The sequence below is a fragment of the Ursus maritimus genome, unplaced genomic scaffold, assembly GCF_017311325.1.
Source record: "Ursus maritimus isolate PB19 unplaced genomic scaffold, ASM1731132v1 scaffold_15, whole genome shotgun sequence".
In the NCBI taxonomy this organism is placed as follows: Eukaryota; Metazoa; Chordata; class Mammalia; order Carnivora; family Ursidae; genus Ursus; species Ursus maritimus.
Genome location: NW_024423897.1, coordinates 49599688 through 49671776, shown reverse-complemented (window position 1 = coordinate 49671776; position 72089 = coordinate 49599688).

The window sequence follows — 72089 nt, the reverse complement described above, 5'->3', positions numbered from 1 at the left end:
TTCCTGATGCATAGTTTAAAACTGAAACATATTTGTAAGTATAAAGAGAAACCAGAGGGACACTTTTACGGTAGAGGATAACGCTCCTGTAGTGAAAAAGGTATAATCTCTCGAAAACATCAGTCCTTTACAGTGAAGCCTAGAAGTATTTGCCAGCTAATATACTCATTAGTTACTCAATCCATTCTTCAAATATTTACTGAGTGTCTGTGACATGTCAATATGTTTAATATCTTATAAAATCAACTTTAGTTACTAACTTTCATTATTTGTCTGTTTAGATTTCTCACAGTGGAGAGTGAATCTCTCCAATAATATTAGCAATTAAAAATAGAATGACTGTTTAGGCAAGTTCAAACTCTGGGGAATTATGAAGCTTACCAGGAAACATTGATGACAATGGAGGGAAATAAAATAAAATCATAAAAGCCTGAGGTTTGCGACTAAAATATTGATTTGAGACTATATTAACTGAACCACTTAGCTACGATAATGGCAAAGTTGGACATCTGGAAGTTGTGATTGATTGTAGAGTGATGAAGAAATGGGTTAAAACCCCTAAACTGGGTGAAAAGAAATTGATTTGGTAGCTTCCCCTGCATTTATTATCTGAGATAATTTTAGCAGGGAATACCAGACTAGAGGCACTTTTTTGGATCCTGGCTCAAGTTGTTTGCCAGAAATAAAGTTTAAAGGCTCTCTTTACCTCCTATTTGTGACTTGTGGTTTGTTGAGCCAGCCATTGTATTCTCCTGAAACAACGACTATTTTTATTTAGTTCTGTTTTAGACACGATGTGAGTATGCGTATGGGTGTGCATGGAAACAGCATGGGATGTATTGGGGTAGCAGAGAATAAGCAAAGAACTCAGGAATACTCCTCTCTAAGCTGCAAAGATGACTTTGAGTAGAAAATGACTTTGAATGACAAATTATTTCCAGGGAGTTTTGTGAGTTTTTTTCTTTATCAGAATAGATATGAATTATTTTAGTATGTGAAAAACTCTTAAAAGGAGTCAAGGTAAGGATTAGAAAAGAGTTTTTCTTTCTTTCTTTCTTTCTTTCTTTCTTTCTTTCTTTCTTTCTTCTTTCTTTTTCTTTCTTTCTTTTTTTTTTTTTGTAAAGGTGGAGAACACTTTGGGCAGCTGATGGGCAAAATGATGGTTTGGCGATAGGAAGAAACATAGATAAGAGGCATGGCAAGGAGAAAGTTTCGAAAGGGAAATGAGAGGCGGATTGCTGAGATTGGCTTGGAACCCAGTGCTGCCAACGTTGCCTCTTCTTTGTAAGTTAAATTATGAGAACCATTTGCATTAGGGGTTTTAGCGTCCTTCAGTTTGATCCTGTTTACTTGAACCAGGTCACTTCAGCACAGTCTATGTAAATGCCATCCTGTCTGGGGGTGGAGAAGAGAAAAGGGGAGAGGAAAAAAAATAAACATAAAGAAGAAATAGAAACTTATAAGAAGTATTTATCCTTATTCTCTTTGTTGCTCATGTTCTTTTTAAAAAGAATTTATTTATTTATTTTAGAGAGAGAGAGCGTGAGAGTTGTGAGCAGGGGGAGGAGCAGAGGGGGACGGCAGTGGGAGGGGAAAGAAGTCCAGCAGACTCTGTGGGGCTCAATCTCATGACCCTGAGATCATGACCTGAGCTGAATCCGAGAGGAGGACACTTAAGGGACTGAGCCAGCCAGGTGCCTCTGTTTGCTGTTAATATTCTTAATCTTTCATTAATACACGAGTGATATCCTGATTTCTAAGACCCAGTGATTGCTGACAATATGCCAAGATTAACTCTGTGCCAGCACAACGGATTCATGTTCTCTGAACATTTAATATATGAAAATTTAACTATAGCTTGACTAAGAGAAACTTCGAATACAAATTTACGTACACGGAATGATTTTGCCCTTCCTTTCGCTCAGTAAGCATGTGCCCTGCCCTGGAATGAGATGTGACCCCTCAGCCTGTTTCTGGCTGTTAAGTCAAGCCATGAGCTTCCCAGCGTGCCCAGATCCTGATGTTACCTAAGCAACCCACCAAACAGACCAACCAACCTTATTTGTTCTTTCTTGTGTCAATCCTCCATCTGCAATTCCAAAATCTAAAACATCTAAAAATAACTGGAAACTAATGGGATTTTTTTCTAATTAATTTGGTGGCAAATGTTTTTATAGTCTTTATCTTACATAGTTTTAATACACATTTACTTCAAAAGTAATACATCAGGGTATAGAATGCTTGAGATGTTTCATAAAATATTGCATATGCTCGTTTTTAAAAAAGATTTTATTTATTTATTTGAGAGAGTGAGAGAGAGCAAGCACAAGCAGGGGGAGCAGCAGAGGGAGAGGGAGAACCAGGTTCCCCGCTAAACGGAGAGCCCGATGCCTGGCTCAATCCCAGGACCCTGGGATCATGACCTGAGCCAAAGGCAAAGGGCAGGTGCTTAACCGACTGAGCCACCCAGGTACCCCACGCATATCGTCTTTTTAACATCCTAATGAATCAGGCCTGAAAGGCCAGATGAAGCAGAAGAGAATTACTCTCTTTAATCCAAACTCTTAAATTAGATACAATGGTTATCTCCATTATACAGATGGGGAAACCCAGAGTGGTTGAGTAATCTATTCAAGGTCAAAGTGCTAGTGAGTAGAGAAGTTGGCTTGTTGAATTTTTAAAAACTGTTTTACATATGTTTCCGCTCTTCTGTGTTAAAATAAACACGGGGAAATGCCCCAGGAGTGTATGAGGTATAGAGTCTAAGTCCTTCACTCTCTGCTTCTCTAGCCCCATTTCTCAGAGATATTGATCAGCAGTTTTGTACACATCTTTCCAGACATTTTTCTGTCTCATACGAATACAGGCACACATAAGCAAGTGTAAAATATCAGTCTATATGCTCAGAAGTATAAGAAAGGTAACTGCATATTTTCATTAAATGCCATTTCTCTTTTAAGCGCCTGTTCTGGGATTGCAAGAAGTAAAATCTCAGGACATAGGATAGTTTCAGCCAGTCCGAGTCTTCTCCAGGGGATTCATTAGCTCTCTGCCTTCCCATCTTCAGGTGTAGGTCTATTTGGAGGGTCCTGAAGTGGAGGGTGGGTGGTGAAATGGTGAGGGCCGCATCGACTCTTCTGATTCTGTTCTCCATTTATAGAGCAGCTGCTAAGATGTTTTATTTTTTTCATTGCTTCCTATGGACATTGGGAGATAGGTCTCTAACTTATCAGATGCTACCTTAAATTAACATTTACTGCCATAGGTATAGGGTAAGAATATTAGAATTGTGTAATTACCTTCACCACTCTTCCAGGTACTTTTCACAGTGTCATGTATTTTACTTCTGTCTATATTTTAAAGTTCAAAATCTATGTAAAAATTTTATTTATTTTAAATAATCAATTAACTTTTCAAAAATTTAGGAAAAATTGTTTTTTTTTTAAAGACTTTATTTATTTATTAGACAGAGATAGAGACAGCCAGTGAGAGAGGGGACACAAGCAGGGGGAGTGGGAGAGGAAGAAGCAGGCTCCTAGCGGAGGAGCCTGATGTGGGGCTCGATCCCATAACGCCGGGATCACGCCCTGAGCCTAAGGCAGGCGCTTAACCGCTGTGCCACCCAGGTGCCCCTGGAAAAATTGTTTTTTAAAATTACCCAAATACTTACCATTTCTTGTGTTCTTTATTCCTTCCTGCAGATCTGTGTTTCCATTTGGTGTTTTTCTTTCCTTCAGCATGAAGAATTCCTTTAGCATTTCTTGTCCTTTTTTTTTTTTTTTTTTTTTTTTTTTTGAGAGGGAAAAGCATGGGGTGGGAGGGGAAGGGTGGAGGGAGAGGGAGAGAGAGAATCTTAAGCAGGCTCCACTCTCAGTGCAGATCCCCACGCAGGGCTCAATCTCACCATCCTGAGATCATGACCTGAGCCCAAGGGTCCATTGCTTAACTGGCTGAGCCACCCAGGTGCCCCCCTTAACAATTCTTATAGTAAGGTTTTGCTTGCAATAAATTCTCTCAGTTTTTGTTTGAAATGGCTTTGATTTGTCTTCATTTTTTGAAGGATATAGTTGCTGGTACAATATTAACTAACAGCTGAAAGATTTTTCATGTAACACTTTAAAGATAATATTTCATTAATTCTATCTTCCATCATTTTTTCACGAGAAATCAGTCATCATTTATATTGCTGTTGCTCTGAATGTGACGCGTTGCTTTTCTTCTCTGATTGCTTTTAATAACTTTTTAATCATTGGTTTTCACTAGTTTGAACATAAGGTACCCAGATATGTTTATCTTTGTGTTTGCCCTGTTGAAAATTTGCAATGTTTAGGGATCTGTTGATATCTTTTTTTTTTTTAAATCAGTTTGGAAATGTTTTAACTATTTTTTTCAAGTATTTCTTCTGTCTCCACATCTCCTTCTGGGACTTCAGTTACACATATGTTAGATGATAAAATATTGCCCCACAGGTCTTCAATTGCTATTATGTATATTTACTCTTTTTTTTTTTCTGTTTATCTGCCTTTGAGTTAATTAACTAATTCTTTTGTAGGTCTAGTCTGCAGGTAAGCCAATCTAATGAACTCTTTTTTTTCTTTTTCAAGATTTTATTTATTAATTTGAGAGAGAGGGAGAGCACAGAAAGAGAGAGAGAGAGAGGGAGGGAGAGGGAGAAGCAGACTCCCCGCTAAGCAGGAAGCCCAAAGTGGGGCTTGATCCCAGGACCCCAAGATCATGACCTGAGCCGAAGGCAGACGCTTAACCAACTGAGCTACCCAGGTGACCCGAACTTTTTATTTTTGATATTGTATTTTAAATTATATAATTTCCATTGTTTTTGTTGTTGTTGCTTTTGTTTTTAACTTCTGAGCTGAGATTCTATATATGTTTATCTATTTGGTCTATGTTTTTTCCTACATTCTTAAGCAGAATTCTATTAACTGTATCAAAATTTTTGTTAATTTCAGCATCTAAATTGTTTGTGGATCTGCTTGTATTAATTAACTTTTTCCTGTTCCTTGGGCCAATTTCCATACTTTTTAGTGTGTTCAGCAATTTTGATAGGATACTGAATATTTTGGAGGATAAACCTTCTGGATTATGTTATCTTTTGCTGAAGAGTGTTCAATGTTGTTCTGAAAGGTTAGTACATGGCCTGTAAGTTCCTGGCATCATCCTTTGATCTTTTGGAGGTTTGCTTTTAGGGTTTGTGTGTGGGTATCTCTTTGATTTTATCCTTAGTTCTGTGCCGTAGACCTTAGTCATGATATGTGATTCTTACCCCTAAGGTGTAGACCTTTAGAGATTTCAATGAAAAGTGAAGGTATCTGTTAGGCCCCACTCACCTGGCCAGACTTGAACCACAAACTCTCAGCACTACTAGGTAGCTGCTGAGATAATTTCTCGGTTCTTTATTCTTCTAGCAGCTGCATTCTGCTGGGTTCCTTAGATTCTCACCATGAGCATGGACAGTTCATCTGTAAGCCAAACTGTTTTTATTTGCATGCAGACTTGGGGTAGCCCTTCTGTGTTTCCCTACTCTTTGGAATTTTTCTTCCAATTTACTGCTCAGCTAGCGGTCCTGTACTCCATCCTTTGTGTCCTCTTCACAATAAGATGCTGTTTGCTGGTTGATTTCTATTTTCTCCCTGCACTGCAGTAAGCCTGAGAGTGTCCCCTGGGGGGAAAGCCAATGAAATGGAGCTCGCCTCTGTGCTTTCCTAAGAACTGGATTTTCTCTAGTTTCTGCCTTCCTTGCATTGTACAGTGATGACTTCAAACAGCTGCTTTTTTAATATTTTTCTAGAGTTTATGACTGTTATTTACAGGAAGTTTAGTCTGATATGAGCTCTGCCTCTGTGAATTGAAACAGAGCCTCCTCATAAACTAATATCTAATATTCATTGACTACCTGTCTTTTGTCATGTGCTGGGCAGATTTACATATATTAACGTTGATGGACTGAACAACGTTACAAGGTAGGTACCATCATCCCCATCAGTATTATTTTACAGAATAAGAAACTGAAGCACAGAGGTGATAAAGAAACTTGCCCAAATTTATACAGTAAGGGACCAATACAGGGCCTTATAGGTTGAATGTAAAGCTTGTGTTCTATTTCAGTGATTTTCAAATTTAGCTGTAGATTGGAATTTCCTGGGGAGCTTTAAAAATACCAAAGCCTTGGTTCTTATCCTTAGTTTGGCCTGGCTAATGAGATTTTAAAAAGTTCCCCAGATGTTTCAAATTTTCACCTGTAACTGAGAACCACTGTGCCATGTGGCACTTGTGATACTGACTAAATCCCATCAACAGGTCAATTAACATTTATTTTTTTCTTTCTAAATAATAATGGAATGGAAAGATGTTTCATGTACGTACTATTTTGCTATCTTTATGATTAACAGTGAGAGATAGACTTCTTGACTATTCTAAATTAATTTTGTAAAAGCCAATCCATTCCTAAGGGTTCTTGGTTGCTGTTATCTATGTGAGAAGTGCTGTTTATGAATGTAACTAATCATTGTATTTAGCTTCTAATAAGAATCTTCCACTTGTTCACTTGTTTTATGCTTGAAAATAGGTAGGCTTCCAAGAGCTATTAGAACACTTATCTGTGTGAATCAATATAAATAACATAAATAGCCAATAATTAGAATAAAAGCCGAAACTCCCACGTGAAGCCACTTGATGTCTTTTGACCAGCTGTAGGTAGTGGCTACGGGACGTTGATGGTGCAGTAAGAAACAGCAGTTATGGAAGAGGATGAGTTTACATGAAGTCTGAGGGCCTCGGTTTCAGATATTAATCTGGTTTGAATGACCTAAGAGAGTCTCTGAACTTCTCTGGACCTCAATTTTCTACACTATGAAATTCAGAATTGAGGCCCTTCTGGCCTCAAAGTTTTATGAATATCAAATTATTTCCTGCTCAAAATACCCTTTTCTTTGCTTCCTGTCAAGAAGACAGAACACTTACTAGAATAAAGGACATATGCAAACATCCAAAATAAAAATATACCACTCGAACATGCTTTTAATTGCATGTGTTTCGGTGAATAAACGCTGTTATGGACTGATGGCTCGGAGGGCAAGTGGATGCTGCTCATTGCAGATCCAGGCTCTTGCTGAAGGCGGAGGAAATGAAGAACATTGGTCAAATGTAACAAATATCTAACAAGTCATATCGAACCCTCCCTTTCAAGAGAGAACTAAACATGTCTTTGTTGGGAAACCCCATGACACCATGCTGTGTTTTCACCTGGCAAGTGATTCTGGCACCCATAGCTGCCTACACCGAAGCCCTTCTTTCTAGAATGGTAACACTGTGATTTGCTTTAGTCAGGATTGCTATTCTTATTGGGGGAGCAACGGCTGTGATAAAAAAAAAGGTAATTAAGCCCACCAAGAAAGGCTGATTTTGTTGGCTGGCTGCAGCCTAGGATTTGGAAACAATAGATGGGACAATAATGTTGTGTTTGGGAACAGTTTTGCTTTGATCTGGGTATCGTTCCTAGGTTGAGCACAAAGCTGTTTTTACTGGTAGTTAAACATTTGGCAATTGCTGATCGGTAACAATGTACTGGATGTCCTACTGCAGCAGCACGGTTCAGTGAGCAGAACATTGATTGAACTAGAATGTAAAAATATTTGTACTCAAGTGTGTCTCTGTTGCTATTGATTGGCCTTGTGAATTTGTTTCCATTCTTCAGTATCTTGGTATGTGTGCATGTGTCTCTGTATTGGTTTGCTTTGGGATGTGGTATCAGGAGGTAGGACATCTTTAATTGTTTGAAATATGATGAATTGAAATATTTAAAGGAATAACCTCAGATGATGGTAAAAAATAAAAAAAATCAGAAAATGTATAAAAATGAAGGATAGAGAAAGCTGAATGACAACATACATTTATGTAAAGACATTTGAGAAAGAATATCTAAGATGTTCGAGACCTCTATCTTTTTTTATTTTTTTAAAGATTTTATTTATTTATTTGACAGAGTGAGAGAGCACAAGCAGGGAGAACAGCAGAGGGAGAGGGAGAAGCAGGCTTCCCACCAAGCAGGGACCCCAACGTGAGGCTCAATCCCAGGACCCTAGGATCATGGCCTGAGCCGAAGTGAGACGCTTAACCATCTGAGCCACCCAGGCCCCCCTTGAGACCTCTATCTTAAGAATAACAATGTAATTAAAAGACAAAGGATAGTTGATTCAAAGATTTGCTAAGCATATTTTATATTTTACTTTTTGCAGTCTTTAGATAGTTCTAGTTATGCAGGTACTCGCTTTTCCAGTTTATAAATCCATATAGACAGTTTCTAGGTGAGAGCCGGAGCCCCATTCCATTCGTGGAGCAAATTCTCCAGTATATCCGAACTTCTCACGGTCTACTCCCATTATGGTAACTGTGTTTGGGTAAGAGCATGTGCTGGGGTAGGCATCCGTGTTGTCATTGTGTGTGCGTGTATGTGAGATCATTTGATCGTTTACTAGTAGGCAACTATTTTTATGTAACTTCAATTTAAGAGCAAATATACATGTTAAATGTAACTTAGGTGATGTTGGGAATAACAAGTTAGACAGTAATAATTCCAGAATCCTTCAGACAGGGAGTATTTAAAAGTGTTACATGCTATTTACATCTTTCTACAAAAAAGGGGAATGTATTTTCAGTCTGGACTAAATTAGTCATTCCTTTTCTTGGGTATCTGCCACAAGGGTTCATATGTAAACCCTCCAATCTACAGTCTGGGAGGGGGTGGTGGGGGGTGGTGAATGGGGGTGTAGCCCCAAAGGCAGATAGAACAAAGTGTTCTACCAGGGGTAAAAAAAAAAAAAAAAGGTGCAGGCCTATGTGACTAAAATTTCTTAATTTTAAATCTTGGGAAAATGCATAATCAGTAATCAAGTTTTTACAAAAAAAGAAAACAAAACCACCCAACCCTGTGATGCAGTGGAAGAACAATCTAGATTTTGAAGCCAGATTTGCATGAGAAAGGAATTATATGAGATACATGAAAGAGAGGATAAGGAAGAGCTGAAAGAAGCTACATTAAGAATGCAAGCCCCGGGGGCACCTGGGGGGATCAGTCAGTTGAGCATCTCCCTTGGGCTCAGGTCAAGATCCCAGGGTCTTGGGATCAAGCCCTGCATTGGGCTCCCTGGTTAGTGGGAGCTTGCTTCTCCCTCTCCCTCTGCTGCTCCCCCTTCTTGTGCTCCCTTTTTCTCAAATAAATAAATAAAATCTTAAAAAGAAGAAGAAGAAGAGGAAGAAGAAGAAGAAGAAGAAGAAGAAGAAGAAGAAGAAGAAGAAGAATGCAAGCTCCAGCACTCACATAGGATTTGCTCTATGTTGCATTCAGTCCTGAAGGTAATTCGTACTCTGATGGATTTCTGCGTTACAGTGTTTCAGGTATCAGGGATTTGCAGACCCTAGTGTGGAGGCAATGCAGGAGAGTGAATAAAAGTGCAAGCTGCACACAGATACTGGTGGGGTGTGAATCCTGACGCCTTTACCTGTGACTCTGGTCACTCCTGTCCCTCAGTGTGTTCAGTTATAAAGGGTGAACATTAAGATACCTCCCTCATGCATGTATTAAGTGAGATATTAAGTGTATTAAGTGAGATCATTCATGCAAGGAATTAGGAGAGTGTTTGATCAGTATTAGCTCTTAGAACGATGGTGATTTCCTTTGAGAGATTTGGTGGTCAAAGGATTTCAATTACTGAAAATGTAACTGGGTTGTGGTGAGCCAGGGGACTTTGCATCAGGATAATTATTGATATACTGGCAGGCAAAAGAATATAGGCAACCAATAATACTTGGGCTGGAATGAGGAAATTGACAATTTTGAGTTTCAAGAACTGTTTTAAATGATTTATTCTGACTTCTGACTTTTGGACTCCATTGGAGTTTATTGCCTTCCTTTTCTTGTTAGAGGCATCCGTGTTTGGTTTGGTTCTTGGAGTTTAGCTTCCTGAAGGGAGGACCATGCCTGACTCCTCATTAGTGAAATATATACAGTGTTAAGAAGGAAACAAACTTTTGGTCAAGATAATATTCTATAAAGGACCCTGGATTTGTTTATTTCGGAATGCAAGTTTTTGACAACGCAATATACACAACACTTTAGTGTCCTCTAATTGTGGCGATACATTGTTTTTTTCTTTTGACTTGTGGTGTTTTGAAGATGACCAAAAGCTTGGTTAAGTATGACTGAATTACGCCATGTAATATAATGTACGTTCATTTTACTAGAAAGTTAATGTAAGCTTAACTTTATACAAGCATTAAAATATTATTGTATATAATAGTATACTCCAATTGCCTCCTAATGAAAGAATTAGTGAAAACCCTCAGTTGGATATGGCATAGAAAATTATTATTCTGATTTATCTTAGAATCTGCTTCTCATGTTCTACAAGGTTTTTTGAGTTTGATTACATATTTCTTTCACTGTTTCTCTGTTTTTGAGCTATGTTAGAATTTATTGGTTTGAAAAGAAGATATACTGATGGCCAACAGACACATGAAAAGATCGCATCATCGCTTATCATCAGGGAAGTACGAATCAAAGCTACAATGAGATATCACCTCACACCTGTCAGAATGGCTTAAATCAATAATACAAGAAACACCAGGTGTTGGTGAGGATGTGGAGAAAAAGGAAGCCTCGCACACTGTTGATGGGAATGCAAACTGATACAGCTGCTGTGGAAAATAGCATGGAGGTTCCTCAAAAAGTTAAAAATAGAACTACCCTACAATCCAGCAATCCCATCACTGGGTATTTACCCAAAGAAAACAAGAACTCTAATTCAAAGGGATATATGCACCCCCATGTTTGTAGCAGCATTTTTTATAATAGCCAAGATATGGAGGCAAACCAAGTGTTCATGAATAAATGAATGGATAAAGAAGAAGTGGTATATTTCTACAATGGAATATCATTCAGCCATAAAAAAGAATGAAATCTTGTCATTTGCAATGACATGGATGGAGCTAGAGAGTATAATGCTAAGCAAAATAAGTCAGTAAGAGAAAGACAAATATCATATGATTTCACTCATATGCAGAATTTAAGAAACCAAACAAGCAAAGGGGAAAAGAGAGAGAGAAACCAAGAAACAGATTCTTAACTATAGAGAACAAACTGATGGCTACCAGAGGGGAGGTGGGTGGGGGAGGGGTGAAATAGGTGATGGGGATTAAGGAGGGCACTTGTCACGATGAGCACGAGGTGACGTATGGAAGTGTTGAATCACTGTATTGTACCCCTGAAACTAATATAACTCTGTATCTTAACTAACTGGAATTAAAAACTTCAAAAAAAGGAACTCATTGGTTGAATGCTTTCTTTAATGCTTCCCATCAGGTCTCTCATTAATATAATATGTATAATATATGAATTATATATTATAAAAGTAGTATATATTAGTATATGTACTAATATATTAGTATATATCAGCATATACAAACAACATATTATGTTAATATAACATTATATTTTATTACTATATTCTAGCATGTATATTGTATGTATAGTTTGTGTGTGTATGTATATTCATTTATGTGTATACACATATGATTTTTTTTTAGCTTGATAATGAATATACTTGTTCAAGTTACAGCCTTTATTATGTTGCTGAGGAGGTCTTGCTCTCCTCTGCGGCTCATCAACACGCTTAGTCCCTGCTTTATTTATTTCCTACCACCACTTCTAATTATTTGGGAGATGCTGTGGCTCTTTCCCTCTCTTTCTGCTCGNNNNGCTCGGAGTGGCTCTGTGTCGTTGCCTGTGTGTCCTGCCCCGGGGTCTCTGCCATACTGCGAGGTAGGTGGGAAACTTTTTTTTCTTTCTTTTTTTTTAGGAACAGAAACCTCTTAAGGTTCATTGAGATATACTCTCTTCTTGGCCTAAAGTCTGAACTAGACGATGTTTCCATGCGGGGCCGGTTTCGTGGGTGTTTGACTTGTGCAGCTATGCAGGGTCCCATACTTAGAAGGGCCCTCTCCTTGATTTATTCTACGCTGTCTTGATATTATTAATTTCTGAATAAGATGTCCTATATTTTCATTTTTCACTGGTACTGTGAATTATAGAGGTCGTCCTGTTTCAAAGCTAACACCAAACTTCATGTTGAGTTGCAGAAAGGCATAGAACCACTTTAATGGTTTCCATTATATTAGCAATAATAACACAAGGCTTCACTCATCGTGTGGATCATAAGGGTTTAATTAAATGTTGTGTTTTATCTGAAGATGTTAAGCATTCACTCCCTTTCCCATATTGAGATAGACTGCAAATAATAAGTGCTTTCTTAGAGCATTATGCTAAATATTGAACCCTCTAAGACTAATGTTTTTACTCCAAGCAGATAAAATCTTGAAGGAATCCTCTTGGTCTATCATTTTGTGATTAGATACACTAATTTTCTTTCATTCTAATAGAATGCTGTGTAGTGGATTAGATTTTACAGAAGACTTCTTGAAGAATAAGATATAGGCATTGTTGTTTTAGTTTCTTAGGACTGCTGTAACAAATTGTCATAAACCAGCTGTCTATACTAGTCAGGGCTCTCCAGAGAAATAGCCAATAGGATCTTTCTTTATCTCCATATGTATGTATGTATGTATGTATGTACGTACATACATATGTATGTATGTATGTATGTATCTAGCTAGCTAGCTAGCTAGCTAGCTAGCTATTTATCTATCTGTCTGTCTATCTCTCTATCTATCTAGATTTAGCTATATAAGAGAAGGTTGATGATGGGACTTGGACCATGTGATTATGGAGCCCGAGAAATCCCATGGTCCGCCATCTGCAAGCCGGAGAACCACATTTGCCAATAGTGTAAGTCCCAGTCTGAGGCTCAAATCCTGAGAAAGGGGTGGGGGAGACATTGTGTTAAGTCCTGGGGTCTGAAGGCTTGAGAACTAGCAGCTCTGAATTAAGAGGGCAGAAGATGGAAGTTCTGGTCAAGAGGAGGGAGAAAGCAAATTGGCCCTTCCTCCATCTTTTTGTTCTATTCAGGTCTTTCAGGGATTGGACAATGCCTGCCTGCATTGGTGAGGGCTGAGTTCTTTATTCAGTCTACTGATTCAAATGCGGATCTCTTGCACAAACACCTTCACAGATACACTCAGAAATATTTTTTTTTTTTTTACCAGATCTCTGGGCATTCCTTAGCCCAGACTAATTGACACATAAAATTTCCATCACAGTGCTTTAAAATCCCAGACATTTATTTTCTCACATTTCTGAAGACTAGAAGCCTGACATCAAGTTCTCAGCGGGGCTGCACTGCCTTCAGTCCCTATAGGGCAGACTCTGGTCCCTTCACCCAACTTCTGGTGATTCCAAGGTTCTTTAGCTTGTGACTGCGTTTCTCTCTGCTCTGTCTTCACCTCTTATGTGTGTCTCTCCTCCATGTGTCTATCTCTGTGACATAATCAACAATATATATTTGGTCTTTGCCCCTTGTTCCTGACACAGAGCTCCTAAAATGCTTGTAATTTCCTGAGGGATAGAAGTGATAGGAGCATCAGACACAGAGCTCCTAAATCCCTTGGACTTTCCTGGGTGATAGAAGCATCTTTTGCTATAATGAGGCTACTCTCAGTGGGCTCCTGGATGGGGACTTCAGGGGAGACACTGGCTGCCAGAGAGACCAAGCCATGATTAGAAGCTTGGTACTTTCAGTTCCACTTTCCATCCTCAGGGCTGGAAAGTGAGTAGTAATTCATCATGTGATGAAGCCTCTATGAAAATCCCTCAATGACAGGATTTAGAGAGCTTCCAGGTTGGGGGACACATCCATGTGCTGTGAAAGTGGCATAGCCCAACTCCATGGGGACAGAAGCTCCTGAGGTTGGGACCCTTCCAGACCTCATCCTATCGACCTCTCCTTCTATAGCCTTTATAATAACTGGTGGATGTAAGTAAATGTTTCCCGGAGTCTTGTGAGCTGTTCTAGCAATTATTGAACCTGAAGCGGCAGCCAAGTTGGACAGAAGGGTGGGTACCTGGGGACCTATTACTTGCAACTTGCATCTGAAGAGAGGTCAGTCTTGTGGGACTGAGCCCTTAAAGGTGCGAATCTGATGCTACCTCTGGGTAGTGTGGAATAATCTATGGTGTGTGGAATAATCTTTTATTCTCCTTTTGAGTGTGTTTCCTTGGTTTTTGAAATTTTATCAACTGCAAATAAAAGGAGAAATGAGGAGGAATGTCCATGAGCATGGAGACAGTAACAGAGAGGCAAGAATGAATGAGGTTGTCAGGAGCACAAGTGAAAGGAGTGAAGACGATGGTTGTTAAGAAAGGAACTCTGGGAACACTGGCACCGATTCAGGTAGCTAGAAGAAGAAGACAGGGAGCTCAGTAAGGGATGGTGACGTATGTATGTCGAGAGAGGGAAAACAACCTTGAATAGCTTGGAGGCCCAGAAGCCCCAGGAAGAAAACTTTGTTTTGTTTTGTTTGTTTTTTTTTTAAAGGAAGGAAATGAGTGGTCAACCTTATCAAGTGCTGCTGAGAAGTGAAAGAGGTTTCAGTGGCATGGTGAAGGAAGAAGATTCCGCAAGGCTTAGGAATGCGTAGTCATTAACAAATGGAGGTAGTGTAGACTGTCAACTCTTAGAAGGAGCCGGGTTCTTAAATGGGAGGAGAATTGGCAATAGCCACAGGGGCATATGAGGAGAATGGAGTTCACTCATTTTCAAGACAGAAGACACTGAGCAGTATTTAACTGCTTATGCGATAGACGTAGTAGAGAGGAAAGGGGTGGGAAGAGAGATGTAGAAATGAATGATATCCTTAGAAAGGATGATACTGAAGTTAGAACACGGGCAAAGAGTAATCCATAGGTGTGTGTGGGGAACTGTCATTATGACAGAACAGAAGTGGAAAATGTGGGTACAGATGTGGATAGCTTTATGGGTAGGAACTGAATGAGCTGACATCTGATATATATGCTTTATTTTATTACATATGTGAGATGTATCATATATTGTCATATATATGCTGATATTTATATAAATCCTGTAGATCCAAACTTCTTCAGCTGATTCTCATTGTCAAAGATGGATTTATGGATCTATCATCTATGTATCTATGTATCTATGTATCTATCTATCTATCTATCTATCTATCATCCATCTATCTATGTATCTATGCATCTATCTATCTATCATCTATCTATCATCTATCTATCTATCTATCTATCTATCTATCTATCTATCTATCATCTATCTATCTATGTATCTATCTTTCTGGCAAAATGGTTTCCGGAGAGGGAGAGGGATAGCACTGTAATGTCAGTGAACATACTAGAAGAATAAATGGTAACACAAAATGTTAAAAAATTAAACATAGATATATTCTGGAAAATACTTTGGTATCTTTTTCCTCCATTTAATTTTGTTTGAGCTTGGTGATTTTTTCTCTTTTAATAATGCCCACTAATCTAACCTAAATAGAAATTAAAAAAATAAAATCAACCAACCAACCAAGATGTTAAATCTAAATTGGTCTTACTATACCCCAGAGAGGAGTTGTATTGGTGATAGAACAGTCACTGCCCCCCCTGCCATCTGCCATAAATACATCCTACAGTCAACAACATGAAAGCCATTAAGAATAAACACACATGCTTTTTGGTATGCTGCAACTGTCACCTCCTCGGATCTCACACCCAATGCCTAAAACGAGTTAAGCATATAAATCCTGTAGATGCTGATGTCTCCAGCTGATTCTTATTATGCAAGGACGGGAGGAGAGTTTTAAAATGAATCAGCCAGGGGAAAGCTTGCACAGCACTGTTAGGGATCTCTGCACCGTGGCTTAGAGGAGGCGGAGGACTTGGATGGGAAGAATGAGGAAACAGAGTGCAGGGTAGTATTTGAATTCTGGGTTTCCATCTCTAAGAACATGCCAATTACTCTAGAGGACACCTCCCTTTCTTTTCCGCCCCCCCATTTTCTTTTTTCTTCTTTCTTCTATTTTCTTCTGTCATGATCTTTCCATACTCCCTAAAAGGTGGAGTTGGCCGCTGGAGAGCAGAACCAATTCAGATCTAGAAGAATGAAGAGTTGGAATGAGTCTTTCCAGCCCTTTGACCCCTGTGTTCTACCAGGAGGGAAGTCTGTCTTTCTTTTCCAAATAGTTTTCTTCCTTCATATTGTGGAGCTAAAAAAAGGAAGCATGAGAATAGCTTGTAAGCACAGTGATTTTTTTTTTAACCCTGGATTTATTTAGAGTCATCCCAGTGCTCTAACTTCTGTCGATACCTATTTTATACCTAACAAGAAATTCTGTAAAAATAAAGAGAAAAGCTTATGGTCTCTGACTACTTTAGACATTTTCAACTATGTACCTACATCAAGTATCTGTTTCATAATTAAAGCAGTCCAACAGCTCAAACCAAATAGAGAGTATAAGCTTGAAACTATGCACAGTAGACTTATAGCCATTAAGATATTGATTGGCTTTCTGAAAGGCAATGGGGGCTAGGGAATTTTCCCATTATGGCTTGAATAGAAAAAATCACAATAGCTCAAAATATCAGATCTTTGATCTCTAGGAAGGGAGGATTTGAATTGCATATATATTTATACTATTTTCTCCATGATGCCTAGCATGTAGAAAAATGTTCAATACATATTTGTTGAAAATAGTTTTCTGAGTTTGTAGTAGGACAAATCTTAAAAAAGGATGTCAAAGATCTGGAAGACAGCCATGCAATACTTTCCTCCTTCCTTTCCTTCTTTCCTCCCTCCGTTCTTTCCTCCCTCCGTTCTTTCCTTCCTTCCTTCCTTCCTTCCTTCCTTCCTTCCTTCCTTCCTTCCTTCTTCTACCCCCTTCTCTCTCTCCTTCTTTGTGTGAGAGGTGGGGGGAGGCACCCCCACTGTAACCCAAGCATCTGAGGGAGGCTTTTCCAAGATTATGCTCCAAGGGGCAAATCCCCAACACCAAGCACAAAAGACCATGTTCTCAGCCAAAGCCAGGTAGGGCCTGTTGCTGAAGGAATACGCACTGCTTGCAGAACTCCTATCCCTTGAGACTGTGTGGTGCAACTTCTGTATCTCACGCTGCCATGGATTTATCCAGATTTCACTATCTTTCTGCAAACTCCGATGTTGGCTTCCCCTAGAAAAGGCATGAAGCCCATTTGATACTTGCCTTGACTTAATAGTAACCTTAGTAGTCACTAGTCTTGATAGTTTTGGGGGTCTCATATATGACTAGAGGAAAAAAAACCAAGGCTCCAAAGTCACTTGGAAAATTACTGCCATGATAGTATGGCTCTCTGTGCAATTTTTAATGTTTGCTATACCGTCTGATAGAGATTGCCTGTGTTTCTATAGGAACCAAAATTTATCTCAAAATATTGTATTAGAATATATTTGCTTTAGTCATTTTACTGAGAATCCCCTTAGAAAATCAAAACCCGAGTAAATCAGCAGCAGGAGGGAAATTGCTGTCAATAAGAGTGTAAGCAGGCTTGTTAGTGGCTATGAAATTATTCCATATTCTACTTGTGTATGCATTGTACAAAAGAATAATTTTCATTATAAAATAAAGGTCTGAAATTTATTCTCAAATCTGTATTGCCATTCACAGCACAATTTAGACATCCACAGTGCTATTTCAGTCTGTTTAATTTTTCCACGTGCCCCCTGAAACCTGGAGTACAGGCAAAAAGACATAACAGGCCCCACATGATGAATAGATAAAAACCTCCATTTTTCCCTTTCTGAAGCCCAAAGTCCCTCCCCACAAAATATTATTTTGTTTCTTCTTACATTTACCTTGCCTTAAAGCTGGGACCTAGCACAGACTCTATCATTGTTTTGGTGTTTTGTTTACGGTAGGTTTTCAAACTGTAGCAAGAATCCGCAAATTCTATTTCATGCCGTTGTATTCTGTAAAATTCTCATTTACCAACTTCGTACATCAATGGTTAGAATAAGCAAGAGCAGGAAACAAGGAAAGAGATGGAGGTTATAGTTCTGAGAAGAGCCCTTGGACCCGCGAGGACGGTCTCAGGAAATAAAGTGCTGGGGCAAGGGGAGAAGTAAGGGATTCAGGTTCTCCCGATCTTCATGCTGCTCTCCGCTCATCCCTCTGCCAGGCATGGGGGGGAAGTCTTAGATGTCTTCTGGGAGGACAAGTTATGCCTGTGGCGTTCTGGAAGCTGGAGGCAGCGAGAACTAAGCCAAGCAGGTGGAGTTGGGAATGACCATCTGCAGACAGCAGTGACGGGGTTGCTGGACGCAGAGCTGCCTAGCTGGCCACCTCTAGTGCTTACGGGTCCTGTGACGTCTGTGTAAGCCCGGACCACTGGAGACAGAAGCAAATTCCCATGAAGCTCTCAGAAGTCAGCCCAGGAGCAGGATGGCAGCATTGTTTTCTCAGATGGCAAAAATGGCTTCGCTGAAAAGGTTCAGCATTTTTACACATTCCAGTACTTTTTAATATGTAATGTTATATACTCGTGATTCTCAAAAAGGAAATCTAAATAATCTGGTACCATTCCTGGAGAAATCTGTGGAATGGTTTCATGAATGGTTTATTACGTGCTATAACCAATAAAAGTTTCCCCTGGAGCTTCATTACCATTCTTAAAGTACATCTCATAATACACGTTTGGAGACTTTCTAGGACTATGTGGTCTCTAGTTGGTGCTATTTTGGTAAAATGATGCATAAAAGATAAAGAGACTAAACTTGACAGTGTAATTTTGAATAGTTTACTATCACTCCGGGATAAACTTAATACTCTACCCCACCTTCCAAAAAAAAAAAAAAAAGTATACAGCACGTGACCACGCAGTTTAAGCAATTTAGTTTCACTCTACCCAAAGGTATATTATCTAGGGTACAGTCTTCAAAATTACGAAGATCTCTGGCAATTAAAGGTAAAATTGTACACAACGTAGACAGGCGAAAGCTAGAAATGGACAGGTTCATGTTTGCTACGAAGGAGGGCAAATCGGGTGCTAAGCTGAGTAACCATATATAATGGGAAAGCTTTCATAAGATGAACTAAGTCCTGACCATACCTACTAGTTTTGTAAGTTATCTGAATACTGGAGAAGCCTTATAAAATTTCATGTTAGTATCATGGAACAGCTTACAGACCAAAGGAACTTAATAATTACAGTAGGGACCCTTCAAAAATTGTACATTTGGAGGAAAATAAAAGAGAAACATAAAGGATAGCTTACCTTCCATTAATTAAAGAGCTATCACTTCACCTTCAAAAAGTAGAAGACAAGGAGAAAGCCCCTTCAGTTCTAAAAGTCTTACCCCTGCTCCCATTGGCATTTCTTCGGACTACGTGTTTTCTCTTTATTGTCCTTGAAGCAAGAACCAGATCTTGCTTTCAGAAGCCATCCCCTCTGTATTGTCTGGAGAACAGTAAAAGATAGAAAGTGAGCTTTGAGATTTGAGACTTCGTGATAATTATGAACTGACAAATGTATTTCCTATGGGCTGACTGCAGACTTCCAAAACACACCAAGTAAACCCACGTTCAAAACAGTAAGCACCAAAATTGAACTTTTACTACTATCTAACCAAGAAAGAGTTAGATGCCTCAGTATGCCGCAAGAGGTCCCCATGTGAAGTCCAACAGGCTGCATGCTTTTTTAGAGGGGGCCGATATCACAGTTTTCAGAAAGATGTTAAAATCCAGGTAAATCCATTACGGCCTGTGACAGAGAAGCTGTACCACACGGAGTCTCGGGGCAGGAATCTGCAGGAAGTGCCTACTCCTTTAGCAACAGGCCCTTCGTGGCTTTGGCCGAGAAGGATGGGTCTTTTTTTGTGCTTGGTGTTGGGGATTTGTTCCTTGGAGTGTAACCTCGAAACAGCCTCCTGCCTCGGATGCTTGGGTTGCTGTGGGGGCGCTCCCCCAACCTCTCTACCTCTCGCAGGTCCAGGGCTCCTCCACCACTTCCCCAACCAAGGCCTCGTCATGGAGGACACGGCAATGGCCATGTTCTGGGGCACCTCCGTGCCCACCACGGTCTGGATCAGACTTTTCATGGTTGCCTTGGGAAAACTGACCAGCAGCACAGTTCACGGTGGTTCAACGCTCTGCGTGCGCGCGCGCGCGCGCACACACACACACACACACACACACACACACATCAGGATTTGTATCCTCTGACCTTCTTCTTTATCCACTTTCCATTTCCTCTCTCTTTCTGATTTGGTGTCCTTTATCAGTCTTTCTGTGCAGCAGGAGGAAATCATGAGGAGTTGTCCCTCTCACCTATTCTTAGATCTGGGCTGTTCTGACTCCTGAGCTTGCCTTCTTTGCCAGAACTTTCCTTTCCCCAAATCAGTCCCCAGGATTTCCGTCCATGTTGCTGGCCCTGGGGACCAAGAGTATGATGGGAGGCTCACCTGTCATACATGTGTCCCCACCTTTTGCCTGCGGGCGATGCTCTGGCCTGGTCCATCCCGATGCGGGCAGACGCGGGGGCCCAGGTTGTGCTTGTGGGGTCAGTGACCTACCGTGCGGGTGTTGAGCAGAGGTGGGGGCGGATGTGCTGCTGTGGTTCTAGTGAGCTGTATTTATGGACAAGCACGTCACGTGCGCGTGTGCGTGCAGTACGCACACACACACACACACACACACACACACACCCAGAGGTTTCTTCCTTTCATGATGTGAGGAACTTGCTGGTGGAGATTAGATATATAACAGATTCCCACAAACTCACACCTTGAAAGAGAGCCCACTGACCTACTGGTTCGTAGTCTGTGGCCCAGCATTCAGGCACTGGGGTCCCTTCCTCAAAGCCAGCAGGGAGACTCTTCTTTATGTGCAGCCCCCCAAATTCAGGATCTGGGTGACTTCAGGAAGGCCCAGCCCCTTCAAAAGGTTTCACCTGAGATCAGACCCATGCAGAGAATCTCTTTGGATTTCATCCGTCACCTGATTCCTAGCCTCACCAGGGGAGTGACACCCAGGCTGAGCCCGGTTCAGGGCTAGAGGCAGGCACCTTGTCACCTTTTAGAATTCTGTTTGCTACAGTTTCTGGAAGGTTACATTTCATGATAATAAAGGGAACATTTGCAGCAAAAAGAAGACATATGCATAGAGATGCATTTTAGAAAACCTAAAGGAACGCACAATTATCTCAATTGCTTAGGCAACAGTTCTTTTACTGGGAGCAATGAGAACACGATGGGCTGGGGAGGGAAATACTGAAAACGTAAAATTTAGCCGCTCCTCTGGCTGCCTTTTTGGCCAGGCTGCAATGGTCCTTTGCCATCCTTCTGCCAAAGAGATATACATGTCTGCAGTAGTCTTATGGGGAAGCTTAAGCTTATCTAATAAGATGGACATGTTGCTGTCACTGACTCTTCTACCCCCCCCACCCCCGATCTATGTTGAACATGGATGTGATGCCTTCCTTCTGTGCCCAGGATGAAAATGTCTTTGAAAGGAATCTTGGGTATCCAGATTGATCACATTTTGCTTGTCGATGTGTCAAAGGAAAGGCTTTGCCAGTACAGCAGAATGGCATGCAATGAACACCATTGCAAGAGACATGGAATAGAGCATTGAGTCAAAAAGACATTAATGCATGATGGAACAATGCGTTTTGTCACTCATCCAGGATTCTTCCAAAACAAAAATATAAGACATCAAACAGATTTTGATGAACTCATTAAATGCATCAAGATATGTCTTACTACTTTTTTAGCTGAGTCGGTTCAAGTACAATATTAATGAGGTCAAGATCATATCTTAGATCCCTGGATAGCCTAGTTAATTTGCACAAAGAAAATTACATTTTACAATCATGGTTTCTATGAGTGACTTAGATGACTTATGAAATATGTGTCACTGATCACAAAGGACAAATGAGGAAAAGCACACAGATGTTTCAAAGACAAAGCCATCGCCACTAATGAGAAACATTGTTAAATACCTACAAGCATAGAATTTCAGAAAGTAAATATATTTTCGGGATTTTATAGCTTAGTGGTTTTCTATAAATATTTTTAATTGCAGAATTCTTTGCTCAAATACTTCCTTGGATGTCCAATATGTAAAACAGAGAATTGCACTGGTCGATGAGGGAGTTAATGAGGGGTCTGGAAACCAACAGGCTGGTGATTCTTATGCCTTCCTCTTCCCTTGGCCCCTGTCCTTCCCTCTTCCACCTAAACTGCCCTCTAAAATAATTTAAAAATGTGATAATTGGCATTCTGTGAATCACAGTTGTTAAAAACTGATCTAGCCAGATGCTGTCAATTTAGAAATGAGGAAATGCACCCCAATGTTCATAGCAGCATTGTCCACAATAGCTAAATCGTGGAAGGAACCGAGACACCCTTCAACAGATGACTGGATTAAGAAGTTGTGGTCCATATATACAATGGAATACTACTCAGCTATCAGAAAGAACGAATTCTCAACATTTGCTGCAACATGGACGGCACTGGAGGAGATAATGCTAAGTGAAATAAGTCAAGCAGAGAAAGACAATTATCATATGATTTCTCTCATCTATGGAACATAAGAACTAGGAAGATCGGTAGGGGAAGAAAGGGATAAAGAAAGGGGGGTAATCAGAAGGGGGAATGAAGCATGAGAGACTATAGACTCTGAGAAGCAAACTGAGGGCCTCAGAGGGGAGGGGGGCCGGGGGAATGGGATAGACGGTGATGGGTAGTAAGGAGGGCACGTGTTGCATGGTGCACTGGGTGTTATACACAACTAATGAATCATCGAACTTTACATTGGAAACCGGGGATGTACTGTATGGTGACTAACATAATATAATAAAAAAAAATTAAAAAGAAAAAAAAGAAATGAGGAAACGGCAACTTGTCTGAGATCCTCCAGTTAGGCAGAGGCAAACCTGGGGCCAGCACGCAGATAGTAGGATTCTCTCTGTGTAGTATAACCCAGTAGTTTACATTTATGTACCTCCCACATGACAGACCTGGTTGAGTATTCCAGATGGGCAAGTCTGTGCTCCACACTATTCTTTATCCAGGGTTCCAGATTCATTCTAATTCTATTATCCCATCATCCCCTTGGCCAGTCCCCTTCTTCATGGGGCAAAGTTGGTTGCAAAGGATTCCAAAGGCACTAAGGAGAAGAGATTGTGGATGGGCGTACCATGAAATTGGGACCTAGGCCTGGGAGCAGAATTTACACACGTAGCAACACTTTTAACTACCAGTGGGGTTAAGCAGCCACATGCAGGGAGGAAGGGGGGACAGATTTTGAAAGACAAGTGGGCGTCTCTGTCATGGAACCCTGTTGTTTCTCACAATTAGGAAACAGGCATAATCTTTAGTTCTAATAATAAAATCATCTTGTATTTAGGAGATCTGTAAAATTCTTTCACCTTTGTTTCTTACTGGATCCTCACAAGAATCCAGTGAAGTGGAGCGAGTGGGAAAATCCACGCCCATCTCAAAAGTGAGCTGTAGTCTTTGGGAAGTTGAGCAATCATAGCTTTTTAAGACATGGTTTCAAATCTCGTTGGTCCTGCCCCCAGCATGATTGTCAAACCTCTAAGAAAGGCAGCTCAGTAGTAGACCTGATCTCTCTGACCACGTTATACAATCTTTTTTCTCTTTTCTTTGTTTTATTCCTACTTCCTTAAACGTATTTCTGTCACGGCCGTGACGAGTAGGTAGATTATGAACTCCTTGAGGGAAGTGCGAGGTATCGGTTTTAGGATGCCCGTGCCCTTACTGCAATGCCTGAAACATAGATCCTTACTGAATCCGTCTCATACAAGTTTTAAGTCTTGATTCTTGCCGAAGTGTTAATGATTGGACCAGAGCAGTTACATGGGTTTTAGTTGATTTGTTTTTTGAGCTTTTTCATTTCCCTGAAGTAGGCTATTAAGCCTTGACGACAAAACTTTTTTTTTTTTTAAGATTTTATTTATTTATTTGACAGAGATAGAGACAGCCAGCGAGAGAGGGAACACAAGCAGGGGGAGTGGGAGAGGATGAAACAGGCTCATAGTGGAAGAGCCTGATGTGGGGCTCGATCCCATAACGCCGGGATCACGCCCTGAGCTGAAGGCAGACGCTTAACCGCGGTGCCACCCAGGTGCCCCATTGACGACAAAACTTTTGACACCGTAAAAGGACATAAAATAGACATTAACAGAAAAATAGCTTTGGACAGACCAGTTTGTAAATAATGGGAAGCTCATACCTGGAAATCATGGACAAGAATACTACTGGACTTATGTGAGCAAACCATGTATTTTCATTTTTTAAAAAAGATTTTATTTATATATTTGACAGAGAGAGCGCATGCACACAAGGAGGGGGGACAGAGACAGAAGGAGAAGCTGACTCCCCTCTGAGCAAGGAGCCCAATGCTGTACTCCATCCCAGGATCCTGGAATCATGACCTGAGCCGAAGGCACACACTTAACCAACTGAGCCACCGAGGCACCCAACCCCGTATTTTCAAAAAGATAAATGAAACATTTGGCTGAGCTCAAATTTGGTTTTCTGCTATCAGTATATTATGCGTGGTAAAGTATCAAATGTAAAAACATGACCTGGTGAACTAAAAAAAAAAAAAAAAGAAAAAGCAGCAAAACCTCTGTGTACTGTCTATTATCCATCCCATTGCCTCCTTCCAGCAGACAGGTTTCCTGGCAATTTCGAAGGTTAAGAAAAGCTATATTGTAGGTAATTGGCTCCTAGATTCTGCTTTGTGGAATCATTTTTTTGTGCAAGGTTTACCAGGCATGGCATTGAAAAAAGGGCCCTCTAGCTAAAGAAGGTTAAAAAGTGAACTTTCTTTAACCCTGTATCTTCCATACTGGTTTGATTACAAAGCATGTCATTCCCCGCCCCCACCCCAGCTACAGACACCTATTAGCACTCCATGGATCATGGATTCATCTTCGCTATTATTTTTTGGAAACAATGGAAAAATTAATTGCAGTCTTTTTTTTTTTTAAAGATTTTATTTATTTATTTGACAGAGATAGAGACAGCCAGCAAGAGAGGGAACACAAGCAGGGGGAGTGGGAGAGGAAGAAGCAGGCTCATAGCGGAGGAGCCTGATGTGGGGTTCGATCCCATAACGCCGGGATCACGGCCTGAGCCGAAGGCAGATGCTTAACCGCTGTGCCACCCAGGCGCCCCCAGTCTTTTGAAATAAGATAAAAGGCATATGTAAACTGTCACGAATATTTGATTTCCACTTAATTATTCAAATATAGAAAAGTGCAATTATAGAAATCTCTCTATAATATTGTCTGATAATTTCCAATTTCGTTCTCATCAATAGTGTTGCTGAGGTTTCAAAAAATAAATTTGTCTTTTTAAAAAATTTTACCATTTCCCCTTACAAAAAATAAAATTTGTCTTTTTAAAAAATTTTACCGTTTCCCCTTACACGTATGTGATGTACTTAAGTGCATAAAAGTGGTCCTATCATTTATGTTTTTGGTTGTCTTCTTTTTCCTTTTTTCCCCCCTTACATTCCCCTCCCTTTACCCACGTTAGCACTCCTGCCTGTACTTCCCATAACTCCCATCATCAGCCTCTTCCACATCTCTCCACGTGTCACACCGAGGAAGACACATCCTGGAAGACAGGCTTCTCGAGGTCAAATCCTTGGATTTGCCCCTTGATGCCAGTGCGTGCTGTGTGACCTTAGAGAAGTTTTCTAACCTCTCAGGGACTCAGCTTCCTTATTTTTAAAGTGAGATTAACAGGAATGTTGTGAGGATGAAGGGAATTAGTCTGTGCCATGTGTTTAGAAAAGTGCTTGGTACATAATGAAATTTCAGTCATGTCAGTGATTATTATTATGCTATTATTATTAAATTCGTTGATAGCTTGCTTTTCAAAACGTGATCACATACACACGATTTTCTCCATATTACTTACCTTTATACTTATACTTTGTGGAACTCCTTCCAAATCAACAGATTTACTGTGAGTTGGTGTCTTCATATTATTCTGTGGTGTGGGTGTATCATAAATTTTTCAGCCCTTCTCTTAGTGATGAACTGCCATCATACTTCTGGCATTTTACCATTGTGAATAATGCCACATAAACACCTAGTTATTGTGTCCTCTGTATTATTTTTCCCCTTTAAAAAATTAAAAAAATAAATTGTAAAATATACATAAAGTTTGCCGTCTTAACTATTTTTTTAAATTTAATTTATTTTATATAGATAGAGACAGTACGAGTGAGCACAGGGTAGGAGGGGACTGGGGAAGACGGAGAGAGAATCCTCAAGCAAACTCCTCGCTGAACATGGAGCCTGAGGCGGGGCTCAATCCCATGACCCTGAGATCATGACCCTGAGATGATGACTGGAGCTGAAATCAAGAGTCAGCCACTTATCAGACTGTGCCACCCAGGCACGCCTACCACCTTAACTATTTTTTTTTTTAAGATTTTATTTATTTGACAGAGAGAAAGAGAGAGAGAGAGCACAAGCAGGGGGAAAGGGAGAGGGAGAAGCAAGCTCCCCACCAAGCAAGGAGCCAAATGTGGAATGTGATCGTAGGACCCTGGGATCATGACCTGAGCCAAAGGCAGACGCTTAACCGACTGAGCCACCCAGGCACCCCTGTCGTAACTATTTTTAAGTGTAAAGTTCAGTAGTGTTAATTCACATTGTAGTGAACTAATCTTCAGAACTTTCTTCATCTGACAAAACTGAAGCTCTGTCCCCATTAAACAGAGCTCTCCATTCCCCTCCCCCACAGCCCCTGGAAACCCCTTTCCAGTTTCTCTAAGAATGTGACTACATTAGTTACCTCATATAAGAGGAAACATACAGTATTTATCTTTTTTTGGTGACTAGCTTGTTTCACTTAGCATAATGTCCTCTGGGTTCATCCATGTTGTAATGTGTATGAGAAATTCCTTCTTCTTCAAGCCTGAATAATATTCCATTTTATGTATGCATGACATTGTTTATCCATTCATCTTTGAATGGACACTTGGTTCACTTCCCTCTTTTGGCTCTCGAGAATAATGGTGCTATAAGCATGGCTGTATAAATACTTCTTTGTGACCCTGCTCTTGACTCTTTTGACTATAATTCCAGACATGGAATTGCTGGATCATACAGTAATTCTATTTTTAATTTTTTGAGGAACTGCCACGCTGTTTTCCACAGAGATGGCACATTTTACAGTATCAGTTCTGATTTCTATTGGCTTTCACTGAACATTTTGAGCCCTAAGTGGACTGATAGCTTTTAAACATAAAATATAGGAATAAGAAAAAATAGGTGAAGTCTACTGGAACATATGGAATCATCTAGAAACGAATCTAGGAGGATTGGATTTGGAATTGAAGCAGCTATAGTCTAATATACTATAAATAGGTCTTTATAATTAGATAATCTCTGCTATAAAAACTAAAAGTCTAACCTTTGACATTTAAGTGTATAATAATTATATTGTCATATGTTCAGAGATGTCTTTAGGAGCTGAGAATTCACCTTTGTATCTTAAAATGTTAGCGTTTTTGCTCTTAACAGCAGTAGTTTCTTACTGGGATCCAGAATTTATTTGTGAAACAAAAGTTTTATTTTTCCTACTCTTTGCCTTTCTGTGCTCTAGATTTAAGATATACACATTGACTCATAAGTGACCTTTGTCAGCTCATGTGGTCTGCTTATTATTTGATATCAAGTCCATTGAATTATGTAATTTTAGTAATATCTCTAAATGATCTTATACAAATAATTTCTGTTTAGTGCCTACTAGAAATCGATAATATGGAGATCCCAGTTATGAAATGTCATAATAATGATTACTTATTCAAATATATTCACAACTAATTCATGTATGTATATGTTTATTTATCATTAAGATAGTGGGATCTTCAAAATTCAAATACATCACTTGGTATCTCGTTAAAATACCAGTTCTGATCCAGTAAGGTGTAGGATGGACTCCAAGATTCCTTGTGTCTAACAAGCTCCCACGTGATGCTGCCGCTTCTAGTCTGTAGCCCACAGCTTGAATAGCAAGAGGCTAGAGTTACCAATAAAGATCTGATTCTTATGGCATGAAACAAGTCAACTTTCTTAGTTGTTTTGAATCTAAGGCATTATCTTTGTTCAGGATTTGTTTTTCCTAGGGTCAAAAAATTCATTCAACTCTAAACTTGCTAAGTTGATTCTTTCTTTTGTATCTCTCTCCTCATACAATACTCACCAAATTCTTTTTCTTAACTCCAATCAACAAACTTCTTTCTTTGCACTTTAAAAATTTTCCTGTTTGGTATTGTACTCCCTTGTTTCTCTGAGCTCCTAGATAAAGAAAATCTGGTTACCAACACTTCCAACTTTGAACAGACTTGACAGATCCTCTCTCTGTACCTTCTAATATATAGAGAACCCGTATAAATAAAGACTACTTGGAATTATGATATGAAACATTATGGTAATTAGAATTTGTATATGGTAAAGAGTCTTTATTATTATATGGAGACTGTAGATCTCATGATGAGGGAGTAACACTATTGTTTATGTTATGGAGAGACTATATTCTATCAAGCTTTTTCAGCATATAATTATTGTATTTGGGGGAATATAATGTCAACATTAGTACTCATGAAAAATGTATTGTTTTTTTAACTAAGCAGAAATGCAGGGCACCTGGGTGTCTGAGTTGGTTAAACATCTGACTTTGGCTCAGGTCATGATCTCGGGGTCCTGGGATCGACCCCTGTGTCTGGCTCCCCACTCAACGGACCCCTGTTTGTCCCCCCCCACTCATGCTTTCTCTCTTTCTAAGAAATTAAAAAATCTTAAAAAAAAAAGTCACTTAACTAAACAGAAATGCTTTCAAGAGAAGCAGCACGGAATGGGAGAAGATATTTGCAAATGACACTACAGATAAAGGACTGGTATCCAAGATCTACAAAGAACTTCTCAAACTCAATACACGAGAAACAAATAAACAAATCAAAAAATGGGCAGAAGATATGAACAGACACTTTTCCAATGAAGACATACAAATGGCTAACAGACACATGAAAAAATGTTCAAAATCATTAGCCATCAAGGAAATTCAAATCAAAACCACACTGAGATACCACCTTACGCCAGTTAGAATGGCAAAAATAGACAAGGCAAGAAACAACAATTGTTGGAGAGGATGTGGAGAAAGGGGATCCCTCCTACATTGTTGGTGGGAATGCAAGTTGGTACAACCACTCTGAAAAACAGTGTGGAGGTCCCTAAAAAAGTTAAAAATTGAGCTACCCTATGATCCAGCCATTGCACTACTGGGTGTTTACCCCAAAGATACAGACGTAGTGAAGAGAAGGGCCATATGCACCCCAATGTTCATAGCAGCAATGTCCACAATAGCTAAATCGTGGAAGGAGCCGAGATGCCCTGCAACAGATGACTGGATTAAGAAGTTGTGGTCCATATATACAATGGAATATTACTCAGCAATCAGAAAGAACGAGTTCTCAACATTTGCTACAACATGGACGGCACTGGAGGAGATAATGCTTAGTGAAATAAGTCAAGCAGAGAAAGACAATTATCATATGATTTCTCTCATCTATGGAACATAAGAACTAGAATGATCAGTAGGGGAAGAAAGGGATAAAGAAAGGGGGGGTAATCAGAAGGGGGAATGAAACATGAGAGACTATGGACTATGAGAAACAAACTGAGGGCTACAGAGGGGAGGGGGGTGGGGGAATGGGATAGACCGGTGATGGGTAGTAAGGAGGGCACGTGTTGCATGGTGCACTGGGTGTTATACACAACTAATGAATCATCGAGCCTTACATCGAAAACCAGGGATGTACTGTATGGTGACTAACATAATATAATAAAAAATCATTATTAGAAAAAAAAAAAAAAAGAGAGAAGCAGCACGGCTTATCAGGGTGTAGAATTGATTCTGAGGAGTCAGGCAGGATTCCATGATGTGAAAATTCTAAAACTAGGAGGAGTCCAGATGTTGAATCGTTGCCTGGGAACTTGGTTGTTTTGCAAGAGGAGACTGTGGAAAGTGGATGGTGCGTAGTACAGAAGGAAATGAAAAGACACAAGACTTCCAATAACCTCAGGGATGACTTTGAGGCCTGGCAGTGAAGTTGACCACTTTAAGAAACAGAGTAGAAGTTCAGCGTATGAGTAGAAGAAAAGTCAAAGAAAGTCTGAGAGTTGATGCCTACTCAATCCTCAACTTCTCCTTTCCTATGGAGTTCCATCTCCTTCTTCATCCACCTCCTCTCCTTTCTTCCTGTGACTCTTTATCTTTCTGCTTCTGTTTTTTTCTTTTTTCAAAAATTCTTTCTCTTCAACTCTTGACATAATCATTGCAACATCACTATGCTTCTCATTATTACAATGGCATTGTAATTCTGGAGTAAGATGTGAGTCAGATGGAAGGTGTTTTTTGATTAATTAATTAATTCTAGCAACATAGATATCTTCTAAATAGATCTCGTCTTGAAATGTGTTGCTTTGAAAGTTAACATTAGGTAAGAAATAGCTTTATAAATATTCACTTCTGGACCCAGAACTCAGAAGAAGTATAGCTGTAGTGTAAGCATTTTACACTGGACAAAGGATTATAGTAAAAAAAAAAAAAAAGACCACTAATACAGAACTCTGAGCAAGGTGTCTCTAATTCTTAATACGAAAAGATATAAAGAATACTACTCGGTGAGGATGAATATAAACTACCACAGTTAATATTTTTATATTGCTGTTAGAGCTGGAAAATGGTGCTTGAAATCTAACCGTTTCTAACTTCTTAATTACCCCATTTACAGCACAAGACATAAAAGTCATTTAAAGGTTTTATGAATGTTAATTCTACCCTTTACTTTCAATACATTTTTTGTTTATTTATTTTGCCCATGTAGATAATAATGAATAATTAAGGCAATTGTAAATCTAAAACTAGGCACACATACGAATGCACACACTTTATTTTAATTCAGAAGGATTTAATTCACTAGGCTTGCCAAAATAAAATATATGTAATATATATTTATGCATTGGCTTTTAAACATTCAAATGTTTCCGGAAGAGTTGTGAAATATTATAATAAAAATAACTGGAACAAATACTAATATATTCACTATAAAATCTAGAAGTCATAAAAATGATCAGTTCTTGTGAATTCTACTGAACATACCTGTGGAAAACAAAATATGAGCAGGGCTTAACTTCCGCAAAGTTGTAATTAATCTCTCTGCATTTGATATCATTCTATTGCAAGAATAAATTTTATCTAATACACCTTAAATATGTAAATAAAATCAATGTAAAGTAGTATTTAAACACTTTTTGTCTAAATCCCTCTAAGGCATTTTCATTTAGGTCTTGGCTCAAGTTCTTCTTTGATCCCCCATATTAAAATAGTCCTGTCAGTCTCTATCAGATCAACTTCTTCTATTTCCTGCACAGCGCTTGTCAGGACTTGAAATTATCTTGTTTATATCTTCATTTGCTTATTATCTATCTACTCCAGGGTGAACCCAGATTTTGTAGGGTCTGAAGCTTACACAATTTTTACTGATCCTTTAAAAAATAATTCAAAATTATGAGTACAAAATTAGGTACTCAGTCTCTTGGAAAGACACATGCCAATGAGGGGCCTGGAAGCTTTGCTTCCTTGGCTTCCGGGTAAATTCACCTCTGGTCTCTCCTGTTAGGTTGTAATATCTTGGAGAGCAAGGAGTTTATATCTTGATTACTGCTATATCCCCAGCACTTCAAAGGCATGTAGCACCTCGTTTTGGAATGAATTAAGGAACGTGCATGCCCCAAGCACACTTCCTTCAACGCCCATTATTGCTTTCCTCATAGCAAGCACATATTTCTGCTGTTATTTATAACGGGGCACAGTGGCCCCATGTTATTTTTTATTGTTATATTTGAGTTCCTGTATTTGTTTTGCTGGGATGCTTTGTGGCAAAGTAATTTTATTGTAAGAAGAACTGCATTTTTTCTGTCTAAATTGCTAGCCAGCAAGGCATCTCTCATGGTCTAACATTTTCTCCCAGGTGAAGTGTCACTGTGAAAGATGTAGCAAGATCATTTTCACTTTCCCTTTTGGGGATTTTATGGGAATTTGTATTTATTTTTTGCTTCATTTTATTATCTGATTTTCTTAATGTAATTTTTTCTCAAAGAGCAAATACTGATTTTTGTAATAAAAAATTAAAATAAATTCTTGAACAAAGCAATGAAGCTCGGATCTCATTGTTTGCCTGAAGCCTATCGCTGTTTTGAAAAACACCTTCACCATGTGAAATTCTTGTACACATTCCTCACCATTTTATCCTACTTTTTGTCTTCAAAGTGGTGGTGGTTTATTTTACACTACAGACAGCTGCTACAATTTGAAGTGTTTCTCAATGCCTCGTCCTAAGGTCCGCATTTTGTAAATATGAGTTATTCTACTTGTTCTGTTGAAACATCTTGAGATTACACGTGAAAAACGGTATTGCTCTTACCTGTCTGAGTACAAAGATGAATTTGGGCCCACAGCTATTCTTATCCTATTTCTTCTCTGAAAGCCCTACGTTTTAAAGGCTTACATTTTCGCAGTCTAGCTACATTTGATTTTAAGTAATTAATTGCATAGCATCTGGTACAATTCTACATTGTTACGAACATGGAGATGGACTGAAGCAAATGACTGGGTGACTTCCCATTGTGGGACACTGGCTAGAATGAAAATATAGAAATATATTTTGGGCTAATTATAACCAATTTTAGTACTGTCTTTTCTTATTAACATCACTCAGAATGTTGTAGGCTAACTACACCGATTCCAGCTCTGTGAGCTCAGCCCAAGAAGAATAAAATGAAGAAGAACATCTACTGTCTCCCAAATAAATAAATGAAAAAATCCTGTGCTTAACTCTAGGTTAAAGAGAAATGACTTTGAGATTATTTGATTTGAATTATCCATATCGGAGTACGCCATTTGTCTTGACAATCAACAGTTTTTCTTTAGAAATTCTAGAGACAAACAGGGATATATGAAAAAGTCTAATCAATGAATATCTATTGGGAAAATTGTAATGTAAAGATGTGAAGAGCACTTCCTATCACCAAGACAACAGGTTTCAAACATCAATTGAACAGAATCAGATGCTAGTGAGTCACACCTTGTCTACATCCAATATTTTGGATGGAGCCTTAGGGATTGTTCTAGAATGAACACACTGGAATTCCGTGAACTGGCCTGATGTGACTGGGTCTTCAGGGAACATCGGGAATTCAGTATTGTGGGGGGAGGTGTAACAGAGAGAGGGCACTCTATCAGAGGTTAAAACTGCACGTTCGTTTTCTTTTTTTTAAATAGGAATCTTAGAACAATGCTAACGTAGAGTGAGTGGTTCTCAAATCTTAACGGGCATCAAAATAATCTGGAGGGTTTGTTGTTAAAACACAGATTGCCTGCCTTTCCTCAGCCTCAGGTGAATAGTGTGAGGAGGGGCAGATAATTGGCATTTCTAAGGAGATTCCTGATACCGAGGGCTCAGAATCCACGCTTTGAGAACAACTGGCACAGGCTAGCGATAGACTAAAAATCACTCAGATGTATAGTTTAAAGGTTATAAATCTACCAGATTTATTATTTTATATACCTTTGTGCAAAAAGTGAGGAAGAGATAAATCTTAAGCGTTTCTGCTAACGAAATGAAAAGGCTATTCATACTTTCTGATATTGTAGAAATTGATTTGAATATGGTAAACCATGACGACGAATTAGCAAAAATAAAGACCTGTAGGATTTAGAACGCAGCTTCCATGTGTCCCTCATCCAGTTACCCTCATGGTAATATCCTGCATACTAGAGACAATATCAAAGCTCAAAAACTGACATTTGTCCAGTTCAAAAACCTTGCTGAGATTTCTCTAGTTTTACATAGAGTCAGATGTGTGTCTATAAAGCTCTATGTGATTTTATCACATGTATAGATCCGTGTAACCACTACTATAATCGAGACACACAACAGTTCCACTATCTCAAAGATTTCTTTACCTCATTATTTCTTTATGTTCCTTAAAGCAACATCCACCTGGTCCCTGTCCCTAAACCCTTAGCCATTTATTTTTTGGTAATGTGCAGGTAATATTCTGATCTTCAGAGCTTAACCTTCCTGTGCTGGCTAGGATAAAATTCAGAGCTATAAGATTTGGAAGAGCCATTTTCTTAATGGCCATTGGCTTTGCAGTGAATAGGTTTTAGTGCCGCTAAAGGTAAAGCGACTGCCCTGGTTGGTATATGATGGATCTTTGTTTCCATAGCACAATAGAGGGGCAGTGATTGCTAAACGTTGGGCACGCGTCTCCATATTTTCCCACTGATGTGGAAAGAGTTAACTCCAGTTCTGAAAGGTCTGGCCAGTGCTTAGAATTTCTAAGGTTTTCCTTTCAGCTCCCCTACACTCATCTAAAGTATTCCAGATAAAAGGCAACAGAAAACTCTATAAGTCTTCTGCGTCAGGTGGTTGTGATTAGAGGAAAATGCCTGCCAGCTGTGTCCACACTGTGAGGAGCTCCTATGGGCTGTCACCATTGGCCTGGCACTAAAGTGAAAAGTGAGTTATTGGTGTCTGAGTCTTAAAGAAAATTAGATCTTAAGAGTAAGAAGTTGTTAAACGGCTGGGGCCCATGTTTTCACATAGGGAGAGGTGTAGCCTGGGGCAAGAGGACTGGCCGTTGACAGCTGGGCTGGGTTTGGGCTCTTTCAGAGAGCAGCAGCCATACTTGCTGAGGAGCTGTGGTCTAAGCCCAGTCACTGCGCCGTCGGGCATGACACCGCACCGTGAGCTGACTCCTTCCACACATGGAAAGCAATGGATTGCAGTACTTCTGCTCGGTTTTTAAATCTTAACAATCCTCCTCCCCCACCAGCCTATTGATACTATAGTGGCTTATTATTAACCCAACTGGACTAACCCTGGTAGGCAAACCTTGTACAATTTTCATCCTTTTCTGGTCATTGTCTGGGAGCTTGATAGTTTTCTTAAATACCAAATGGGTTGAATGCCTCGAAGTCTGCATATAGATTTTCCTTTGTTTCCTGTTTCCGCCTACCTCAGGTGGTTCTGGACATTTAGTGTGTCTGGGAATGATGGCACACGGCTTGAGGCAAGAAACCTGTATGCTACCCTTTATTGACAGTTGAAGAAATTTTCAAGGGAAGTTTTTTAACATACAGCGTTTTTATTTTGCTCTTTAGAGCCAAATCCCTGCCTAAGATGAAACTCCAGTTACATATTTTCATGCTTGATTTCTTGTGAAGGTCACAACAATCTCATGAAACAGATAAGGCAGATGTTATCTCCATTTTGAGGATGGGTAAATAGGACCGAGGACTTACATACACAGGGAGATAATCTTTTGAAATGTTATCTATTAATCATTGTACCTTTGTCTTCTGTACTTCTTCATGTGTGACCCTTCCTGTGACCAAGGAGGCTTCCACTTTTCCAGGAGTTGAGTCGTGATTGTTGTGCCAGGAATGTGAGGGAGAGAATCAGTCAGTGCCCAGAAGAACTTGATGTTGCTGTGAGGAAAAATGCTCTTGAGAATCAAAAGGGAAGATCCCAGGAGGTGGCAAGATACAGAGTTTGTCATAACAACCAGTGGGAAAGGAAATGGAAAAAATCTCGACTTTGACTAGCTAGGAGACTAGGTGAGAGTATCCTGGCTTCTTGGGAGTAGGAAAGAGTTTGATGGCATTTGGCCTTGCCAAAGATTTGTGGGTCTTTGGATATGTGGACCATTCCTGGTGGCCCAGTAGGACAGTTCAGTCAGCATTGTGGGGGATACCCTGGCATGTCTGTGACCAATGTTTGTAGACACTCTGCTGCTGTCCAAAGGAAGCCTGTATCAACCTTAAAAATAAAATAGCCAGATATTTTACCAGCAGAATGAGTTTATTGGAGAATAGCAGAAGAATTGCAAGTTGGGACAAGCAAACTATGGCAAATCACAGGCAAGTCCAAAAGGACAAAGGCAAGATCAATTTTTGCTAGGTTTTAGGAGGAATTTAGGGAGGGTTGTTTTGAACAAAAGTTCACTGGAGAAGAACAAGAGTGTGAGGTTGTGGTGGTTTCTCATTGGCTACAAGCGGTGGTTCGTGTGTAGTTCCTGGGGCAGGAACAGATCTTCCCTCTTCTTAAAAGCAGGAGATAAAATTCCTCTGTGCACTGAGTCCTCCCTTTTCAAGATAAGAGTTATCCTCCTTCTTCCTACTGGTTCTGCAGGCTGCACCTAGTGGTACTTGTGCGAGAGCTCCCCCTTCAGGGCTTCCTGGATCCGTTCTCAATGAGATTTCCTTTACCCATTTTCACACCTGCGCATTAGCCCTGTTATAAGGACCCACAGGGCTTCTCTTTCATGGCTGCCTGGCATGACCCGTTCAACAGACTTGCTGTTGGTTTGTGTTTTCCTATGTTTCTGAATTCCCTTCAAAGTCACATTTATGGTTTTTCCCCTTTCCAGTGGCCAGGTCACTTGGTGGCTCTACCTGCCACTTACGGATGGATAGAATAGAGAACGAAGAAATCCTCTAACGCTGGTATTTAGGGGGAACTGGATGGTGATGAAAGCCTTCGCTTTTTCACAGAGTTTGCCAAGGGTGGAGGAAGCAGTTAAACTTGCCATTGTCTCTATAGCCTCTGCTTTGTCTATTCTACCATATCAGCTTTCCTCGTTCGCTGAGTATCATCCAGATGATGAAGGTACATGAAGGACAGTGAAGATTCCCAATAGAAAGCAGGAATCAAATGCTGTCAATAGACGACATTTATATTAATATTTCAAAGACTCAGACTGGTGTAAAAGAATCATTAATTTCCTTAATATGGTGGCCAAAAAAAGCACAAGATTCTCTCAGCTCAGAAGAATGCAAATCATCTCCGCCCGTATGCAGAGATTTTAAAACACGGAATTGATTATTATCTTTTCGATGTAATCCATACAACTCACATCTGTCTAAACATACACTATTTTAGCTCATTAATATTTATCTCTCGCCTATAAATATTTCCATTCTTCAAGGAGCGTTTATTGATATTTGCCAAGACTGAGCACTGAGGCTACAAAGATGAATAATGTATGGTTAAGGAACTAGAGGATATCATATTCTAGTAGCATATAAAAGATAAATTACATATACATTGCAGCAAGCCTTACAATAGAGGCATCAGAGAATGGAGCAACTGCCTCTGTTGCCATTTAGTTTGGTACATGAATGATGAAAGACTGAAAGGTAGAGAAAGGGGAAATAGGAGAAGAAAACGTTCCATCAAAGAGAGAAAAGATAGAGAGCTATAGCATAGGGTATGTGGGCTGTAATGATAGAAGATCAACTCAGGTAGGAAAGATTGAGAGAGATGGTGAAGGGCCATTGGAGCCGAGCTATAAGTGGGCTTCAAGAAGGGGGTGAACCTGGAAGACCTTTATCATTTCACCCCCACCACCTGTTACCTCTCCATGGGCCACAGCTTTCCTTGAACACAGGAAATTTCTCGGTTCCTTAAGCCTACCGGGAGCCTTCTCACCTTGGAGCCTTGATGCATGCTGCATTTCTGTCTTAAATATAGTTATTTTTTCACCTGACTCTCTTTTGGCCTTTGTCCAAACATCTCTCTTTTGGAAATCTGCCCCTTCTCATCTCTCAGGTTCAGTTTAATTTCAGAAAGACCTTCCTTGACCCTCTGACCAACCTAAAAAGTTAGGTATCCCTTTGCTCCTCTCTCCCCTTTTAATTTTTCTTATAACATTTATCACAATTTAGAAGTATATACATGATAATTTGTACTGTACAGAATCTATAGTTATTTTTGTTGCCCCAGTTTTTATTCTCCTCATTAACTTAAGATTCACCACCACATTCCTAGAATATTCTCCCTTCTCCTCAGTGTATTTCAAAATAACTGTCATTCCCTCCAGATCCTGGTGCCCAGAGGAGAAATCAGGCTGGAGTATGAAATTTAGGATTATCTTTACAAAATGTAAATCCAGGAGAGGTAAAGAGATCACCTAGAAAAATATAAGTGGCAAGAGAACTCATGATGTAGCTTGAATCATGTAGGCTTTGGCGGAAGGTAGATGAGGCCCAGCTTGAGTACGAACGGCTTAGCCACTAAGGTGTCCTAAGAACTCCTGTTGTGATTTCCCCAGAATGTTACCTCTGTATTGTATCAGGTTCACTGCTTGGAAGTGAACTTGCTAAATTCTTGTTCTTTGGTTCTATTGTCTTCTTTTCTCTTTATTTCCTCGAATTCTCTCCCACATGCTTCAGGGGTGATTTCTGTGGGGTTCTAGCTTCCTCCAGGAAGCCCATATCTCATGGTCTCAGCCCGCCTGGGCATTTCTCACTAGGGCTAGTTGTCTCCAGGCAGCCCTGGGCTAGGCCACTGGTCGGTGGCAACATCATCACACCACCTCTATGTCCCTCCAGACCTAGAGGGATGCCAGCTGTTGCTCATCGTAGGCATGCCTCACCTTTTCCAGTTGGCCTTGAAGCTCCTGCAATCAGTAACCGCAGGGCAAATTCCTTCTATGGAACTTCTTGGCATTATCTCTATTTTCCTCACTAGACCTGAACTGGTAGAGTGATATAGTGGAAAGATCTCTGTATTTAGCAAAGAAAGAACTTGAAAACAGTTCCAACTTTGCTGCCTTTTTTTTTTTTTAAGGATTTTGTTTATTTATTTGAGAGAGAGAGGTGAGAGAGCACATGAGCCCGGGAGAGAAGCAGACTCCCCACTGAGCAGGGACCCCCGACGTGGGGCTGGATCCCAGGGCCCTGGGATCATGACCTGAGCCGAAGGCAGACTGAGTCACCCAGGAGCCCCATCTGTGCTGTTTATTAACTATGTCTTTGAGCAACTAATTTCACCTCTCTGAACCTTCCTCATTTTTCTTTTTTAATATGAAGCTGCTTGTGTTATGAGGTTAACATGTGTGAATTAAATATGATGATGGGTAAGAGACTACTTTGTCAAGTACCAAGCACATATAAAGCTCGATATCCCTCACTTAGCATTCATGTTGTTTATCTTCCTGTGAATTTGTTTCTTATCTTCATAAACACATTAACAACTTCATAAGGGTACAGATCTTACCTTGTATTTCTTTGTAGAACCTCTCAGTGACTTATACATTATCGTTGCTCAATGGGTACTAGTTGTTCAACAAATGTGTGTCGGTGATCTGCCTAGCACAGACGATGATGTTTTCTAACAACTATTGTCCCTATGCTTTCGAATGTTTCTCAAAGAAAACATTTTAATCTTTTATCTCTACACAGTAGAGTTGGAATTTTGAAACAACATCCTAAGGAATAAGTTTTACCTTCAGTCACTTCTGTGACTTGAGACCGGACACAAGGAGAGATGAAAAGTTTTCTGACCATTGGGAAAGATATTTTAGGTGACCCCCCCCAAAGATATCTTTTTTATGATTTTGAAGTTATGAAAAAATGCAGAATTCCTTCTTTGACAGTCACAGCAGAAGGCATTAGCAGAACACATTTGCCTTCCAAGAGGGTTACTCAGGAGTGTCTTACCTCCTGTGGTTGCGGTGTTGTCCGGATTTTCTAATTGTTGCAATTAGAAACAAAGAAAGGCAGTGTCAAGAGAAACAGAGAAAGCAAGAGCTATTGGTGGTTGAGGCAGAAGGCATATACTTTAAAAATTGGACTTGGAGCGATTCCAACAGATAATAAGAGTCTGCACTGAGTATATTGGTTTAATACAAGGAAGTGATCAATTTGACGTAAAGGAGCGAAGGATGTAGAAATAAAGTGAAGTGCAGAGAGCGGGCAGGCTCTGTGGAAAGGAGATCTCATTGAGATGTTTCTCTCTTGTCCCAGGTGAGGATGCTGACATCGTTGGGCAACAGGTCATTAACATCAGAACCACATGGCAATGTTCATTGCAGTAATATTGGTATTGTTTATAATTAAAAATAGCAGCCTATCTTAAATGCTGTGTGCATTATGCGCCCGATACTTTCCATTCAGTTCTCAGTCATCTTGCTGTGTCTCCAAGATTTCATGTTGAGCAGTCCATTCAGGGATTGTTTTGCTGAGAATCCTGGCAGGATAGATCCAAATAATGTTGTTCTAAAAAAAACCTTTTACAGAAACACTATTAAATGATATATTTTTGGCCATTTCAGTTGTGCGTGACTTCTTTAAATTTCTGGGTATGCGGTTTAGTGCCTATTTATATGGTTTTTATATGTCTGTGTGTGAATGCATATATAGATCTCCTTAGATAACTTTCTGCAAACTCCTGCCTGAGTTAATGGCCTTCGTGCATGCAATGGCTTCTAAGTCATGCCTTTAGGACATGCATGTTCCTCCCTTAATGGTTACTTTTTCCTTCTTAACCAGAGAAAATTCAGTGGGGGTGACGTGATACAAATTTTTTTGCTAACTTTTAAGTTGGCTAGTTTAATCCTGCTTTAGGATTAACATATGTTCCTCGAATTCAGGGGGAAAATGAGTAGCATTTAGCCTTGTCTTCTTTAGCACCAATGATTTAATAAAATTCTTTTTCCCTTGTAGATAGCAGAAACTGATATTTATCAGCTCAAAGAGCTGGCATAGCAGTAGGTTTATTTCTAGATTGTTCATGACCATAAGCAGCTGTGGTTACTGTCGAAAATAGGTTGGTCAAGGCTTGAAATGCAATTAATAGAATGAAAGAAGTTACTTTCCACTGTGACTGAATGTATGTTACTAGCTATCAGTCAAATAATCAGTTTAAGATTCTCAAAATTAAAGTATTTCCTGGTTACCGAAAAATCTTTGTAATTCTTTCAGGCCTCCAATTCTTTTTTGATAAACTCCATCTGCTCGGGTAGATTTGTTTTTCCATTAGGTTTCAAAGTCATCTCTTCGCTCTTTTGAGAAGGGAATTATTTTTAAAACACATTATAATAAACTACTATATTAGCTTCTGCATAATAAAAATGTATTAAAATATTATTTGGAACCATTATTTTGAATGTAAATGTTTAATTTAAGGTTTATAATAGTTAAAGCAGAAATTTGAAGGTAAATTTGTTTTGGAGTTGGCTATATTTCTAACACAATGAGCTTGAAGAGAGACTCCTTAGAGTAGAAAATAAAACAAAAAAGTGTAATAACAAAAGTGTTATAGTACCAGTTCCTTCACTTACTTGGTGTTAACTGGTTTGATTAATTCATTTTATTTAACCAACTTTTTAATTCTGCCGACTCAGTATATGGTTTGTATTGACATAATATAGCAACAACCTCTTTCTCTGTTTATCCTAATTCAAACACACACATATGCTATTTTATCTATTTTTAATGGCCGAATAGTACAATTTATAAAATTTTAATTTTCTTCTTAATACTGTCTCTGCTGAAGCTTGTGGAATCATTTGGGAACAGTTATTCTTGTTAGCGGCAAACTCATTTGAATCAAGCACCATAAATCAATGCTCATAGTATTTCTTCTGCTTTTTAAAGTTGGAACAGACAATTTCTCAATCCCTGAAAATTTCATAGGGACCTTTTCCTGAATTTAGGGAGGCTCTGATCCTGAGATTTCCTTGCTCCAAAGCCTTTAAAGGTTTCTGGTTGCTATGGAAACAAGACATAAATTTCTCAGTCAGGCCTGCATGACCATGTTTGAGAGAAATACCTCATTGAAAGTTTGCTGCCCTATTTCCCTAACCTGTCCATGCTCCAGGCCAGTGAGAGGACCCTACTTCTCCCAGACTCATTTCCTCCACTCCCTTAATCCAATTCTCCTTGTTCAGTTTTACCTAAGCCTCCTGGCTCACTTCACACTCAAGGTCTTCCTTTCAGTTTTTTCTGATCCCCACAGTGAGATATAATTATATTCATCTTTGAACTTCAATAAAGTGTTGATTACGCTTTTGGGGCTCCTTATTCTGCCTGCAATTGATAGCTATTTCTGTACAAACCTTTTAGCATCTTAATGAGAGGAATTGTGTCTTTCTTATCCTGGTATTCCTTTCGTATCTAGCACAATAAATGGGAAGATCCTAAACTCTGAATGCCAGGATATGTGAAGGCCAGTTTCAACTTTGCAACTATGCTATAGAGAGATATTGTGGGAGTAGAGGACAGGGTAGAGTCATTGTGGAGGTCACAACAAAAGATACGAGCTTTGAGCAGGGACATGTCAAAGGAGCATGTGTCTTGCCACAAGGAGCAAAGAAGTCTATTTTATTCCTAGTAGGGATGACAGCACAGATGAAGGTACAGGTGAAGTTATGAATGGAAAGGGAGGGTCATTTTAGTTGAAAGCTAGATTTTGTGAGAAAGATGTGAATTATGGGGGGTGAGGTCAAATGGCAAGTTAAGGTCAGCTGTGAAGGAACATATATGGTATGTCGAGTTGGAATTCATCCTTCAGGCAACAGGAAGGAGATGGACCATTAAAAGTGGGTATGTACAGAAGCAATTTAAATGTCCATTAATAGATGGATAGATAAGACATGGCATAAGAGAACAAACTGATGGTAGCCAAAGGGGAAGAAGGTGGGAGAAATGGGCCATATGGGTGGAGGGGAGTAGGAGATACTGGCTTCCAGGTATGGCATGGCGATAAAAGGTACAGCATAGGGAATATAGGTAATGGAATTGTATGAGTGTTGTGTGGTGACGGATGGCAGCTACACTTGTGGGGAGCACACCATCAGGTATAGACTTGCGAATCACTATGTTGTACACCTGAAACTCAGGTGACATCGTGTGTCAACTCTACTTCGATAAAAAGGGGGAAGAAAGAAAAGAAAAAGGCAACAAAACAAAACAAACGATGTGACAATGGAATATTACTCAGCCATACAAGAAATGAAATCTTGCCATTTGTGACAACATGGATAAACATAGGGGGTATTATGCTAAGTGAAATAAATAAGACAGAAAAAGACAAGTATCCTGCGATTTCAGTTATATGTGGAATCTAAAAACCAAAGCAAAGCAAAATAAAGCAAACAAATAACAAAAGGAGAACAAGACTCATAAAGAGCAAACTAGTGGTTTCCAGAGGGGTGGGGACGGGGGGGGGGTCGCCAAAAGATGTGAAGAGGATGAAGATGTACGAAGTTGTAAGATAAATAACTTATAAAATAGATAAGCCCCAGGGATTAAAAGTACAGGATAAGGAATATAGCCAATAATATTGGAACAACTTTCCGGTGACAGACAATAACTCAACTTACTATGGTGAGGATATTGTAATGTATGTAATTGTCAAATCACTATGTTGTACACTTGAAACTAATATTATATTCAATTATACTTCAACGTGAAAAAAACCTGTGAAAGTGGGTATGTGGTGACATCAGATTTGTTTTTTGGTGAGACGGGCAGTCTGGCAGCTGTGTGGTAGGGAAACCAGTGTCTAAGGGGCTGGCTCCCCAGTTGGAAACTATAGTTGACGATTTCCATCCAATCTACGGATCTACCGATCCTGGAACAGGAAGTGCCATAGCAGCTAATTAAATTGGTACCTTGATCACCTGGAAGGCCACACTCACTGACCACTCGATTTTAGAAAAACTTCATAGAAGGGCGAAGGACACTATCTGAGCCTAGTGTGCATAATTTGAAACTTGACATTTAATATATTATTTATATTTCTAAAATGAAGAAATACCTGTATTTGCACACAATTCCGTATTTAAAAAAGGATATGAGATCTTAATGCTCATAAAAGGGGAGGAGGGCAGTGTGCCTTCTGGAAGTCTGAGAAGGAGGCTGCTTTCAGATCACTTTCAGAGCTCCCAGGCTGAGAGCCAAAGCAAGTTCTCTCTTTCTCAGGCAACTTCCTCATCTGAGATGGGCTAGTTCAGTGTGTGCTGTTGTTTATCTAGATAATGTGAGTTTTTGGTCACATCCTGACTCTGCTGCCTTAATCTGCTATCAACCTCTGATATCACTTCTCCTTTCTTCTGTCACCATTCATCATCGTTCGGCTTTCTCGTTCTTAAAAGACGGGGATCACAGACATTTCCCGTTGAAAAGAATGGTCTTCTCCCCCAGAAAGTGTGATAACGTTATTCATTCTTTATGATTTATAACTTCTTTTAGCCAAGGATCCCCCAAACATTGCGTGACAGATCAGTTACCAGAATGATTTTTTATCCCAGTAAAGAGAACTTGAAATGATTATTGCCACAGGGGAGACGGCAAAGATGCTAGAACACAGAGCAGGGCAGGATCTTACCCTGTGTGAGCTAGAGTTGACAGCGACGGGTCCCGGGCCAATAGAAGGTCCTTATTCGATCCCTGAGTCCTTCACTGCATCAACTACTAGCCGAACGGCCCCTAAATTTCCCTACTTATAAATTAAATTCCTGAAATTCCCGACTACTTATAAAATGGGTCAGTACATATGAATAGTGAGGGGTTTTGCTCCAGGTTATAACTAGGACTTATTAAAGGTCTTTCATGTAATGATTAGGAAAGCCAACTTGAGTCTGATTAACAGAGAGGAGGAAAGGGTCCAACTCCACTGTGGGCTCACATGGAAAGAGATGCCATTTTGTTCCTTTCTCTTTGGAACGTTTTTATTTATAGCCATACCTTCCAGTGAAAGTTTGTCCTGTCTGAATATCTACATCACTGCCAAGCAAACGAGGCTCAGATACAGCTCCAAGCCTTTAGTTTCTATTTTTACAACAAAATCTGCCCATAGCTGCCTGTTTACATTACTTTCATCCTATCTGGGCTTGACAAATGTTGTAAATTAGGATTTAAAAAAGAGAGATAAGAGGCAGGGATAGGAAGAGTGAAGTATGTCTACGAATCCTGGGTCTCAGAAGAATTTCTGAGGGTGTGTGGTTTCAAAGACCAGAAGAATTTTCAGAACTCCAGACCCGTGTTTCTAAGTGAATTTATTTTCATATGCTTTGAAAAGTTTATTTTTTCTAAGTATTGCTCCGTTTTCATTAAAATGTAAATCAGCAGATTTCTTTATGCAGGGGATTATTTCATGTGACTTTTATTAACTTCAAATTTCATAAGAACTTAAAAGAGTTTAGTTTTATGATCACGTCCAAATGTTACTTTTTACTCAGTAGTTGGAGCTTTGATCTACAGGAATTTGTGATTTGGGGGATATAAAAAGTTAATTTTATATAGACAAAATAACTATGTGCTTTTTCTGCTGTGCACTAATCCTTTGGGATACAAGTAAATGTAAGTGATAACAACAGAAAACAAATTGTTAGGTGTTCCTAACAATTCCTACTGTGAAGGAAAATACACTCTCTTTGCTATGAACAATTCAGGTGTTACTGTGACGAGGGTTCCAGGGTATATATAGACTAGTGAGTTGGAAAGTTCTAAGTCAATCATTTTTATAATTTTTATTTCTGATTGGTTTAGTTTCTTACACTAGCCAGGAAAAAAGGCATATGTGTGTGTGTGTGTGTGTGTGTGTGTGTGCGCGCGCACGTGCACGCATGCATGCCCATTCACCAACCTAAGCACATAGACACACACACAGGTGTGCACACTCACACACTGCCTATACCTAAAATCTCAAGCAAATAAACACCATATATGTAGGAAATTTTATTGACTCGTGCTTGGGAGATAGTGCCAAAAACCAGTTTCTAGGAACCAGTAGCTAGGAAACTAGAACCAGCTATTCTTGTCCTCAAACTTATGTAACCCAAATCTCTTTCCTGGTCACCAGCTGTGAATCTGCAATATTCTTTTTGATATTCCGTAGTGATTTTATGTCAAAACCTCTATTTCAACTTGTTAAAAAAAATTACCTTCTAATCCTTCCAAACTCAAGAATGACCTGAGTTCACAGCCTGACCATTCTTTGAATCTCGTTGGGGAGAAACTCCAATGTAGACTTCCGTTTCCCCAACTTCTCCTGTAGCGCTCAGGCTCTTTCCACTCCCCTCTGCCACGGCATCCAGCCCTTCATGCATATCTCCTATCTATGTAACTAATACATTTGTAACGGGGGGTCTAGGTGCCTACTGTAGATTAATGTTTGTGTGTCCCCCAAAATTCATATGTCAAAAGCTAATTCCCAGTGTACTAAGAGGTGGGCACTTTGGGAGGTGATTACGGTCATGAGGGCAGAACCCTCATAAATGGGATTCATATTCTTAGAAGCCTATGAGAGCTACCTCTCCCCTTCCACCATGTGACGACACAGTGAACAGATCCATTTCTGAACGAGGAAGTACACTCTCACTAGACACTGAATCTGCCAGAGCCTTGATCTTGGACTTCCAGCTTCCAGAACTGGGAGAAATAAATTGCTGTTGTTTAAAAGCCACCCAGTCCATGGTATTCTGTTACAACAGCCCAAACGACTAAGATGGTACTTGAATTTTAATCCTTTTATTTTTCCAAATCATATTACAGGTACCTTCCTAAAACACAGGTTAGATAAGATGAATCTCCACAAAGTCTTTAGTGTTTCTGCATTTTTTCAGCTTTACTGGGGTATTATTGACATGTAAAATATGTAAGTTTATGGATACAAAGTGATGACTTGATACATGTATATATTGTGAAATGATTACCACGATAAGGTTAGTTTCACCCCCATTCCCTCACATAATTAGTTTCCCCATTCTTTTCAAAGGCATGACATGGAATTTCATGGTTACATGCCCTTCACATTATTATCAGTCCATTAGCTTCCTCTTCTAAACCTATCCCAACAGCTTTATGATACTTTCCTTGGTCCTTTCAGTTAGAATTAATGTTAAAAAACATGATGTATATTTGAAAAGATATCTACAGCTATATCTGAAACAAAAAGAACAAGCTGTCTTTTTGTCAAAAACACACACACACAGAACCTCTTTTCAAGTTCTATTTTTTTTTTTTTGTCTTTTCTACCAAGAAGAATTATTTCCATCCTGGAAAGGAGAGCAATGACAGATTGTAAGAGAAGTGAAGATGATGTACGAGACATCAATAATAGGGATAATTTAAATCCTTTACATGAGAAGATCTTATCCCACATATAAATGACCTTTGTTCTGATAAAAGAATGTAACATACTATTGAGTGCCCATTGTTCAATCTTTATGTTGGATCTTACAGACGGGATGATGTCTCCTCCTCCTCCTCCTTCTCCTCCTCCTCCTCCTCCTCCTCTTCTTCTTCTTCTTCTTCTTCTTCTTCTTCTTCTTCTTCTTCTTCTTCTTCTTCTTCTTCTTTTTTCAGATTTATTTATTTGAAAGAGAGAGAGAAAGGGAGGGGCAGAGGGAGAGGGGGACAGAATCTCAAGCAGACACCCACTGAGCACCCCACTGAGCATGGAGCCCAGCATGGGGCTCCATTTCAAGACCCTGAAGTCATGACCTGAGCAGAAATCAAGAGTCCTGTGGTACTGGGGCGCCTGGGTGGCACAGCGGTTAAGCATCTGCCTTCAGCTCAGGGTGTGATCCTGGTGTTATGGGATCGAGCCCCACATCAGGCTCCTCCACTGGGAGCCTGCTTCTTCCTCTCCCACTCCCCCTGCTTGTGTTCCCTCTCTCGCTGGCTGTCTCTTTCTCTGTCGAATAAATAAATAAAATCTTTGAAGAAAAAAAAAAAAGAGTCCTGTGGTACTTAACCGACTGAACAACCCAGGGACCCCAGCATGATATTTCTAAAGTCTTGTCATGCTGTTCTTTTATGAAAATCCTTCAGTGGTTTCCATTGTCACATATAGTGTCTTTTCCCCATCTGCCTTATTTCTCTAACCTCATCTTCTGCCATTCTCCATTGTTTTAATGCCATAGTCTTCTCCCATAGTACTTAACGTATATCGTAAGTGCAGTAATTAGGATAGCATGGTTTTTACTTAGTTTACTTGTCTTCCTCCCACAAGGTCTTTACAGTAGTCATTTCTCTTTCCTCTAGGCATAATGGAGAGAGCATGTGTTCTAGAATGATGTAGACCTAGGCTCTGGTTCGGCCTTTTCTCCTTAATAGTGTTGGCAAAGATGATTAGCCAAGCTGGTTTTTTGGCAGGAAGAAGGCAAGGAGGGATGGAATGGCTGTCCAGTCAGTGACTAAGAACATTTCCTAACCCCGCACATGTTTGGCTGTGGTTATGTGATTACTGATCATGGGTTGTCATTGGAAGGGATATATATCACTTCCTCTGAGGCGTTTAAGAAGTGGGGTGCCTTTTCCATGTTTTCCTTTCTTCCTCTTGCTAGGTAGAAATGATTGCGAGCCAGAAAATTGTGAAAGGTTTTGGTGTCTGAATTATTCCATGGAGGGGAGCTGCCTGATGGTCAGGAACCCTTCACTGCTGATTGCCATTTAGGTGAGAGATAATTTGTGTTATGTTTATTTCTTATGTGTTATCATGAATTACTGTGTGATAGTTATCTCCAAAGATGGCCACCAATAATCTCTTCACTCTTGGTACACACTTGTTTCTCCTTACCTCCAGACGTAGAGCTTGTTTGTCCTCTCCTTGAACCTGGCTGGCTGGCTTTGACTTACAGAATGCCGTGGGAAAGCTGTGCTAGTTCAGGACGCAAGAGGCCCAGCACCTTTTCCTTTCTGCCACTTGGGACCCAGACGCCCCACTGTGAGCAGCTCAGGCAGCATGGAGACTCCACATGGAGAACTGAGGCTCTCTGGGTGATGGCTCCAGCTGACCACCCAGCCAATAGCCACGGCACATTTTCAGCAGGTGAAGGAGCTGGCCCGGTCAAGTCCTCAGACATTCAGCCTCTGTAGTGATCATGGGAAGAGGGAGAAACTGCCAGTCAACTTACAAAATCATGAGAGAATATAAAGCAGGTTTTTAATATGCGACAAAGGGCTTATGAGTTCTTTTTTTTTTTTTTTTTTTTTGAGCAGTGAGTGCTGGTCTAATCAGTACCCTTTCTTTGTGACATCAGTACGGTTATCTTAGCTTCCCTCGGCTCTCATTTCATGATTTGTTCAGTGGGGAAAGAAACCCTACTGAATTCATATGGCTGCAGTGAGTCAATGAGACAATGATGGAGAATTCCTTATTCTGTGTCTGACATGTGGTAGGCACTCCATTTATGCTTATTTGAGTGAATATTAATCTTTGGTAAATGATAAAGAAATGTTCAGTTAGAAAGAAAAGGATCAGGTTCATCTGTAATCACAAAACGCAAAATTCTGTGATAGGATACATCTCAATTCTATACCTTCTTGCCTTGGAAGTAGACCTAGATTCTGTGATTGCATTTTGAGTTTCTTCAGCTAGTTTCCTCTTCATCTTTGTATTCATCTCAACATATTTTCTTCTATGAATTCCCACTTCAGTTTTATATAACACATCTATTCTTGCATCTTAGTGAGAACACTGAGAAGATATTCCCTTACTAATTTTTTCTCCTGCAGTGTTTTTTTTCAGATGTATTCTCCTTTTCTGTTAGGTATAGGCTTATTCACAGACCTCATACATAACTGTCCTATTTATTAATTCAACAAGCATTTATTGTGCACCCACTGTATGCCAGGCTCTAAATTAAATTTAGTTTTCCTCTAGACACACCCAATTCCTCACTATCAGTTCTGTTTTTCAGATCAAGGTAAATTATGGTAAGAATATAATTTATAACACACTATAGCCTATGGGTCAAATCCGGCCAACCACCTGTTTTTTCCAATAAACTTAATTGGAACATAGACATTCATTTTTTTTTTTTTTAAATATACTGGTTGGGCTGCTTTTGCGCTATAATGGCAGAGTTGATCAGCTGTAACAGAGACCATCCAGCCCACAAAACCCAAAATATTTACTATCTGAACCTTCGTAAAAAAGGTTGTCAACTCTTGCGTTGTGGCAATACAAATAGTTTTGGTTGGTATAGTTTGAGAGGTTCTGGCTCCATTGGTGTGAGCTACTTTGACAATGGAAAGTCTGAAAACTATGTCATGCAGTAAAGAAAAAGGTACAGGGCATTTTTAGTGTTTGAAAGAGAAGCTTTGGGGGGCTATAAAATTTAAAAATGGCAGATTTGATTGACACACATCACTTCTAATCATAAGTGGGATGCCGCTGGCTGGAGAATAAACTAGGAAGATATTTAGAAAGGCAAGGTGGAGTTTCTCTGAGGCCGGGACCGTGAATACTTTTGGACTCAGCAATTACACCAGGGAATGATTGCGAGCAAAATGCTTTCCTATGCGTAAAAAGAGGCTTGGTCAAGGATGTTGATTGGGGCTTTTTTTCATACTGGCCAAAGCTGGGAAACAATGGTTAACAGTGAGGAATGGTTAAGAAAGCATTGAATGGGTGTACCACTCTATACACGGTTTTTCAATTGAACAGATGCAGCCATTAAGAAGAGTGAAGTAGGGACGTCTTGGTGGCTCATCCGGTAAGCGTCTGCCTTTGGCTCAGGTTATGATTCCAGAGTCCTGGGATGGAGCCCTGCATTGAGCCCCTCATTGGGCTCCTTGCTCATCGGGGAGCCTGCTTCCCCCGCTCCCTCTGCCCTTCCCCCTGCTCCCGCTCTCTCTCGCTCACTCTCTCTTTGTCAAATAAATAAAATCTTTTTTAAAAAAGAGTGAAGCAGTTTTATATTTCTTGGACTGAAAAGATTGTCAAGGTATGTTATTCTACAGCACAACATTCCATACCACTTCAATATTTTAAAAACTTCTGTAAATATTTGTGTATATAGTTAAGGCTAACTTCAACTGCATGTGATAGGAAATCTCAAATTATGATGGCTTAAGCCAGATAGAGCTTAAAGTCCAGGCAGGGAGCCCGGGGCTGCCATAATGAGAGCTCTACGGTGTGAGGGTGCCACCCTCCTACCTCGTTGCTTGCCGTGGGTGATGTTCACCATGATGGCATCTCTGTTCCAGGCAGCACAAGGAGGAAACAGGTCGTGTCCAAGGAGAGGGTTGATTATATGTCACTTGGGAATTTGAAGATTGCCATTGTGTGAAGGAAAGGCATATCTTGGTCACTTTAGCGGCTGTAAGATGAAGACAAGATAAGAAGGTAATTTGTTAGATATGAAGTGCTTTCTCACAGGAGGTGGGTCATAGAATTTGGAAATTAACAGGTAAAGAAAGGCTGTTAAAGATTCTTAGCCTAAAGACATTTAAAGCTAAGAGGAATGTCAGAAATTATCTGATTCGACTTAGTCATTTTACATCTTTGAATAGAGTCTCAAAGGGATAAAGAGAAGCTTATAGTCTAAAGTACTTGAAAGATATGAACCTTTCATGCCAAAAATCTTTAAAAATTATGTGTATACGTACAATTTTTATTTATTTATTTATTTCTATATGATTTCATACATTATATTAGCGAGGATTAAGAATCTTGCATTGGTATTCAATACATGGACTCTGGAGTCTAATTGTGCGGTTTGGATCCCAGAATTTCTACTCAGAAAGCCTATTTCCTGTTTCAACTTAGTTATCTTTCTTTGTTTCATGTGTAAGAAATGGACAACACCTCAAAGGATTGTGACAAATGACTTCATACGCGTAGAGCATTGGCAGTGTTTGATAGATAGCAATTACCCAACAAATATTAGCTGAATATAACTCATTTAACCGAAAACATGCCTTTGTTAAAAAGAACATGATTAAATTTATAATTCAGGATAAACTATTTCATTAGCTAGAAATCCTGTGGAGAATTGAATGCTTTTTTTTTTCATGGTATCTACTTTCTTTCATTGGAGGCACACAATGAGTTCACAGTGCTGATGACATTTTTTGATTCCGGCGTATATAAATCTCACATTCAACGTCATAGAAACAAACCAAGTTAGCACGGGAAGAAATGTTGGAGGCCATTTATACCACAGTCCTCATTTCGTAGATTAGGAAATAGAGACTCAGCGTTCATAGATTGACCTAAACTCATGGAGGTCGTTGGTATCAGAACTTGGATCAAAATGTAGGTCTTTTCAATTGCTTAACTTGGACTTTAAGCATTAGGTAATATGGCCGTGGGGGAATGGTGAAGAATAAGATGTTTTTGATATTTTAGACCAAATATATATATGTGTATATATGTATATACATATATATAAACCTAATATATATATATAACCTAATATATATAAACCTATATCTATCTATCTATCTATCTATCTATCTATCTATCTATCTATCTATCAAGTTTTTACTAGAGATAAATGTTTCCATGGCATTTTAAAAAAAAGATTTATTTATTTATTTTGAGAGAGAGAGGGAGAGAATGTGTGTGTTGGGGCAGGGGCAGGGGCAGAGGGAGAGAATATCTCAAGCAGACTCCCTACTGAGTGTGGAGCCTGATGCAGGGCTTGATCTCACCACCCTGAGATCACAACCTGGGCCAAAATCAAGAGTCAGACATTTAACCACCCAGGTGCCCCATCCATGACATTTTTAAAGAAATTTACTAATTTATTATCTTCTCTGTGGAACTCGTTATGGTCCGTATCTTTTGAAGGGATAAGGTGGCTGGTTTCTTACTGTTTTCTCTTTCACCTGCATCCTTTGGTCTGAATTGCTCACTTTGTGAAGTTGCCAGTAATGGAAGATATGGGTTCTACCATTAAGGGGGAACCATCATGGCAAGAACTGGACATCTAGGTGTTTAGGAAGCCAAGTTTAAATCAAATGGGAAAATCAAAACATGTTTGAACTTAAAGATGTCTGAATTTTCCGGCTCATTGATTTAATTTTAAGAAGTTTGAAGAACTAAAGATGGAATATGCACGTGGTTCACTGCATTTGGGTAGAACAATTTTTGTTTGTTATCTGAGATCATTTCTCTCTCACTTAAGTTGTTTCTATCTCTAGAAAATCTACGCAGGAAAGAAAGGAGTTGGCTATGTAGGATCATTTGAGTTAGTTGGCAAATTAACACCTGTGTCTCTCAGGATGATTGTTGCAGACAATAATTTCCAGTCCAGCTAGTTAAAGCAGAAAGGGATTTACTTGGGGGTGTAGGGCTGCTTATGTAATTTCCAGGAGTGCCAGATAACCAAGCTTGTATGTGACATCCAGACACCGGACTCATCCAGTGGAAATCTACTGCCAGTGATGTCACTGCTTCTCGGCACCCACGGCACTAGGGACTGAACCTTTATAAATCCTGCGGCTACCATCACAGATGACCACACGTGGGCAAGCCTGACGCACTTGGTGCTGACTTCCGTCTTTCAAGTCTCGGTGGCTATATCTGCTTAGTTGACGGTTCATGTGCAGAATTCTCACTTCAGGGGAAGCTATGAAATTCTCAGGCCCTAATCTATATAAGTAGGTCGGCCTCAGCATAGTTGCTGAGAGGTTAGACAGTAATCTGAATATGTCATCTGGGAGGGAGACAGGGCACTAGGAATCCTCTTTATCCTTTTTTATGAGTTACTAGTAGGGACAAGTTTATTAGAATATATATCATTTCCAAAGAGGAAAGTGATGGAGAAACTAAGAAAATAAACTTTGTGTAAAATACACTTTGTGTAAAATATACTTTGAATGGGAATAGGAGAAAAATCGACTAAATTCAGTTATGTAACTTGGTTCATATACAGACAATTCTATCTTAATTCTAGAAAGAGAATTAAGAAAGGGATTAGAATACGGGCAGTCCTCACTTTGCATAGTTCCAATATACATGCATTTCAGTTACCACCGTCTAGTTAGATAATACAATATGGTTTAAATTTCAGTTACCATAGTATATTAACTGTGCGTGATTATATAAAGTAGAAACTTCATGGCCAGCTCTTTTCCTGCGCAAATCACTACATGAATAACCGATGGGTGTCATGATCAATGACGGATCGTGTCACTTCTCATAGAGTCTGTTGGTGACTAGCCATGGGCCATCGGTTATTCACACACCAGGAGCAAAGCATGTAGTTGTTTGCTCTTTGACTTCAGTAATAAACCCACATGACATTTCACAAAACTAGATAGCAGGAAGAGGAAATTGGCCAACAAAGATGAAAGCTTAGTGGAGAAACACAAAGTGATAATATTGACAGTGAAATTCACATGGAAAGTTACATGCAGCTGTAGGACCTGCTGACCGTGGGAACACGGGTGCTGCCATTGGGTGAGAGACCCTGGGTGTGCGGCGAGAACAACTTAGTGATGCAGAATTACTCACCTAATTGAGGAAAGCCATTGAGGTGAAAAGGATGATGTCTCAGAGGAAGTGATGCTAGCAAAAGCTTCACAGCAGAGGAACTCTCAAAGATATCTCACGACATGAAAAACGTAAAGGAAAAAATGTTGCAAGCAGAGCCAGACAGAAAAGAGTATGACAGTTCGCCGAAACAGAAAAAAATAACTCACTCCATATTGTAAGTTACATGATGAGGAGAAAGCGAGCGCTGTTCAAACTACTCTTGATAATTTTTTTTAACAAAGAAATAAACATTTTAATTCTCCATGTTTCTATGTTTTAAATTATAGTGTTTTAAATAAATATTAATTTTACTCTATTTTTTCATTTCTCTATAGTTATAACCAACAGCAGGAAAGTTTTAATCTTTTGACGAAAATCTTTGGAAGTTACGGAACAGCTGTAATTCTGCCCATGAATTAGTAAGATCGCTAAGCCTGGTTTCACATTGCAAATTTATTTATATGGTCCATACTAGCATGCAGGAAGAGGATCTGCCTGTACTTGAAATGAGGGTAAGCAAACATCCCATGTTCATACTGAAATAAGCACTTTCTGGTTGAAAGGTTAAAGGTGCTTTACCATTTAAGACTCAATGTTAAGAGCTCTGGAGTCAGTGCTTGTCCATAGACATTTTAACACAGAATAGAAAAAAGAAAACTGTCCTTATCTATCCTGGCTATGGTGAAAATGGGGTCCCATTCGATATGGCCCCGCTGTGCGCTATCAGCCTGATGATGTATGGGTGGCCTCGGCTGGTTTCAGGGAATCTCAGTCCAGCTTACAAACACAACACATGTAGCTGGACCACAGAAACTGAGCAGAGAGCTCTCACTCTCAACAGAACGGGCAGGAAGAGCTTCAAGGTGGACAGGGTTATCCATCAGTGTCTTGAAGGTTAAGAACCAGGGCTGGGATGAGGGGGAGGCAAGTGGGGCCAAATCATTAAAATGTGGGGTCAGATTCTGCTTTCACTTAAATTTTGAAGATTTTATTCATCATGATATTTTTGCATTAATTTTGATTTTTAGAAGTGATTCATTAAAAGTTATGTAGTTTGACTAGGTACCTTCCCTTAAATTTTGCGCCCAGGGGACTTCCCTGCTTACCTTATCATGTTCCCCGCCTTACAACTTCATGAGGCAACCTTATACTATATTGCTGATCTGCTATTAAAAGCAAGGGAAACAGCATGGCTAGGAATTCAGGGACTGGAGGGAGAGAAGAATTGTGGTTGTTTTTTAATGTTCTTTGTTGTTATGAATTTAAAATGCCGGCCATGTTCATGGTTCAGTTTTGGCTACAAATGACAGGACAACATACTAGCCTCTGAATATCTGTCAGAATGTGAACATTTGACTGTAATTTTATGACAAGCCATGTGATATTTTTGTTGTGCTTAGAAATTCAGGTATAACCGTACATAGGTAGGGTTGCCTGATTTAGCGAATAAAAACATGAAATGCACAATTAAATTTGAATTTTAGATACACAACAAATAATTTCTTAGACTAGGAGTACCGCATGAAATATTTAGATAGACTTATCCTAAAAAAATCATTCCCTATCTGAAATTCAAAATCAGTGTCCTGAATTTTATCTGACACGTCTACACTCTGTGAAGCTGCGATGGTTTAGGGGAGGTTAATTTGCATCTCCTCAGTTGGTATGGCCACAACGTTTAGGTCTGGACACATTAATGAAAATCACATATTGAGGCCTTGAATCGGAAGTGGTTTTGCAGAGAGTTAATTTCTTTAAATGCTAACTCTTATGTCTTTGAATAAAACAGCTTTCTATAACTGGGTTTGCACCTCTTTTTCTGTCCTTTTGAAATTATGTTTTCTTTCCTTCTTTGTACTTTTAGCACATCAAAATTAGGCTAACAGGGGTCAGCCTTCATCCTTTTATCTCGTTCCTTTGACAGCTAAGAACTGAAAAGGAAGCCACGTGAAACACAAAATCAGGCCTCTACATCACCTGGATGTGGCTTGTTCCCTTGTTCATGATCCATTAAAGTGAGTAATTTCACGCAACTTTCCTCTCCTGGTCCATGTAATGATTCTTTTTTTTTTCTAAGTTTTTATCTAAATTCCAGTTAGTTAATAATGCAGTGTAATATTAGTCTCAGGTGTACAATACAGTGATTCAACGCTTCCATACAACACCCCGTGCTCATCACGACAAGTGCCCTCCTTCACCCCCACCACCTGTTTCCCCCATCCCCCTGTCCAACTCCCCTCTCGTAACAAGCAGTTTGTTCTCTAGAGTTAAGAGTCTTGTTTCTTGGTTTACCCCTCGCTCTCTTTTCTCCCCTTTCCTCGTTTGTTTTGTTTCCTAAATTCCACATATGAGAAAAATCATATGGTGTTCATCTTTCTCTGACTACTTGGCTCAGCATGATACTCTCTAGACTCCAGTATGTGTTTTAAAGTCATGGTAGATTATCTATCTATCATCTATCTATCTATCTATCTATCTATCTATCTATCTATCTATATCATATTTCGTATTTGTAATATGATTAATTGGATGGCTAGTAATGAATCTAGCATTCAAATAGTGGTTGAGTTAGGAAAATTATCTTGTATTAGCCATAGTGATTTACACTTTCTGTTTAGATCAGGGAAATCTTATTTTGCTACATTTTTCACTTGCCATTTTGTTTTTGAAATTGGTTCTTTATTTCTTTTGCTTTCAAGTTTTTCCTAATGGTATCTTCACGCCAAGAGCCAACACAAAACATTATGTCACATTTAGTGAAGCCTGTCTTGGTACCATTCCTCCTCTCGTTGGTCCCCTTGCTCTAAATTAACCTTTCTTAACCTGGCAGCAAACTCATGCCATTCCTAGTCTACCTAGGCTTGTTCTTGCCATTTCAATACAGAACATTGGAAATACACAACCCTTTTGTTCTGCTCATCTTCTCTGATATTTAAGATATCTAAATCTTAGAGACAGAGAGAGAAGCCACTTTTTTCCTGCTCCTGATGAATTTATCCCATTGCTTGGATATTATATCCTTAGGGCCTGTGGAGTCACTGGGTAAATCTGTTGGACTGAGAACTTGCTAGCAGGGACTGGAATAAGTGCATAATGTTCAAAGCCCCCTGGACCCATCAAGGGTTCTGACAACATGCCAGGCACAGTGCTAAGTGCTAAGGATACAATCGTGGATCTTCTGTTTTTAAAAAATTTGTGTGCTTGGGTGAGAGATAAGGATACATGAGTAATTTGATGGCAATTTCATTTATTATTGTTACTTAATGCTAGTGTTCTGTATAGAGAATGATGTGGGCTGAAGCAGGGTTAAAGGTGATCTTTTCAAGCAAGGGAGGAAAGAAGCTCGTGTCAGCACACACCAGCAGCCTGGTTATGGATCCCATTACACTGTTAGGTGATCCTTGTCTCATATCTGAATATCGATGGTAACACTGAACACCGTGCACTGTGAATGTGGATTTTGAAATTAAATTGCTTTTGCTGCAAAATACCGAGAGGACGGGGGTGAATTTAATCTCTTTTCTTTCTGACTGTGAGCAGCTAAAGAAGCTTCTGTCTCCAACCACGGCCCTTCTCAATACTCAGGTATGAGAAATAGAGCTCCAACTAAGAAGAGGTTGGTTGTAAAATCGATTAGATCCGGCAGGAAACATTCAAGTTTGGCAGGCTTCCCAGGAGTCACGTAGCTTGGGAGCCGAGCAGAAATGTCCCACCAAGCTAAACGCTAAGGACCTGTCACCATTCAATTGTCTGCCAGCAGTAAAAGTCAATGAGCTCTGGAAGGAGGTTGTTCCAGATTCTTGAACATCTTTACAGCAAGAGCTATCAAATGTGAATAAGTTTTTTTTCTCTTTGAAAACATACCTTTTTCGTAGCAGGATCCTAACAATTTTTTAAAACTTTTTTTTTTCTTTTTTAAGGAGCAGAGAAAAAAAATAAGGCAGAAGAAACTCATGGTATCTGAAGCATTATAAACAAAAAATATTTAATGGGATTTTCTAAAACTGAAATCTTATTTAAAGAAAAGTCTGAGCCCTGGGATAAAGGCTATCTTCAGTCCCCATAGGATACTTTAGCTCCTGTATGAACCTGACTCTGGGGTCTTGGTCTTGACAATAAACTGTATCAACAATAAATCAGGCTTCCAGTGGTTGTTGGTTGTTCAGGTGTTGGAGGCTAAGGAGTATGAGAAGACTCTATTCTTCCTAAGTCAATTCAATTCAATTCAATTCAATTCAATTCAATTCAATTCAATTCAATAAATGATTATTTCTATGTGGCATTTACTGTAAATGGGGTGGTGGATTTGGGGGGGGGGAAATGGGACTAATTCAGTGACCCTTCCTTCACATCTCTTGGGTCAGATCTAGGACAACGTCCACAGAATCCATAATTTGTGTTGGGTGAGGGATTCATTTTGAATCCCTGAAAACTACTATATTGAATGTGATTTATTTTGAGGTACTTTGGCATAGTCAGTGGGGTGCACAAACACATACAGAGTATACTCTATCTCTTGGATCAACTAATTAACATTTATAGTGTTCTAACCAGAAATATATACTCCAGAAGTGGTTGGTTAGCACTTGAAAAACTAAAGCCTGATGTCTCCAGAGGTGGGTGAATAGAAGTGTGCCAGCTAACTTTTTTCCCATCAATCCTAGAAAGTTAAAAAATTTGCATGGCGGATGTTGGTGAAATAATTATGCTCAAAATGTGTGAATTGGCTGGAAATACTTTTTCCAGCTCTATTGAAATATAGTTGACGTATAACATTGTGTAAGTTTAAGGTATATAATGTGTTGATTTAATACAATTATGTATTGTAATGTGATTACCATCATAGTGTTACCTAACACCACGTACATTATGTCGCATAACTACCATTTCTCCTTTGTGGTGAGGACATTTAAGATCATTCTCTCAACAACTTGGAAGTATATAATATGGCATATCAGTAACTGTAATCACAATGCTGTGCATTAGATCTCCAGAACGGATTCAGCTTATAACTGGACGCTTGTACCCTTTCACCAATATCTCTGCATTCCTGCCACGCACCCCACAACCCTCAGCCCCTGGTAATCACTATTCCACTCTGTTTCAATGAAATCAGCTTTTTGAAATTCCACATGTAAGGGCTATCATACAGTATTTGTCTTTCTCTACCTGACTTATTTCACTTAGCACAATGCCTCAAGGTCCCTGTTGTCACAAATGACAAGATTTCCTTCTTTCCCATGGATGAATAATACCCCATTGTGTATATATACCACATTTTCTTTATCCATTCCTCCATTGATACACACTTATTTTGTATCCATATCTTGACTATTGTGAATAATTCTGCAATAAACATGGAGTGCAGCTGTCTCTTCAATATCCTGTTTTCGTTTCCTTTGGATGTACACCCAGGAATGGGATTGCTGGATGATATGGTAGTTTTATTTTTAATTCTTTGGGGGAATTCCCATACTGTTTTGAATCGTGGTTGTCTCCACATCCTCACCAGCACTTGTTACCGCTTGTCTTTTGATATCAGCCATTCCAACAAGTATGAGATGATATATCATTGTGATTTTGATATGCATTTTCCTAATGATTAGAGATGTTGAGTGTCTTTTCATGTACCTGTTGGTCATTCTTCGAAAAAAAATGTTTATTCAATTCTGCTGTCCATTTTTTTTTTTTTTTAAGAGAGAAAGAAAGCAGGGGAGGGGCAGAGAGAATCTTAAGGAGGCTCCACTCTCAGTGCAGAGCCTGAGGCAGGGCTTGTGAGGGCAGGGGGTGGGGCTTGATGCCAGGCTAGATCTCAGGACCCTGAGATCATGATCTCAGCCCAAATCAAGAGTGGGTCACTTAACCAACTGAGCCACCCAGGTGCCCATGTCCATTTTTAAGTTGGTTTTCGAATTTTTTTTTTTTTTCGACTGAACTGTATTAGTTCTTTATATTTTTTGGATATTAACCCCTTACCAGATACATGGCTTGCAAGTATTTTGTCCCATTCTGTAGGTTGCCTTTCCGTTTTATTGATTGTTTCTTTTGCAGTGCACAGGCTTTTTAGTTTGATGTGATTCCACTTATTTACCTTTTTCTTTGTTGTTTGTGCTTCTGGTGTCATATCTAAAAATCATTGATGAGATCAATGTCATGGAGCTGTCCTTTTGATTTTCTTCTAGGAGTTTTATGCTGTCAAGTCTTTTTTTTTTTTTTTAAAGATTTTATTATTTATGTGACAGAGAGACAGCCAGCGAGAGAGGGAACACAGCAGGGGAGTGGGAGAGGAAGAAGCAGGCTCCCAGCAGAGGAGCCCGATGTGGGACTCGATCCCAGCACGCCAGGATCACGCCCTGAGCCGAAGGCAGACGCTTTTAACGACTGCGCCACCCAGGCGCCCCTATGCTGTCAAGTCTTATGTTTAGTCTTTAGTCCATTTTGAATTATTTTTTGTGAGTGGAGTAAGATAGGAGTCCACCTTCATTTTTCTGCACGTGGTTGTCCAGTTTTCCCATCACCACTTCTTGAAGAGACTATGCTTTCCCTACTGAGTATTCTTGGCTTATTGGTCAAATATTAGTTGACTGTACATGCAGGGGTTTATTTCTTGGGTCTTAATTCTGTTCCATTGGTTCAGATGTCTATTTTTATGCCAGCACCATACTGTTTTGATCACTATAGGTTTGTCGTATAGTTTGAAATCAGGAAATGTGATGCTGCCAGCTTTGTTCTTTTTTCTCAGGATTGCTTTGGCTATCGAGGGTCTTCTGTGTTTCAACACGAATTTTAGGATTTTTTTTTTTTAATTTCTGTTAAGAATACCATTGGAATTTTGATAGGAATATTATGCAGTGATGATTCCCCCTTGTGTGAAGAGGGTGTAAGAATGTAGTGAGCCTGATAGACCTGCTAGATAATGCTGTAGGCTTGGATTCCCGTCATTTTCCTGGCTGCCGCGTGTGGAGGATCTTGGAGTTGGGTTCTGCCTGGCTCATTAGCTGAATCCCACTGCCGGGATACTGTCACATTGGTTTTGAATGAACTTATTAGACAAAGTGAGGTCTGTGTGCCTCTAAGGTCAGAGAGTGAAGACTTGATTTGGTGTTTAGAACGGGTACGTGACTGTATGTGTGAATGGATATGTAACTATTTTTACCTTCTAGTCCACGTGGTTGAATTCCACCAGAGGCTCTTTTCACTGTAAGCAATCTTGTGACTGTACTGTTGTGGGAGAGAAACACTGCAGCCCTCATCTACCTTTTTCTGTTGTGACCAAAGTCTTAAAAAAATCTGATATTCCTGATATTCATGAGTGACTTCCGATCAGCACCCACCAGCATAGGCTGTGTCAGTAAATACCTTCTAGAGTTTTTTCCTTTAGTAGCACCAGAGGGGAAAGGACTTTGCTAATTAGAAGCATGATTGGAGAAAATGATGTATTATACCTCTAATTATTTTTCTTTACCTTTAGATGAAACTTCTAAGAGGTATTTGGTGTTTGAAGAATTTTCAAAAGAATTTTTCTCTTTATGCTTCATCTACCATGACACCTTTTTCTCTGGGAGCAAAGTCAGAGAAGGGTATTTGGAAAGAAAATTCTGTTGCCATGATTAAAAGAAACATTCACAACTTTTAAAAGCAGCTATGTGTGGAAGAAGCCTGGTGAGGAAAGTGAGGTCAAGCAAAGGATGGGAACTCGATTTTTCCAAACCCGTCTAAAGGATGTGTTCAAAAAATCTTATCCAGAAACTTTTTGGGATCTAAACATGCAGAGTAGACATTTGTTTGGTGACAAAGTAAAAGAAGGCTTTGCAGACATATATGAAAATCTGAACATTTTGCTTCAAGTACCCCTAAAATTAAGACTGCAGGAACACTAAAGAACCGATCAAGAAAACAAACTTATTAGTTAAGTAATGAAGACACTGAAGAGAGAACAGAAGAAAATCACTTGCTTGAATATATTTGTCTTTTCAGAATGCTTGCCCTTTTGCTATTTTGAAGGCAGCACTCTGAGTTTCCAGGAAAATATTTGCCTTAGTACTATCCCTTCTCTGCCCTTGCTCGGGGATGCGGCTCACGCTCTAATACCAGTAAAGAAACGATGACTTATTATGTGTGCTTTCATTCCTTCCAGAAAATGAATCTTATTAGCACCTACGGCTTGCACATAACACATTTGCAACCACTTCATTTGTTGGACCTGGGTAATAAAAATGAGATTTCCTTTAACAAGATGATATTGTGACATTCATAAAAATGAAGTAGTAGGATCAGTCAGCCAGCTTACAAGGCCACATACCAAAATGATAACAGTTTAAATAACATAAAGTACAATGTCAAAGTAGTTCAAGTATTAATATGTAAATTTCTACTAAAAATGAGAAAAAGACAATTCTTTTTACTGCAATGTACCATAATGAGCCCACATTCTGTATGACTAGCTTGGATATGGCCAATGAAAACCAACAGTTGGTATAATCTAACTTGCTTTCAATACTTTGTAACAAAATGAGACTCAGAGAACAAATGATTCTAGAGAAACCATTATGGAAGTGGAAAAACTCTCCTTTGTTATTTAAATGGTGCAAATTTAAACAAATTCTGTGACCTCAGGACAGAAGATGAGTAGATTAACATATTGGTTACATAATAAATCAAGTTCAAATAAATGGATCTGATATCTAATTTTCTTCTACCTAAATTGATGTCACATTTATCTTTACTTTATGATCTTGAGATTATACGTTTAGATTGAATTTGTGGGAAGTTAAAAATATTATATATTTCTTTTTATATGAAAACCTTTAATCAATTGCCTTCATTTCCACTTCATTGCTAATGAAGCAATGATGGCAAGATGCTGCAAGAAATAGAGCCTTCTTTATAAGTGGTGAATATTTATCAACATGCAATGGGCAAAGTCTAAAGGTCAATGGCTCAAGATAAAGGAGTCCATAATTTATGGATTTTTGTAATGATTTATGAGGTTGTGAAACAAACACAGATTTGTTTAGTCTTTTTAGTTTCTCTTACTCATTTGCCTGTGGGTCACCTATTGTCTTTCTCAACTCATCCTTGATGTGAAATTGCTAATTCAAAAGATAATGTAATTAAAACATAATAGAAAGTTATTGCCATAAATGTCATCATACCATGATAGCTTTGGCTATCATAATGAGCCAAAGCTCATTATAGATGATTTTTTTATCTTGTATTTCACTATTTTCCTCTACTAACCAATGTAGTTGAGAGTTTTTATATGCAAATGAGTAAAAGGAAGTGATTTGTATAAAACTGTTGAATTTTAGAATTAAAAAGAGATATACAACTCATCTAGTCTAACTTCCTTACTTAACAGGTGAGAACACAAGCGTTGTGTGGGTTAAATCATCTGCTTATGGTGACACAGGTGCCGCGCTTCTATTCTATTGCTTATTTTTCTAATGTTGTGTTCAATTAGCTTATTGTGTCCAAGAAACCCCAAAGTCCTTTGAATCCTTTGGTCACTGATCATCCTCCCTTCCTCCATCTGTGTGGGCATCTGTTCTACATGGTTTGTGCTCCTTCCCAGGATCTGAACTCTTATTTCCCATCTGACTCACTATCACTAAGCTGGCCCATCCACCCTCTGACTCAAGGGACTGAGTCCTAAGAATCACTTGGCTTGGGTGAGAGCAGGTTGGCAATGGCCGTGATTTCTGCTGGTACTACTAATTATTCTTGTTCCATGGTTCATGCACACATGAATATACATTAGCTCTATTGTGTAACTACTGAAAAAATTATTAAAAAGTATTCTAAATGGTGTGCGTTTTAGCTAATTTCAGCAAAATGAGTCCCTTCCATATTCATTCTTAGATTGATATATTTTTATAATCACATTGAAAGAATCCAAAACACGGCATAAATTCAAACCTTAATTTTGGTAAAGGCTGATCAAAGATATAATCCGAAAAATAGAATGAACTAGAAAGATTTTTTAATTCAGGATTTTTTAGCCTCAGATATTAAGTTTTTAATCTTTTTTCTCTTAGGAACAAGCTTTTAAAAAGAACAGGAGCATATATTATGACATATTATATTTGATTATCTTTAGCTTTTTATTTGCAAGGAAGTAGTAATCCAAAATTATGCTCGTTTAGCCAAAGACAGCAAGCATTGGAGACCTATTATGTTTTATATTTCCTCTCTGTTTTTTTCTCTCTCCTTTTGGTGTGCTCTTTTCTAGAGTTCTGTATTACAGTATGCCAGCTTCATTGAGTAAATTTGTATATTCTACCTTAACTAGGGGAACATAGATAAGAATGAAAAAATCTTTTTCTAGAAGGCGTACCAACTTTAAACAATGTTATTATTATAATGCATTTATACCTTGCTATTCAAATCTATTCAGTCTCTAAGGTGGGATAGTGAGAGTTCCAGTAGTAAGTTCAGATAAAGAGGACCACTGTGAATTATTTGAATCTATTCGTGTCCTGAATTTTGGATACCAAGTAGTAAGTTTGAAGTTGAAGTATACCTTTCTTCCAAATTGATCTATTTTGCCAGTTTTATCTGAATATATTCTAAATTTGGAGAGTTTTAATAGGAGATGGTACTTGTATTTTTGAGTTTATAGGGTTAGACCATTCTGTTATCAGGCTTCCCATGGACAGTCAATGTTTTTATTGTCAGTCTTTTTTTTTTAAGATTTTAAAAAATTATTTATTTGAGAGAGAGACAGAGGTAGCAAGAGAGTATGAGCAGGAAGGAGGGGTAGAAGCAGGCTCCCTGCGGAGCAGGGGACCCGACACAGGGGCTCGATCCCAGGACTTTGGGATCATGACCTAAGCTGAAGGCAGATGCTTAACTGACAGAGCCACCCAAGTGCCCCTGTTGTCAGTCATTCTGAAAAAGGTGTTTGGGAGAAGGACATAAAACAGAGGCGAGGTAAAAAGCATCTCTTCACTTGGTGGTTAGGAGTGAGTCTGCTTCTGGGGCACCTGGGTGGCACAGCGGTTAAGCGTCTGCCTTCGGCTCAGGGCGTGATCCCGGCGTTATGGGATCGAGCCCCACATCAGGCTCTTCCGCTATGAGCCTGCTTCTTCCTCTCCCACTCCCCCTGCTTGTGTTCCCTCTCTCGCTGGCTGTCTCTATCTCTGTCAAATAAATAAATAAAATCTTTAAAAAAAAAAAAAAAGGAGTGAGTCTGCTTCTAAACTCTGGCTTGAAGACTTCTGGAGTAGATCCATGGAGGGAGTGTTGGGCATGTGATGAGAAGAATGATATCACTGTTCACATGGAAGAGGCTTCCAGGTGTATAAGCTATGAATTGTTCCTCTTACTCTGTACCCCATCGATGGTCTCTGACCTCCAGCAGAGCCTGTTGAAATTTGTCACCTGATTCCACTTGTAAATAGGGAATGAAAAAGGAGCCTGTTTCCATGTTCAGAAAGAAACCAACATGGGAAATGTCTTGTTCCCAGACTAGAGAGTGATTCCTCTAGCATTCACTGGGTATGGACAACAACATCTGAAGAGCATGACATAATAAGTGGTTTCCGCAGCAGAGGCAAAGGTCTGACAGCAAGATAAGATGTCTTGAGTGGAGAACAGGAATGCTAATGTGGATAGTAATAATGCTGTTACTACTACTACCTCTACCACCACCACTAGTCCTACCACTACTATCGCTACTACCACTAACATAGTATGAAATCCTATGTGCCTGGCCTTGTTCTAAGCACTTTTCCCAAATCACTCACTTGATCCTCATGACAACCTATGAATTGCTATTATTATCCCTATCTGACAGATACAAGAACGAAGATGCAGAAGATTAAGGAAAGTCAAAGATCACACAGCTCAGAAATTTCAGAGAAGGCTTGGAAGGTGGGTAGCGTTCTGCAGAGCTCCTGTTCCTGATAGCCATATTATTCTACAGAACAATTCCACAGAGCCAGGAAATAGATACATGAAAAGTAATATCTGGCAATAAAGCTGGCAGAGTCTTATTAAAAAAAAAAAAAGAAAAAAGTCTTTTATTTACAATCATATTTCCAAACAAATAAAATTTAAGATATTTGTATTATACTGTATCTCTCCTATTATAAATTTTATTAGTATCGGTATTTAATTTCTTTAAGAAAATATCATATATTTCTTTTAAGCAAGACTTCAAGATATTTCAACTTATCTTACAGGTATACGATCTGATATGGTATAGAAGGATAATGAAGAGGTTAATCACACAGCATTCGTCTCTAACATAGTTTCCAAATTATGTTGATGCTTACCTTGACCTTTACATGAGGTAGTTACAGAGTTTCAGGCATGGAAGAATTATTGTGCTTTCATATGTTTTCATTGGAGATTATGTGCACCCAGTGAACTGTGGACTCATTCTATCTATATTCAGACACTTCTCTGGGAGTCCAGCCTTAGTAGGTACCTGCTAATGGTCTAAGTAGATGAGGGCATTAACATACCTTAATGGCGCATGGGGACCAACACTGCCATTGGGGATGAGGATGGAGAAACTGAGACTCAGGACCAAGGACAGCGGTGGCACCATGGGTATCTCAGCAGTTACGTATTGGATGTGAGAACTGAGAATTGGGAGTCAGTGTGATGCACTATCTCTTTGAGCTTCAGACGCGGTGTTGGTCATTTGGGTTGTGTGTACTGAGAGAAGAAATTGGGGGTGGAATAAAAGAGGTTGCTTCTGGGCTGGAGAGGAATCTTATTTTTGACTGAGCTTTACTTTCTTCTCTTGCTTTTCAGGGGTAAAGTTGGGAATATTTTCATTCCTCTCTCTTCACCTTATGATTTCCCCCCCTTCATCTTGGAGTCCTTACTGAATATTTTGGTGTTTGTTCTAATGTTTCAGGAAGAAACAATAATTTTCCCACTTGAATTTCCTTTCAATTTGCCTGACTGAAATTTGATATCATGTATCAAGTGATTCATCTGTAGCATTTGTATCTAGTCATTTGGGCAAGAAGCCCTGCATAAAAGCAATTACGTTGGGTAATTCCCAATTAGCCACATGCAACTCAAATGGATATGTGTCCTTTAAAATATCCAGATGCCAATTCAGGGAAAAGCACAAAACAAAACAGAAATATACTGTTCTCAGCCAAAGTTCTACATAACAACAATGTAAGGGCTTAACGAGGCATTCTCAAATTTGTCACTACTGATATTTTTTAAAAAATTTTATTTATTTATTTATTTGAGAAAGAGAGAGCGAGCATGAGTGGGGAGAGGGGCAGAGGGAGAGAGAGAAGCTGACTCCCTGATGAACAGGGAGCCCAATGACGCAGGGCCTTATCCCAGGACCCTAAGATCATGACCTGAGCCAAAGTCCTACACTTAACAAACTGAGCCACCCAGGTGCCCCTCTATTGACATTTTGTGCTGGATAGTTCTTTGTTGTGAGAGCTGTCTTATGCATTCTGGAATGTTCTAGCTCTCTAAAATGCACTCAGTGATGTTTCATAAATAGATCTCATCAATGCATACATTTCTTTTAGATACCTCAACCTAAAAACAATAAACAGTGTGGCAAAGGCTTTCAAAGTTCTAAACATACAGGTCAAAAAAATCTAGTAACTGTTCACATAAATAGCAGTTTTTGAAACACTTGAAAATCACATCTTATTTTTCTTTCATAAAAGCCTTGTATGTTATCTTAGTTGTGATTAATATTATTTCCATCTCACAGGTGAAGAAACTAAGTTACAGTTGAAGTCACATGGCTAGTTCATGCAAGCGTAGGCTTAGAGCGTGAGTCTCCACAGTGGCAAAGCTCCTGGCTGGGAGTCATCGTGGCCAGTGGGTGTGTATGGGTCGGGACTGCTTGAGTTCAGATCTTGGTTTTGCCAATTCCTACCATGGCAAATTGGGCCAGTCATTTAATCTTAGTATTTTTCAGTTTTATTACCTGTAAAATAAGGATTATACATAAGATTAAAAGAAACTTTATAAAGTATATAAGATTGTGAAGAATAAATTATTGGCACTTATGCATAGTAAGTGATAATAAATATCAGGTATTAATAATAATGACTATATTATTATTATTATTACTATTGATAATGAATAATATAAAGACAGGTTGTCGGGGCGCCTGGGTGGCACAGCGGTTAAGCATCTGCCTTCGGCTCAGGGCGTGATCCCGGTGTTATGGGATCGAGCCCCACATCAGGCTCCTCCACTGGGAGCCTGCTTCTTCCTCTCCCACTCCCCCTGCTTGTGTTCCCTCTCTCGCTGGCTGTCTCTATCTCTGTCGAATAAATAAATAAAATCTTTAAAAAAAAAATAAAGACAGGTTGTCTAGATCTGGAGCCAAGCTCCATCCTTATGAGCCACGTGATCCTACACCACCGATTTATCCCTTCTCTGCCTTCATTTTCTTACCCACAGAAGATGATAATGAGGGAACCACCTCACCTCAAAGGGCTTCTGTGAGGATTCAATGCACATAGTGAAGGTTTACTATGTATAAACTATAATAATAATAATAATAAACTATAATAATAAAATGAAATGAAATAATAAATAATTACTAAAAAGTAATTATTATTATTCACTAAATACATTGACATTTTTCCAGACTCAGCTCAATCTGAGCTTTATCTGCATAGTCTTACCTGATACCACCTTTATCAGTCAGGACTTTTGTTTGTGAGCCAGAGAAGGCAACACTTGTCATCTTAGGAATTTTTTGGACGAAGACTGCTAGGGAGTTAAGCAAGGCTGGAAGGCCAGATCTGGGAATGGCCAGGAACCAAGAGAAGCCACAATTCTAGGGTCAGGACTTGTGCCTGGACTTACCCGGCAGACCAGCCTGGACACTGTCACCATGGCCAATAACATCCATCTACCCTCAAATCCTGTGCTCCTCCCTGGAGAGGCAAGGGCCCAGGAGAGGGGTCTGCACAGTTTGGGCTATGTGCATGGAGTTGGAGGCAGATAGTCTGGCCTGTGTAATGAATGGCATAGCCTCTCCCCAGATACACAACACATGGGAGAAAGGGAGCTCCTAACCAGCCCTGGTGGTATGTGAAAGGGCTGTGGATGTCTCAGGCTTTCCTACCAATGTACAAGGTATTTACCTGGGGAATGGGTTTGGGAGGTGGAGGGGAGACAGAGAACACTCTAATTTCCCCTCTAATGGTTAATCACTATGATACTATAAATAGAATTTTAATCTTTTAATGATAAATTACCTCATTGAAATACATCAGTTTTTCCATTTTATAGCTAAATATTTGTTGTGAGTAGGGCTGCAATCAGTATCTCACTCGAGGGAATGATAATGAAGAATGACTGTCTATTGGAAGAAATATTTAAAATTGTAAAAGAGAAAATGTTAAATCACTTCCCCTACTTTTTACCGCGTACTTACTATGTACCGGACACTGGGCTGGTGTTGAGGACCAAAGATGCAATGAACGTGGGTCCTCCTCTAAAAAGCAAGTCATCCAACTGGAGATACAGGCAAATTAAAAATGCAACACAGAAAACCGTGTCTGTAGTCTCATGTGACAAGTGTTTTCATAAGGACGCATGCAGTATGCCTTGGTATAACCGAGGAAAGACATCATTATGGCAGTGGTGTGAGCTCGGAGCTGAAGTGGCGGTTGGCTGGGAGAGAAAGCGAAGAGGACGTTCCGGGAAGGGAAAAATCAAAGGCGAGAGAAAAACCATAAAGAGAAAAGGCACAAACCCCATGTCTGTTCTATATGTTTTGTGACATCTTGTTTGTTTTGTTGCCATTTTTCGTCCCTTCTGATTTTGTTTTAAAGAGATGGAGTGGCTGTGCTGTGCGATAGTCTGCGGTGCCATTGGATCATGTGCAACGTGAAGAGCGTGTTTCTGGAATAATTTTATGCAAGTAGTATTTCTGAAAGTGCCCTCAATCTAGGACGGCCTACCCCTTGTGTGGATACTGTTTTGGAAAGGGGATACATGCCGGTGTTTAGAGGGGAACACAATATCTCCTCTGCCCATCTAATTCCACTTTAACGTGTCCTCAAGCTCGTTCTGATAAGGCTTAAATTGGCAGGTCTGGCTCAGGTATTAGGATGTATCAGATAAAATGCTGCAGAGGCTGGCACCATTGTGGGATCAATTAGCATCTTAATTACCCACTAAAATTAATTAAGGTAAAGGCGGGCATTAGAACAAATGACCCATGTGGGCAATTAGAATAGTTCTAGGTACGTAAGATAAATCTGCCTTTCTTTTCCTGCCTAATCACAGTAAAGCCGTTCTGAATTTATCTCCTTTGAAAATTTATTAAAAGACTCAAATAGACTTTTAAAAGGCAAGGGTAGCTTGACTTAAAATGAGAGGTGAAAAATCACGATCTCAGATTTTAGTCCACTCACATTGGGTGTCCGCATGCTTTTTCAGTAAGAAGCCACGGAGCAAATATTTTAGGCTTGGGGGCCATCAGCCTGTACAACAGTTCACCTCTGACATGACAGCGTGAAAGCAGCCGTAGCCGTCGTGTAAAGTAATGGGCATGGCTGTGTTCAATCAAACTTTATTAATGGATGCTGGTAAATCTGAATTTTATATAATTTTTACATATCATAACATACTATTATTCTTCTGATTTTTTTCCCCCAAACCATTTAAAAATATGAAGATTGTTCTTAGTTTGCGGGCCGTATAAACACAGGTGGCAGAACAGCACTGGCCCATAGGCTGGTTTGTCAACTTCTGGCTTAAATCATGAGGAACTGATGAAGTGAGGTGACAAAGCTCTGTGGTTCCATGTGGCCCAAACATGACAAAAATAAATAACATATACACTCGCCTAGCATCGCAGAATAGAGAATGATACAGTAGAGCAAAACACATTTTTAAAAATATTTCATCAAGTTATGCAGCCATTCTCCAAGATGTCACTCAATCACATGGTAATGAACCTTTTTCAGAAATTCACCGAAAGGTACCATTTATCTTATCTATGCAAGAATCTGATTCCAATATCGCTGGGAGCCAACAGGTTCAAATATCTTTTAATTACACTTGAAATATTTTCTAAAGCTGACCAAATTTTTGACAAGAACTGATGTTTACTGGAAAATGAGACACAGGTGACGGCCATAGACTTTGGCCCATAGGAGTGTGGCAGGGAACTATGGTGTGATATTCTGATTGCAGTATTCTTGGGTTAGTGTTAAATACCTCTGAGTAGAATGTCTAGTAGAAGATATTTGTGCAGATTGTTGACCTGGCTCTTTTTTTGTTGTTGTTTTGCTTTTTTCAATCATCTGCTGATACACCTTGGCTGGGTCTGAGTCCTACATTAATCTGGTAAATTCCTGGTATTATGGATACCAGGTTCAGAGCAACCTATTTTTTTCTTGGGTTCCAATGACACAAAGGTTGAGTTTTCTCTCCCACCCACTTCCATCACTCCTCCCTTTTTGATAAAGTTGTTCACTAACTATTTTTATACTGCTCCATTTTTGTTTTTACTTGCCAATTCAAAATCCTGTGGAAAACTGGGAGTGTCATTCTTCTCAAATGTAACATATTCTCCCCTGAGGACTGCTCTCAAAACACCCACCACCACCACCACAACAATCAGGGCAGAATGCTTCTCCCAAATGTGTATAAGTGTTCTGAAATACTGTGGCAGTGAGGGGTTTGTAAATATCTTGAATTTTGATGGGGAAAGAGCTTTGGGTTGAAGTGTGCCTGAAAAACTTGTATTCTTGCATAGAACTCTTGTCCTGGGGGCATGGCCCCCCAAACTTATCATCATACCTACTTATAGACTAATATGTCCATATGTATGCACATATACACTTACTGTGTATATAAAATCATAAATTATATGCATGCATTACTATGCATTCCAAACACACAGGTAACAGAATTTTAAAAGGTCAAGATAAAAAATAAAAATAGATGTTCTAGTGTTTTTCTCTTCCAGTCCCATAAAT